General features: G+C 39.9%; 2 protein-coding genes across 2 annotated transcripts; both read right to left on the bottom strand.

The window, feature by feature from the left end:
- Nucleotides 1–1367: 1367 nt before the first annotated feature.
- RAN1 (copper-exporting ATPase / responsive-to-antagonist 1 / copper-transporting ATPase (RAN1)) lies at nt 1368–8885 on the bottom strand. Its single transcript, XM_078572546.1, has 9 exons — nt 8533–8885; nt 6624–7238; nt 6120–6537; nt 5097–5422; nt 4938–4996; nt 4414–4756; nt 3491–3664; nt 3143–3400; nt 1368–2010 (listed from the first exon to the last, which is right to left on the bottom strand). The coding sequence occupies exons 1-9, from the start codon at nt 8842–8844 to the stop codon at nt 1534–1536; spliced, it is 2982 nt and encodes a 993-aa protein (XP_078428672.1). The 5' UTR covers nt 8845–8885; the 3' UTR covers nt 1368–1533.
- An 18690-nt stretch (nt 8886–27575) lies between these two features.
- LOC144700944 (L-Aspartase-like family protein) lies at nt 27576–32592 on the bottom strand. Its single transcript, XM_078572545.1, has 7 exons — nt 32188–32592; nt 31408–31671; nt 30030–30146; nt 29322–29470; nt 28902–29193; nt 28633–28797; nt 27576–27942 (listed from the first exon to the last, which is right to left on the bottom strand). The coding sequence occupies exons 1-7, from the start codon at nt 32545–32547 to the stop codon at nt 27679–27681; spliced, it is 1611 nt and encodes a 536-aa protein (XP_078428671.1). The 5' UTR covers nt 32548–32592; the 3' UTR covers nt 27576–27678.
- Nucleotides 32593–53875: the final 21283 nt, after the last annotated feature.

Raw genomic sequence — 53875 nt, 5'->3', positions numbered from 1 at the left:
AAGCTACAAAAAGATTTTAAATAATATTTCAAGGATCCAAGCAACTTGAGGTTTTGTCCCATGTCACATTTCAAATTCAGCTAAACTTCAATAAATTGGCCCTACTACCATTTTCAAGCAGCGGATCTTTTACTACGACACAGAAAACTCCAAAATAGATATTACTTTTGCTGCCCAAGTCTCTGTCTTAGAGAATGAGACATTATAATGTGACATTTTACAAGGTTCTTGGGTTGGGATGCTAATAATACAATGGAAATGAGATATAATTGCAATTTTCCTTGGAGGTATAATTGAAATGAGTCAAAGCTATAATTGAATTAGTGTATCTGCCTTATTTTTTCACAAGCCATGTAGCCGCTGGACTTTATATGTTGTATGTGACAGTGCATAGATTCGGCAGGCAGTCTAGATAAGATATTAACAGGTAGATACTTTGCCAACCCAACTCAAGACAATGTAGTATAATTGATTTCATACATTTATCTCCATATTCTTACAAGCTACTAATATCTTCTCTACAAAAAAAAAAATCTTTACTACAGTTTTCCTAAGTTGTGACACTTTTTTTTAACAATAAGGAAAACCACACTAAACCGGTGGCCTACCTGCTATCATTAATGGTAAATATTTTTTACAAAAAATAAACAATCAAACTCAAATAGGCTATCCTCTCCCTCCACCCCAGAAAGACATCAGTGCATCCACATCATGAGCGGCATTCTCCACCGAAGCCGCCCTCCCTTTAAACACTACCTCGTTTTGATGCAGACATATCGTCCAGAACACCGCAAGCAAGCGCCCCCATTCTAGTCGGCTTCTGTGTCTTCCATCTAAAACTGAAGCCCAAAAGGCCTCATCCGAGGAGATATCCACCCCCTGTAATTGCTGCGATCCCCGGACGCCCTATGCGAACTCATACGTGAAGAACAGGTGGGAGCAGTTTTCCTCCCCCTGTCGTACATAGGACAGTCAATGGGAGCTAAGTTATGACTCGTATTCTCAATCTTCACAGCATTCTGTTAAATGGGACTCGCCCATTGGCACACAGTTACATGCTCTAGCCGTTATCCTGACCGTTATCTTGATATTGGGCTTTTTGTGTTTCTTTGGCCCAATAACACTTGTATAAAACTTTGAACCCTAAATGGGTGGTGTAAGGTCGTTCTTGAGATATTGAGGGTTCTTTCTTCTTCCCTTAAGTTCCCCACTGCTCTTGTTCATTCTTCCTGGAGAATCCCTGCTCATGACACACTCTTCCCCAGCTTCATCATCTTAATTCCATTGTCTATGTTTTTTCCTCTTCCAGGTAGAGCCTACATAAAATTCTAGGTACACTCGCGATACTGTTTATAAATAATATCATGGAACAATTAAACAACCCATTCTATTCCCCACATTTCATTGCAGAGCAATAAATTTATGTTGTAGCCTGTTGCACAATTATTAAGAGAGGATAGAGAGAGAGAGAGTACTTAAGATGGCTCTTCGGATTCCAAAGCCTGTAATTTATATATACATCTCTATGCAAGATCAATCAACAGTAATTTCTAGCAGAGTAGTCAGCCTTGGTCTTCGGTACCGTCTCAAGAGCAGAGACGAGCAAACAACACTGACAGAGGAAAGTGCCATGCAAGCCCCCGCCAGCCACGGCGGCATCCGGAGGCCGGTGAAAGGGAAGAAGACGCCGGCGGCGACAGGAATGGCGACGACATTGTAGGCGAGGGCAAAGACGTAATTCCACCGGATCCGGGAAAAGGTCTTCCTCGACAGGTCAACGGCCGTGATGACGTCTTCGAGGTTGCTCCTCATCAGCACAAAGTCAGCTGCTTCAATTGCCACGTCGGTTCCTGCTCCGATCGCCATGCCGACGTCGGCGGCCACCAGTGCCGGAGAGTCATTGATGCCGTCACCGACCATCGCCACCACCTGCCCTTCTTCCTGAAGGGCGCGGACGACCTCGGCTTTTCCTGCCGGGTCTACTTCTGCTCTCACATCCTCAATCCCCACCTGCATAAAGCCGACACACCCATCAAACAATAAAATCAGTGCAGTTTAGTCAGCTTAAATGGGTTTAAACCATGAACTGGGCTCCATTTTTCTTATATTTTACTAAATTTAGGATTGAATTAGGGACTGCCCCCTGTTAGGGTTCAAGGGTTGACCTCATCAAGGCGCTTTAAAAGGTAACTGTTTCCAAGGTTTTGATAAATTTAGAGATTGATCTATGAAATGGCTTTGATCCATCGCAAGGTCTCCATCCCTCAATTTCAGCCATAGATGGAAAGGAGGTTAGTTATTCCCCATCCTTGTTCACCTTCACTCATGATCATACGATGACTAAACCATCATCATCATTGTCACTCGTCTTCAGGTATGATGACGATGTTTTCTTGCCGTCAGCCTCTCATCACTCTCTCTCTGTTAACCTCAATCAAATGATTAGACGCAATGATGACACCATCGTCTTTATCATTATTCATTCTGCGGCCAGGATGACGATGACAACGATGAAATCGTCATTGTCACTCAAGCTAATGAAGATGCAGATGATAATGATAATGATGCGTGTTGGATTAATAATGATAGTTTAGTCATAAGGAAAATGGCTTCCAAACTAAAGTTCTGGATCGTCCCGGACGTGGACGCAGACAGGATGGGACGAATTTCGTCTTATCCTACATCCGAATTTTTATCAGGGACGAAGGACAGGACGGTTTTTCATCCACCGACAAAAAAACCATCCCGTCCAGTAATCTCGGGACGACTTTTCGTCCTGACCAGTCCTCCCGGGACGAATTTTCGTCCCGAAATTCGTCCCGGAGGAAAAAAAAATTATATATTTTTAATATATTATAATTGTCCTAGTGAGGCCACGTGGCAACATCTCAACCGTTGGATGTGAATCCGGCGGTTTTCCGTACAGATTCGTCCGTCCATAGTCCAGAGACCTCCGGACGGACAATTTTTTTGTCCCGTGGGACGAAAACCGACCCGTTCGGTGGTCCCTGGGACGAATTTTGTCCCAGAGTTCGTCTTTGCCCCCGGACGGAACGATTTTTTCATCCGGGGACGAAAAAACCGTCCCGTCCGCGTCCCGGATCTATATTCCAAACTTTGTTAAATTAAGCAGTGGAATAACCTCTTTAGCCACAGCCCTTGCAGTCCTCCAGTTGTCCCCAGTCACCATAACAGGGTTGATACCCATTTTCTTTAGGCCTTCAATGACAACAGCCGCTTCCCTCTTCAGAGGATCAGAAATTCCCAACAACCCGACGAGGGCACCATCATATGCCACGAGCACTCCAGTGTTGGAGCACTCTTCCACCTCAATTAATAAGTTTTCCGCCTCTGCCGGTATCGTGATGCGGCTTTCAGTTATAAGCCTTCGATTTCCGACCTGTTGAGACAAAAAAACTTATTACTCTTTTGGGTTCATTATTAAGAAAAAACGTGTTGATATTCTTGTCAGAAGTAAAATATTTTGTACCAGAACAGTCTTTCCGTTTATTGTGCACTTGATGCCTTTGCCAGGGCATGCTGAGAAGTCTTCAACCTGGAGAAGCCATTCACAACATTCATTTTTGGCAGCCTCATCCCCAAAACAATGGAAATGGCGCGTATAGTTGACCACTGCTTTCCCAAGTGGGTGCTCACTGCTTGCCTGATTAGAGAGAGAAATAAATGGAATTAGTTTACTGTTATGGCAGAATTTTGACGCCAGCAATTTGAAAAGAAAAAGAGAAGTACAGGACCATTATGTCATATCAGTAAGCAAGGGTAGGATCATTGTCTTGTAAGAGATCAGTAATTACACAAGAGAAGAGGAAAAATGTAATTCGTATAAAAATTGCATAAAGTAGTAGGATATCCGACATCGACATTTGCATAAATAAATCCGACATATTCATCCTCGTAACCTCTGAATTTTTTCATCGTCATCCATGCTTGATTAGGAAAAAGAAAAATGCCAAACATAAATTCAATAGGTATGACAATGTGAACGACGATAATGGTCATTGGAATCTGAATGGTGATGAAAATGATGACTAAATGACGATATGATTAAATACTCTATCCTAGATCGGGAACGAATGGATGACGATGACAATTAAGTATCTTGGAACCAGCTGAAAATTGATGATTCAACGTCAATGGATGGATGACAACAGCGGCTCCTGGAAAGCAGATGAGAATAATGGATCTTCAAAACCAGATTAGAATTCATCGTCTAAAAATGCCAAACCCAATTTGCAATTGAAAATATCAAAATACTCCCTACTTCTGCTTAATGAACATGAACAAATGCACCATGGTTCTTGCCTTGATTTCTTTTTAAAAAACAGTTATTGTCTGAATCAATACATTTTTAGACAAAAAATTAAAAAATGCATCGATCAGAACAATGGTTACCTCTGCAGAAGCAACCAAAGAAAGAAGGTCTCCCAAAGGCATTCCATTGAAAGCCTTCGCCATGGTTACAGAGGCTTTCCCCTGAGTTAGAGTACCTGTCTTGTCAAAAACAATAGACTGGATCTTCTGAGCTCTTTCCAGGGCATCTCCTCCTTTAATTAGAACACCATGGTTGGCGCCCACGCCAGTGGCCACCATGACTGCAGTCGGTGTAGCCAGCCCAAGAGCACAGGGGCATGCAATCACCACAACAGAGATGGCAAACATGAGAGAGAAAGCAAAACAATTGCTGTTTGTGGAAATCCAACCCAAAGGAAATGCGCCAAATGATCCACAGAGAAACCTGCAAAGAATTATAAACAAATTTGAGATGTAATATTTTTGGAGGACGATAAAGTGACAGAAATATAAGATTAAGGTTAAGATGGAGCAGTGAGACAGGTTCATTTAGAGAAATAGATAGATGATAGATAAAGAAAGTGATACAAAACGAGTAAAACGGGGAGAATAAATAAGAAATTTACCATCCAAGGAAAGTCAAGAGTGACAACATGACTACAGTCGGCACAAAGATGCTAGCTACCTGAAATTTGGAAAATAATAAGTCACAACTTTTATAGAATTAGGCACCATACAAAAACTAGCGATTCTCGTAAAATGGAAAATGCATCATTGAGACTTACAAAATCAGCAAATTGTTGAATAGGAGCTTTGGACATCTGAGCTGTCTCAACAAGCGCAATTATCTGGCTCAGAACAGTGCTGGAACCAACTTTAACAGCTCTCACGTGGATCACACCATGTAAATTTATCGTTCCACCAATCACAGGAGAAGATATTTCCTTCAGAACTGGTGATGACTCTCCAGTCACCATGCTTTCATCAACATAACTCGTCCCCCAAACAACCAATCCATCAACGGGTACTTTAGAGCCAGGAACAACTTTCAACACATCCCCGGGCTGAATCAGCAGAGCGTCTATCTCCCTTTCCTTAACAACCTCCCCCTCTGCTCCAAATACAAAGATAGTACTTTTTAAAACAAAAAAAAACAGATTTTTTTCAAGAATCTATAGACTTTCATCAGAAGATTTCTCCCAGGGAAATGAAATGGCAAAAATTGTATATTGACATGATTTTAGAGATTATAGGTTAATAAAGACGCTCCTTCTGTCCAAAGAAGAAAATATAATACTTCAGCAAAAGGACATAACAGTCATAATTCTGGCATTTGATGCCAGCTTACACCAGATTTTGAGACAGCTCATGTGGGATGCGGTGACCGAACAAGACAAGTCAATCTATTATATCTCTGGCCCAACCAACGCCTCCAGTTACGGGACAAAATAAGGCTCAAACGGTCTCCACTGTTCAATTGAAATCCCCCCCTCATATTGTTCTGTCAGGTCCTCCATGACACGTCCTGGAACACACTGCATCCCAAGCCACATCCGAGGGAGTGGGGCGGGACGGGAGACTAAGTAAGGGTATGTGACAGGACACTCAGTGTTACGTCCCATCCCTGTACTCTAGTTAACACATATCTAACCACCCTATCAGGATAATATATCATCTATGTGATTCGAATTCAAAGGTTTACTCATGAGAGATAGAAACAAAGATACATAATATTAAAGAGGAAAGAGGACTTTAGTTATGTTGTTTAGCTTTATCAGTAAATGAAAAAATCCGGTAACAGTGAGTACCTGCTTTCCCACTAAGAAGAAGGGCAGTGGCTGGAGCAAGTTCTATTAACTTCTTGATAGCATTCGACGTCTTGCCTTTGGCAACAGACTCAAGATACTTACCCATCAGTACAAAGGTGATGAGCATTGCACTTGTCTCAAAGTATGTTGGTAACCAAAACCCAGTAATCGCGACTTCCAGGAGGGCATAAATCGAATAAAAGTATGATGCTGAGGTTCCTAGGGCAATTAAGACATCCATGTTTGTAGAACCATTTCGAAGGGCTCTGTAAGCTGCCTTGTAGAACCTCTTTCCAACAACAAACTGAACAATACTTGAAAAAAACAACTTCAGCAAGTCGGCCAATGGAAAAGGCCCACAATGCATGCTCTTTGCTGAAGTACGAGGACAGAGGATCCTTATGATGAAGATAGGAACCTGAAGAATGGATAAAAATAAAATGTTCAACAACTGACAAAAAAGACAGCATGAATTCATCCTTACGCAATAAAGAGCTCACTTACACTGAGAAAAAGGCTGGAAATGAAAAGTCTGCACATTTTTGAAGCTTCTTGCTCATCATTTGAAGTTTTTTGGAAGAATGGACTTCGGACTTGAGCTTGAAGCCTCCCTCTACTTTCTTTCTCAATGAAGTCCACTATAGATCTCAAATGAAGGACTTGAGTATCAAATATAACCTCTACTTCTCTACTCTTGCCATTAACAGTAAACTGATTAATGCCTTTCAGATGCATAAGGATGCCTTCCAGCAGATGAACATCGAGCTCATTATACAGTCCGTTGACCAAAAAGACAGTTGTATTATGCTCAGAACTCTGAAGAAACTCTGCATCAAAACCAGCATCTTCGATTGCCAGAACGATGTCCTCCTTGGTTATGTGAGAGGGATCGTACTCCACCTCACCCAAGGAAGTAGCAAGAGCAACCACTGCTCGTGTGACACCTGGCAACTTCTTCAATATACCTTCAACAGAACTTACACAGGCAGTGCAGGTCATTCCACTGATTCTGAACTGGCCGGTCAAAGTTTTCTCCAGCTTGATCTGTGATTTTTCCGGTTCCAAGATGACTTCTGCATCAAACCCTGCGTCCTCAATTGCATTCTTTATCTCTTCAACCTGAACAAAATGTAGGTGTTACCTCATAGAGTTTCTTATTTCAATGATTAATCATTTTTGCGCTAATTCCACACAAATAATAAAAGACAACATTTCCAGTATGACTTCTACGTCATGCGTATTCAATCTCTTCAACACAGACAAGATGTCACCGTCGGCTCATGGACTTTCGTATTTCTTACCCCACAAATTATGAAAGAAAATTTTCAGATATGATTTCTCCATCCAGCATCTTCAGCTGCAGTTTTATTTCTTCAACCAAATCAAGAAGTTCTCGTAGGCTCATAGGCTTTCTTACTTCAGCAGTTAATCCATTTTCAGCTAAACTCGCATGAATTGTGAATAATAATGATGCCAAGATGACTTCTACATAAAATCATGCGTCCTCAATTGCATTCTTTATCTTTTCAACCTAACCAAGATATCATCTTTAGTCCATGCACTTTCTTATTTCTCACGGACTTTCTTATTTCTTATCCCACACAAAAAACGAAAAAAAATTTACAAATATGATTTATCCATCCTGCGTCCTCAATTGCAAATTTATTTCTTCAACCTAGTTCACATGTCCTTGTCGCCTCATAAACTTTATTATTTCAGCAGTTAATCCATTTACCGCAAACCCCTCATGAATTACGGAAAAAAATAATGACAAGATAAGTTCTACATAAAATCACGCGTCCTCAATTGCATTCTTTATCTCTTCAACCTAACCAAGTTATCATCTTTAGCCCATGTACTTTATTATTCAGCAGTTAATACATTTTCCACTAATCCCATACGAATTAAGAAAAAGAATAATGTCAAAATGACTTTTACAAAGAATCACGCGTCCTCAATCGCATTCTTTATCTCTTCAACCTAACAAAGATATCATCTTTAGATCAAATATTTTCTTATTTCAGCAGTTAATCCATTCTCAGCTAACCCCACACGAATCAAGAAAAAAATAATAATGCCAAAATGACTTCTACATAAAATCACGCGTCCTGCATTGCATTCTTTATCTCTTCAACCTAACCCAGATGCCGTGGTGGGCTCAAAGACTTTCTTATTTCAGAAGCTAATCCATTTTCAGCTAAGAAAAATAATAATGCCAAAATGAATTCCACATAAAATCACGCGTCCTCAATTGCATTCGTTAACTGTTCCACCAAACCATGATCTCGCCGTCGTCTCAGAGCCTTTCTTATTTCAGCAATTAATCCTTTTACGGTAAATCCAACACAAATTACGGAGAAAAAAATACAAAATTCTCAAACCAAAGCCTAATAATCAAAGGAAAAAAACAAACCGTTACGAGATCAGGATCGAAGACAACGCGCGCGACGTTCTGCAAGAGGGAGACAGCCGCCGAGGACACCCCTGGAACCGCGGCGAGCGCCGCCTCAACGGAATTCGAGCAAGCGGAGCACGTCATCCCCGTCACCTTAACCTGCAGACTCCTCACCTGACCTCGTCCCCGATCCTCCTCCGTCATCCGCCCTGCCTCTTCCCCGTCGTAATCATCGAGAAGCCGCACATCTTCCGCCGCCTCGCCTTCCTCCTCCGCCAATAGCCGCCTGGAAACCGCCACCAGCTCCAAATCCCTCCCCTCCCCCGCCATTGAAGACCTCGAGAAATCCACGAAGCTCGTCAATGGCGGGCTTCTCCCCTTCCTCTATTTATACCCCTCTCTCTCAACTTCTGGAGGAAGAAGACGATGTCAAATACCCGATCCCTCCCTCTCTTTTTGTTTAATTCCATTGCTTACCCTATACTTTGTTTAATTATAATAAAGTGTATTATGATCTGGACCATCCATTCAGCGAAGATTGTCATCCTGGCCGTTCATTGTGGGATTTATTTTAAAGGGCGGGGGGGGGGTCCACCGGTTTATCGGTGCGGATGCGATGGACTGGGGAAGGAGGTCAACGGGGTATCGTACTCCGCGAGTGAGGTTACCGCGGAGATATTGGACTGAGTAAGAGTTGGGGGGCGTTCTCTTATGAGGGAATGTTGGAGAGGAGAGGATTGGATGGCTCAGATTGGATGGGAGCGGGGATTGGACGGCTCAGATTGGATGGGAGTGGGAATTGGACGGCTGGGATGAGATGGAATGGTGACCGGTGTGGCCTGGGAGGGGAGTACAAGAAGTATGTTGTGTAGTACAAAGGGGCATGTCCTAATGGCATTCAATTGTGGAGTCCTCGTCATGATGAACTATCTCTCTCTCTCTCTCTCTCATGATAGCTCTCTCTTTACCCTCCCTTTCATCTCTTTCCCCCTCTCTTTCTCATGGTAACTCTCTCTCATCTCTCTCTCTCCCTTCTCTCTGTCTCATGATAGCTCTCTCATCTCCCTCTCCACTCTCTCATGATAACTCTCTCTACCCTCCCTCTCATCTCTCTCCTCTCTCTCATGATAACTCTCTCTACCCTCCCTCTCATCTCTCTCCTCTCTCTCTTTCTCATGATAAGTCTCTCTCTACCCTCCCTCATGATATCTCTATCTCTACCCCTCCCCTCACTCTCTCTCATGATAACTCTATCTCTACCATCCTCATCGTCTCTCTCTCCTTTTTTCTGTCTCTCTGTGGGTTCGATCTTCCCTCTTTCATCTCTCTCTATCTCTTCCCTTTCTAAGGTTCGCTCTTTTGGACCGGGGACCAGTCAGACAAAGCTCGGACCCTCGGTCTCCCATTTGATGATGGATTGGTAGGTCTGGATCTGGTGAGGGTCAAACCAGACCAGTACAAAATTTTGGTCAAGCCTCCACCTCTTTTTTGTCATTCTCTGATAGGCCCCAAGATCGTGCTCGATCAGGGACGGCGTCGAAGTCCACGTCGTCGCCAGCGACACCCGCCGGCTCGAGCACCGCTAGAACGGCACGCCAAGGCAAAGGCATAAACACGCCCATGCTTGCTTCTTTTCTTTCTTTTTTTCAAAAAAAAAATCTTGGGCGCTGCCGCCGAAGGCTGCTATCGCGTCCCGCGGTCCTGCTAGAGGCCGCCACCACGACCCGCGGCTCCGCCGTAGACCGCCTCCACGTCCCGCAGTTCCACTTGAGGCCGCCGCCACGTCCTGCAGCTCCACCAAAGGCCGCCACAGCCGCATCACACAGTCCCGCCGGTGGCCGTCGCCGCATCCCGGGGTCCCACTGGAGGCCACCGTCATGTCCGCGGCCTGGCCGGAGGCTGCCGCCGCGTTGCGCGGCCTGCCTAGAGACCACTGCCGCGTTCGGCAGCTCTGCCGGAGACTGCCGCCACCGCGTCCTGCGGCCCCGCTGGAGGCCGCTGCCACATGCCCCCGCTCCGCCAGAGGCTGCCGCCACAGTGTTTGCGCCTCCGTCGGAGGCCACAGCCGCAACGTCCACGCCTTCACTGGAGACTGCCGCCTCGACCTGCGCCGCTGCTAGAAGCCGCCACTGCGCCGAGGGCTGCCTCGCCGTCCACGCCGTCGCTGCTCGCGCTGCTGCCGGCCCCACCGTCGTCGTCGCCGTTGTCGCCGCCGCCGCCCGCACTCCGCAACCCTACCCTTCCCACTCCGCTTCTGCATCACCGCTCCTGAGCCGCGCAACGCCGCCAGTCGAGTGATGTCGTGCCACCTCTAGCACAGCTCCACAGACCCCCCCCACGCGGTATCTCTGCATTGACAAATGTGCGACTCCGGGACGACGTTGCCAAGAGGTACCTCGACGTTGCCAAGACGTTGTCGTATACCTGTCGACACCACTCCACCGCGCTCGGGTTAGGGTAGGTGAGAGGTACTCAGACATGAGAGTGTCCAACGAGTGTCTTCCCTAGGTACGGGCCGAGCCCGTCAGTTACGTAAGAGCACCAATGGATTTAATCCGTTCAGTGTCGTAGATTCCTTCGTCACTCCGACGAGAGTCAGGAGGTCACCGTCACTGCCATCGTTCGCCTGCTCCGAGGCACAGAGTCCGGTGAACCCCACGAGTTGTGGCCTGCACGAACCGTTACCTAGGGTTTTCATCGCATCACACAGTCACATCTCTGTAGGTCCACACCAACGGACGACGTCCACATATCTCCCCGGTATTCGAGCATCGCCTCGATACCCCTCGGGGCGACGTCCCCGACGTTGTCCTGCATCATTCTCTCTTTTTCTCATCTTCTTTACTTCATTTCTTCTTTTATTTTTTCCTTCATCTTCTTGTCATTCTTCCTTTCTTCTTCTCCTTTTCTTATCTTCTTCATTTTACTTATCTTCTCTTCTTGGTTTATTCTTCGCTTCTTATTTTATTCTTCTTTTCTTCTCCTCTTTTTCTTTCATTAATCTTTTCATCTTCCTTTCTTATTCTTATCTTTTTATTTTCTTCTTCGCTTCTTCTTCTTTTATTAATTTTTCCATCTTCCTTTCTTATTCTTCTATTTTTCTTCTCTTCTTCTTGTTTCATTAATCTTCTCATCTTGCTTTTCTATTATTCTCTTTTTCTTTTCTTCTTCTCTTATTCTTTTATTAACATTTTTATCTTCCTTTCTTATTCTTTTGTCCTCTCTTCTTATTCTTTTAATCTTGATTTCTTCTTCTTTTGTTCTTCGCTTTTTCTTTTCATATATTCTTATTCTTTTCATCTTGCTTTCTTATTTTCATCTTTTTCTCTTCTTCTTCTCATCTTCCTCTCTTCTTCTTTTCATCTTCCTCTCTTCTTCTCTTCTTATTATTTTCATATTCATTTCTTCTTATTTTCATCTACATTTATTCTTCTCTTCTTCTCGTCTTCTTCTTTTCATCTTCATTTCTTCTTCTTTTGATCTACATTTCTTCTTCTCTTCTTCTTTTCTTCTTCTTCTCTTCTTATTCTCTTCCTCTTATTTTCATCTTCATTTCTTCTTTTTTTACTCTTCTTTTTTTTGTTTTCTTCATATTTTCTTGTTATTCTCTTCTTTTATTTTTGTTTTCTTCTTCCTTTCTTGTTCTTTCCTTCTTGGTCCATGTCTATTTTTCTACTTTTGTGGTTTGACGTTGACATTGAATAGTCAACATAGATGGACTGGGACTGGACTTGAACCAAACTTTAGACAATATTTAGGTCCTTGCTAAAAACTGAGACTTTCAAGACCCTACTCTCTCTCTCTTTTCCTCCCTCCTCTCTCTCCCCTCCTGCTCTCATCTCTCTCCCCTCTCTCTCTGCCGTCTTTCCCTGTCTCTCTTCCATCTGTTCCCCCTTCTTCCCACTCTTTTGCTCCGTCTTTCCCTGTCTCTCTTCCATCTGTCCCCCCCTCTTCCCGCTATTTTGATCCCTCTCTCCCCTCCTCTCTCTATCTCTCTCATTGTCATGTTGGCCTATGATTTAGAATCAAGGTTTTGAATTTTATTTTTTAGTGAAAATGAGGAAATCCAAGAATTCATTCATTGTTGGCTTATTTCCACATAGCCTCTACAATTGAATGTACTTTGATTCCAGATATATTAAAATAATTACGACCCACGATTGGACACCACACTAGAAATATGTGCAAACATGCATTACATGTACATGACCAAAAACATATTAAAAAAAATTAAATTTCTTACTTTTAGTGTGTTTTCTGTTTGATTATTATGTATTTTGTATACATAATAATTTGGATAATACATATGTATCATATTTAGCATGGCCCTACAGAACTCAACTTGAACATAGAAGATCAAGTGATAATACCATCTCATCATTTACAGTCACATTAATCATCACATGAAAAGTTAGACAATGAAACTTTTATCATGAACTTTAAAAAAGGTCATGAATTGAACATTACACTGAGGAAAGATTATGTAAAGCTGAGGTCATTTTTTCCCTAATTCTCTCTCTGGCTCTTTCACATGAACACGCACTCTCTCTATTTCATTCACTAGCTCTGTATCTCTTTTTGTCCCTCTGGATTTTGGACTCCCTCTCATTCTCTAGCTCTCTCTCTCTCTTTCTATCTTGATCGCTCTCATCTATCCTCTTCCCTTCCTCCCTCCTCCCTCTCTCTCTCCCTATTTATCTCTCTCTATCTCCCTCTTGGTCTTATTGTCGAGTCAGCAACTCGGAGAAGTCAGCCACTGCCTGGAACAATGGGATCCAATTGAAAGATTAGTAAGTAAGAAATAAGCATGTACCCTATGCTCGTTAAGAGAGCTAGCAGCCAGGATTCATTCTAAGATTAAATATAGTGTGGATGAAATACAGAGGATGGGGATTCAAACTAGATAGGAAAACATATAGATGTCCAAGATTTAACTTAGATGCAACTGCTATAAGATGTTACAATGGCTGAGTAAAATATATAAACTTTCCTCTGTTTATTTCTCATATGTTAGTATAGGTACGAACATAGATGTAGAGGAATGGTTTTTTATAAACATAATGATCTTCTAATTACATTCATCTCCATTTATGTCTCTCTTTCTCCACTCTCCTCCTCCTCCTCTTCTTCATCTTCTTCTTCCTGAGTTTGGTCTCCTTCCTAAAGATCTCTGTTGCTCTTTCTGTCTCTAGCTCTCTCTCTCTCTCTCTCTCTCTCTCTCTCTCTCTCTATCTCTTTCTCTCTTTCTCTCTCTTTCTCTCTCTATCTCTCAATATCTGTCTCTTCCCCTATCACTCTCTTCCCGTCTCTAATTATTTCTCCTTCCCGCTCACTCTATCCCTCTATCTACCTCTCTCTTTCACACTCCCTCTCTTGATCTCTCTTGCTCTCTCTCACTCTCTTCCCCTCTCTAATTATATATTCTTCCCTCTGACTCACTCTCCTACATCTATCTCTTTCACTCTCCCTCTCTCTATCTCTCTCTCACTCTCTCCCTCTCTTAATCTCTATCTTCCTCTCTCATTCTCTCCCCCTATGCCCTTTTTAACCTTTTCTGCTTACTTCTTAGTCTCTTCCTCTGTCTACTTCTATATCTTTACCTATACCTGTCTCCCTCTCTCAATCATCCTCTTTATCTCTTTCCATCTCAAACTCTCCCTCTCTTATCCATCCTATTTCTCTCATCTCACTCTCTCCCCTCTCTATCTTTATATCTCTCCCTCTTGCTCTCTCATTTCTAACTCTCTCTTTCCATTTCTACTCTCTCCCCCCCCACTAGTTCTTCGTATGTTCATCTCAGTCTATGCCCCTTCTAATTCTATCTTTCTCCATCACTGTCTCTACCTCTCTAACTCTATTACTTTCCCTCTCACTCTCTCCAAATCTCTACCTCTCTCTAGTTCCCATTTACTCTCTCCCTCTCACTCTGTATTTATAACTCATTTATCTTATTTCCTTATAGTCCATTGTAATTTTTTGTTATCCTGGTGGAGAAATGTAATCCACTTAGAATATAGATAAAGTATAGTGAAATCCATTGAGATTTGAATATTATGTTTCTAAGATTCATGAAATACATTTCATAAGACATTAATACTCATAATGGAAATTCATGATAATATTTTTTTGACTTGTTGTTTTGGTTCGATGGAAAAAATATCAGGTTTATCTTTTAATTTTTTAATTTATCCCTTAACATTCTTTTAACATGATGACTTTGACTTTCTAACCTTTCGCTATGACACTTTAACCTGACCATACAAGAGTTGACCTAACCACTCCTTGATGGGAACAACACCAGTCCAAAATTCAGCTAAATACCTAAAAAAAATTAAACCCAAAGAAGAATGGCCCCCCACATGTTTCTAAAGAAAATAAAAGATAATGCCTATTAGTCAAGTTTCAAAAGCACTAAAGATAATTCTAAGTGTGCTCTCTTATAATCTCAATTTTAGGGGTTTTAATTTGTCGTTGGTAATTGAGATTATTCAAAAATATATTTAACCGTACTTAAGAATATTTAGTTAGTGATGAGTACGGATCGTCTCCACAGGGAACGATGATCAGGCAATTAATTTCTCATGATAGTGATGATCAACGTGAAAAGAGATGAAAACGACAGAGTGTATGAGCTAGTGATATTGAGTAAAAGGATGTAAGTTATATGTTAATTTAACTTAGAGAAAAAGAGTAAGTGAATGTAAAGGACACAGAGATGGGTGAGTGTGTGAACGATGGTGGTGGTTGAATGTAGAAGGGTGTGATGGAGTGGATAGAGACGGGGTATGAGGATATAAGGAAGTAAAATGTGAGTGAAAAGATTGTGATAAAATCTAATTACGCTAACTATGATGTGGGGAAAAGAAACAACGTAAGGCAAAGACACTTACCTTAGATCCTTACATTCCGCCAGGATCACGGTGATTTAAAAGTGTCGGTAAGCTCCCCCTCATCTCTAATGCGTCTCCCCACACACACAGGGCACCAGGAACACACTTGATGGATCTCAAAACTCATTATCTTTCAATCAGCCCACACAAGTAAGAAGTAAGTTCAAGATGAATTTCACAGTGATTTATTCGTCTATTTATGGATGGAAAGAGAAGGGGAAGACGAAGCAATGCTGAAAATTTCAGCTCAATTGGAGTAGTAGAACAAAATTTATGGCCATTTGAAGTTGAGCCAATCCAAGCCATTTATTTTCTTCTCTCCATGTCAGCGTCCTCATTTTCTGTTTTTGTTGAACAGTCAAATCGCTTGAGATTTTATGCCTTTTCATATTCCACGCTTGTGCTTTTCGGAGTTGCCACCTGTACCTGAAAAAGGACAAAAAGAAAGATTCTTTGTGAGGCTGATGTGGCAGTGCGTCAACATGCGTCACGCTGCCTTTTTTCCTTTTTTATTCATCAACGGGGGATATGAGCGTGTCACGTGTACGTGTGCAGTCCAAGTGTACACGTGGCACCCTACCGTGCGGCCACGTCACCCATCGTTAGGAGAAAAAGAAAAGGAAAAAAAAACAAAAAGTTGATTTTGTCATTTTCTGCTTCTGCGTACGCGCACATTTATTGCTAAAAATGCCTTCTTTTTTTAGTCGTCCGTGTCATCATGCACAGAAAATAAAAATCCGAAGTGACAATCATAAGTGCAATCATCGCTTCGTGAATCATAAAGCGATGATTGCATGGCTAATGATTGGCTGATACCAATCATCAGCAATCGCTATAATTTGTCGTTTTCAAAAGAATCGAACGGCGACACATGGCGGCGCGAAGTAAAGGGCTAAAAACATATTAAAAATTCATATTAATAATATAAAAGCCCAAAAATACATATAAATATATATTTCAACTTAGAAAAAATCACATATTTCCAAATTTAATGTCTAACAATTCCAGAAAAATCATATTCTATCTAAAAAATTATATTCTTTTATAATCTATTGTCAGAAAATTCTCAAAAAATACTTAAAAAATTTAGAAAATTCATAAAATCATTCTAAAAGTAGATTTAGTCATTCTAAGCTTGATAACATGCAAATATGAGTGATTTAATGCAAATAGACATGTAAATATGATCATATTAAAGTATTAAATATCCATGTTATCACTCTCTCAAAGGAGGGGCATCACATGTAGCCCAAAAGCTCTTTTTTTTCAAGCCCATTAACATGTGATGAGTCCAAGTGGAAAATCATATAGAAGCTAACAAGATAAGTAAAACATTACCTGGAAACCCACAATATACTCTAACAGGTTCTACTTCTACTAAAATATGTATTGTAACTCTGTTAAATGGTTTTTGAGGTGGAGATGTTTTGTTTCTTCTTAGCAGAGAGTTGTTGAGCCTCACAATATCTTCTGAAAAATTATATAGGTCCCAAATATTTAGAATATCTCTGATCTAACCTGTGTAGTTTTTGATATTTTGTTTTGTCTTGTTTGTCTCATTTTCAAAAATTTAAATGTATTTTAAGGGGTACTATTATTATGGACCCTATATCATCTATGTAAGGTCTCATTTTAACCTGGAAGACACAATTTAAAGTATTCCTTTTTTAGAGAGACATGTTCTCCTTTATATCATTATCCTTTTTAGAGAGTGCTCTAGTACTTGTAGACTCAATCACAAACCTGTTTAGAGAGTCAAGTGTTGTAGATGCTATCTCTTTGGATTCAGGACTAAGCTACATCAAGTATTGCAAGGCTTATGGACTAAAACCGTACCACTATAATGTTCCTTAACTAAGGTTGTGTCATATTAATAAATAAATATAAACTATAATAATGTGAAATTAAAATTAGACTTTTGAATCATCATTTAACTCTAAAGTCTAGAACCATGGTATGGGCATTTTAGATTAATAAATGGGGTAAGTTTTGGAATTCTGATGCATTTTAGGATTCATGGGTAGCAGTATCAGCCAGATTGGAGTGTAAGCAGCCTGATACATAAATGGGAAATCCATGAATAACACTAACCCTTCCCCTAGAATACTGGTAGCTTGAGGTGTAAAAGACGTGAGTATATTAGAAACAAGGTCAATGTCATAGTTATAGAAAAACAAATTGAATTGCTATCCACACATTCAAGAAAAATTATAAATTTTAAAAATAAACCATAAAAACATTTCTATAACCAAAAATTCAGTACTAGTTTTTAAATTACATGTTAATAAACCAGAATTTGGGCTAAATAAGTCGATTAAGAATCTGATTTATGCAACATTATTTATACATTTTTGCTTACATAGAATAGGGAAGGTAAAGATCAAATCAATAACGATCACACACTGAGAGAGTAAATTGCATTTCAGATATCTTTTAAAAATAATCATTTTAGGTGATTTATATTTTTGTGGAATAAGATTTAATGTTAAAGAAAACCTTCATCCCCAATTTGTGGGCCCTAGCGCTCCGCTGGGCGGGTAGTATACTGAAAAACCTGTAACTTTTGATATAGGAGGAATGTTTAACATTTGATGCATTGGAAAGTTTGAAGTCTAGGTTATCCAATGGAATATTTATCTAGAAAAAAGTTGAGAAAATTCAAGTTAAACATTCAGGAGATCACACGAACCTTATCACTTCCCCCAAGGGCCAAGTGGTGCTCTTCTCTAGTAATCTTGATCACCCTTGAACTCTCTCCCACACTATTATAGAAAAATAATGAAACAAAGAAATATTGTGTACTAGGCCTCCAACAACAACTTGGTAGCATAAATATAATATGAGATACGAAGAGAGGTGAGAAGAGAATAAACAGTAAGGGTCCTAAGCTTCCCAGCCATTGGGTTCGATTCTAGGAATTTGGAAGGCTCATATTTCTAAATTTCCAGCTTACAGCCATGTTCCACCCTACTCAGGTTTTAAAAAAGGCCTTTCAAATTAAAATTGTGGTTAGTTCCACTATTCTTGCCTTTATTTGACCTGGTCTTTAAGGAGATTTGAATGGGCTTCTTTTCGGCTTCTTGTGTATTGGGCCTCTTCTTATTATCTACTAGATGGCTTAGTTTTCCCATTTCCTTCCATTTGTATCCCAAATCCACCATTATATTTACAAGTCCTTTTTTTTCAAATAAAACTCAAAGAAGATGTTAGAAATCCACTTGGCTCTAACGAGTGAAGTGGGCTTAGTCTAAAAAATCAATAATATGTATAGAAATAAAGCGTAGGAAAATAATCATAAGTTTCTCATTTTATCCGTAAAAGATGAATTTAAAAATATGTGGTAAAAAATATAAAAGCATGATTTAATTGATCAAAATTTTATCACATGTATAAAGCTTATAGCATTAAAATTTTCATTTTATGCTATTATTCTTGCGAATAAGTATATTTCTGTTATTTAGAAGTAATATAGAAAAGATATGATTCAATGAATTTAAATGAGGAAATATGAAATGCCTGACTTAGGTTCTCTAAATGAAGGGTTATGAGGAAGTTAAGGGTCTCTCCTCTTCAAATACTCAATATTACATAATGAAATAGGTGTATGGTATCGCTCGTTCAATAAAATTTGACATATTTCTGAATCAGTATTACAATATCTGGACACTCAACTATTTATCAGAGAGGAATGTGTATAGTAAATAAACACAATCTAACCCAAAATTTATGCGTTCTCTTCATAATGGGGAAAAATGTATCATACTACACTCATGTACACTTAAATTTGTGTGTCACATTCCCATCAATTTTTCATTTTAGAATTTTGATTTGACTAAAATTTTCAAGACTCATTCGATGCCTTAAAAATAAATCACATCATTCTGTAGAAAATAGGGAAATGAATGATACAATATTTTTGGAGATTTTAAATGAAGGAAATTTAAAAAATCTTTCCAATATAAAATACTTGTATACAGGAAAATTTTACAAAAATAAATCATAAAATTATCAACTTATCGTTAAATGATGAATAATGCTAGTGCAAAACTAAAAATATGTCGTAAAAATGAAGTATAAAAGCATAATTTATTGATCTAATTTGATGTTTTCAGAGAGATAGTGTGGCCTTTATGATAGTGTTCACAAAATTGATTCCTATGTATCGTTAGATGATTATATACCACATGTTAACATATTTGATTCAATTGAGATTTGTGTAAGTGATCCTTATACCTAAGATACGAGAGATATCTTTTGGACGCACAATGATATGTTGCTTTCAATATTTCATCCTGATGACAACACTATAAATGCACAAAGATAATTATGCAAAAAGTGCACATGGATAATTATGCAGTCAAGAAGGAACTGTGTGCCTTTGGGATACCAATGAAATTCTGATAACAATGCAGTCAATGATGATACAATGAAATGCTTTAACGAATTATTAGAAATATTAGAAAATGAGTTCTCCTATAATTTCCTACCACATCAAACCTAACTAGGTTGAACTATAAGATTTTGACAGTTGACCATACCCTCAGAGATCATGGGAGTTTTAGACAGATTTAGATGATGTGTGCACAGAAACTGATGACAAAAAGGCTTCATGAAAGAGTTGGAACTCCTTCGTACCTTTTTTTGCATTCGCTTTAGCTTAGCACCTATTTTTAACAACTTGATCTATCATTTGAGTTAATTTGATCCAAGTTTAATATATGTATATAATTTTATTACAAATGATTCATTACTTTAGCTTACAAATAATTATAGAGTTACTACTAAATTGATGCATGGGCCTAGAGGATCCCACACATAAGAAGAATACACTAAAGATATATGGGTATTTCTTTGTAAATTCATCCTGGGTGCCTCCGTTTCTCCTCTCCTTTGGTGGCCCAACCTTGACATGACTAAAACATTGAGGAGATGATCTCAGAAGGATGATAATGATTTTCAAGAAAAAGATAAGAGGATTCAGTGTGCCAAAAGAGGGAGTATCTCTTGAGTCTGGACATTTCTGTGGCTTGCGACGACTTGTTCAAAGAATAAATGATAGCAGATTTGACTCCAGCAAGGTGATTTGATCATCATCTATTATTATTATTTTTAAGGTCCATTTTTCTTTTTTTCATGTAGTAATATGATTGAATTATTGATCATGTAAAAGAACCTTACATGAATTTGCCACTGGGGTTAAGAGTTTGCCCCATTATTATTCCCAATGTCATCGTAGCCCATCCTAGCATAAATCACTGAGCCTCCGATAATGAAAATTGTCTAAAACAATTGGGACTTAGATGTTGGCCACATCATACCCATATTGTCTGCCTTGAGGGATGTGAGACCAGATGTCATACATGATTATATTCCAGAGGCACTTGGGGAACAAAACTGTGTGGTTCCCAAAGAAGGCAATCCCTTAGATGGCATGGCCTAGAAACATCATCTAGGGTTGCATCATCATGCCACTAGACACCATCACCAATGCACCCTAAACCAGGGGTAAAAATCAAATTAGTTTTATGCTATCCTCGATTTCCACTATGTTCTTTTTTCACCGAACACTTTGGTAAATTTTTAGGATTATTTCGAGATCTAGATATTTGGCAAAATTGGATGTGCCAATTTTGATGAAACATAGAGCATCTGGAACCCCTGTCCCTTCTCTCAGAACTCTGAAAATGGCAGGCCTTTTTTGGCTAAATTTTGATGAAAATATCTTTTTCCATTGACTAATTCAACCTAATAATGATTGTTACTCTATATCCTATTTACCCACAGACAAACAAAAGCTTCTTAGGGCTCCACTTCATAGTGATTTTCCTTGAACCTTTGCCACATAAAAACCTGTAACTCTTATTATCTTAATGAGGTCATATTGCCTTAGTCAGCAACAACAAACGCTGATTTTTTTGTGTTCTTGTCGTATGGATATTTGTTTGATATCTTTCACATGTTTGTCTATGTAAATTCATAAAATAAAGTCTACCTTCATTTCTAAAACCATTATTTATTCCTAATATGGCAAGCACATTATCAAACCATTTGCAAGTGTGTTTATGTTTAATATCATTGTTCATTTTTGTGTGTGTTTGTTTGTGTTTGTTTTCATGTTTGCGAGCAAATGAGCACGGACTTCCATTTCCTAACGAGTTGATAGACTTTAATGAAACCGGAGTAAGTGAATTTAGGTGATGTCAATGACATATATAAATATCATTTTAAACTCTGGTAACATGGGTTTTAGATTTTGTATGAGATAATGAGACGAGACATAGCAGAACATTGTAGCACTTTTTACATAATGGTGTATTCTGATTGTTAATACTATCTCTGGACAAGAAATCTGAGAAAAAATTTAAAGCTATTGAGATGTTAAGATGTTATTTGGATTCTTGCATTCTATGATTTTGTAGCAATGATAGAATTTTAACTGCCATCTAATGGGCTTGACATAATCTCAATATAGTTATGAAATCCATGGTGGTACTTAAGACTTATTCTCAAAGATCCATTATTGAGTAGGTAACTATTTGCATAGAATCAAGAATATAATCTAGCTACATTTCATGGAAGGAAATGATACATTCCATGAGGAAAAAAACAAATCATGCATAAAACTAGGCTCTTTTGGCGATCAAATCATAATATGCTGCATGAAAAAATTTTTAAAAAATTGAAGTACTACGTTCTATTGGAAATCAAATCATAATAGACCTTTAGGAAACAAATTAGTGGACATACAGTTCCTGTCACATATTTTTAAAAATCTTTATTATTTCTCCTAGAGTGTTTATGTAAAATCTTAAATATTATTTGTTGATAATGAAGAATACATGACAGCTTTATTTGCAGATGGAGAATTTGATTGATTTTTATAATATAATTGGATTGGAGCATATTTTAAAATTATCACTCCGCATAGAATTGAAGTGCCAATAAATGTAGAGAATGGAAATGTAAAAATATGATGTCAGGAGAAATAAAGTAATCCATAAACTTTGATGATGATGCATGAGGCCATGAGAAACTTACTATTTTCCCTCATCCAAATGGGTATCATTTGGATGAGATAAGTAATGTCAAAACTTCCATCACTTAAATTCATTGAATCGATTCTTTAAACAAAATATTTGCAGGGTACTTAGTGAAATTAATGTCAATTGAATGTCAACAATGAATTTCCTCCTCCAAACATGATTTTCTAATACTAAAGGCTAGCAATATTTTGCAAGCAAGAAAAACTTTGGCCTCCTTTACAGTAGAAGTTATATTCAGCAAGAATATATGCAACTAATATTCAGTATCATAGAAACCTTGGAGGGTGCCTGGGCAGGTCTAACATGCTAAAATTGCAAAAACAAGAAACAAGTTGATAACTGAAAGACTTGATTCAGATTTTGACATGATTCCAGAATACATTGCAGATTTTGATGTCATTTTCAACCCGAAAGAGATGTGTTTGATCATAGTATCGATTCAATCTACATGATTCAACATGAAAACTAGTTGGAAGGCAACCTCAAATATACGTCAGTTACTTTGACAAAAAGAAGATTATTGTCAATCTTCCCAGTCAATGCAGTTTGGAAGATACATAAATGTTTTCAATGAGCTCACTAAGCCTGGAGTGGTCTTGAGCGAAACCACTATGCTATTATCTTCCTATGTTGGTTTCTACTTTTTGTGTCACAATGTATTCGAAGAAAGAGGACCGAAAGCTCTTCCTGGCATCCAAGAAAAAGCTAAAGGTCACCCTTCAGCTTTCTCTTGGATTGACGAGCTTCATGCAGGTTTATGCTCTTAGTACGGCTACACCACGTATGGCATGACATTATGCGGTGCTGACCTCGCCTGGAGAGACCTCGCCTTGTCACCAGCTGCGCGAGGGCAACCACACAGTGGATGCCCTTGCCATCCACGTAGAATGCACACAAACTCTTTCCTCTCTTTTCCTCAGGCAGCTCGTGGATGCGATCGCGTTGAGCGTCTTGGCTTGTCGGCTCTTCGTACGCGTTGCACACTATCAAAGGAGGGCCCGCGAGACTGGCATATTGTATTGAGCGCTGGAGGTGGGAGAGCTCGCCCTCTTGCCTGATAGGCCTACATGCCGTGCACCACAAAGTTGACATTTATGGACGGCAGGAGGGATTGCGTACACTCCATGCATTGCCACAGTGAGGGCTCCAGCACTCTAATAACGAAGAGCAACTTTCTTTTGGCTACTTATGGGTACCACTCATGTATTTTTTTCTTTTCTGCACTAAGGGTGGGGGCGAGTAGGGTCCGTGTGTGATTGGGACATGTACGCTCGATCTACCCCAATAAATGTTGTTGAACACTACATTTAATAAATAAAATCTCCTTGGTTGGCTCCAGGGCATGGCTAGACTGTTCTACGGGCACAACTATAGGGGTTGATTGTACTCGGCACTGTGTTTTTTTGTCAAAAACTAAAGCTTTCTCTTGGAAACTTGAAAGTTAACTACCTAATTATAATCCCTCAACAAAAAGTAGGGGAAGAGCTCCAGTACTTGGAGAAGTGGAAGAAGCTTCAATTGGTTTTAAAACAAGGGATGAGCGGCCTACAAACATAGTTAAGGGTTGATGGTCACAGGGACAAGGATCGTCAAATACTAGAAGAGAATTGATCAGCATGGGGTAGGGATCAGACTGGAGAGGAGCTGGCTGAAGATCTGGTGATGCAATTGAAGGGGTAGGGGATTGATGGACGATCGAGGGACAAGGTAGAGATAGTGAGTGAAGTAACCAATCTTACATTGATTCTTGACTGCTATACTAAAAGGAGGGTGCAAGTATTTATAGAAAAAGACCTGAGATATCAAATGACTAAAATATCGAAGATACTCATGGGGGTACATGATCATATCAGATAACATTTTATTTTTATTTTCAAAAGTATTTGATTTTTTTTAACAATAAAGAAGACCACCCAAAACTGGTGGCCTACCTGCTATCATTAATAGTAAAGATTTTGTGCAAACAATATACAATCAAACTCAAAAAGGCTATCCTCTCCCTCCACCCCAAAAAGACATCAGCGCCTCCACATCATGAGCGACATTTCCACCGAAGCTGCCCTCCCTTTAAACACTGTCTCATTTCGATGCAGCCATATCGTCTAGAGCACCGCGAGTAAGCTCCCCCAATCCAATCGACTTCTATGTCTCCCTTCTAAAACTGAAATCCAAAAGGCCTTGACCGAGGAGATATCCACCCTCGGTAAATGTTGCGATGCCCAGGCGCCCTACGCGAACTAACACGCGAACAGATGGGAGCAATTTTCCTCACCCCTATCACACATAGGACAGTCGATGAGAGTTGTAGGGGCCCATCTCCGCCGATAGACCCTTGTGACCAGCCTTCGTCACCTCAGCAACCAACATAAGAGCCGCACTTTACGGGGGATTTGCACGTCATCAACATGTGGCAGGTCTTACTGGTTGTCTCATTGTCTCAAGTTGTCCCTTGGATTTTCAGATATGAATCTTTCATCAAGAAAGACGGCCCCCACCATATCCAACCATCGTGGGAATCAACTACCGATCTGAATGGTAGGAGTGTCACTTGTAGCCCAACAACTCCTCAAACCGTGGCTCCTATAAAGCTTTTGGTAGCACAAGGACCCAAGCTTCATCCCAACATTCCCAGACCGTGGCTTCGTGATTCTTCGCTAAAACAAATAGCCTTGGGAACCTTAATTCATGGAGCCGTGATTGGATCAGTTGTTAGTCCAAAAATGAAATGTTTCCCCATCTCCTAATTTGAGCTCAAAGAACTTACGAATGCGAGCTATGGCTTAACACGAACCGCCCAAGAAGGGGGACTCTCCTCTGACTCTAGCCCAACATCTCTCCCAATCTATCTCGGAGCTATACCTGTCTCTCAGGACGTTGAAAACCAGCCCTCCGCTAAAGTCGCAATCATTTCCACCCACTTGGTCAAAAGTGTCAAATTCATTGATTCCAAATGAAGAATCCCCTGCCCTCCCTACTTTACTGGTCTGCATAGAATCTCCCATGCTACAAGCGACAACCCCTTTCGTTCTTCTTCTCCATTGCCTCCCCAGAAGAATCGTCTCATTGGCCCCTCCAGTCGATTTACCACTTCCGCTGGTATTTTAAATACAGATAAGTAGAATATCGGGATAGCAGAAAGCACCAAACGTAGAAGCACCAGCCTTCCCCCTTTCTAAAGTACTTTGTTTTGCCATTGCTCCAGCCCTCGTTCTACTTTTTCAACCACCAATTGCCATTCAACAACTAGAATATGCCGCCTTGTCAACAGGAGACCCAAATAACACATTGGGAGCAATCCTCGAGGTGTGCCTAAAGCTCTAGCACATTGTGTCTCTTCCTCTAAGGTACCTCCGAAGCCCACGAAAGCGTACTTACCTCAATTGAGTTGCAGCCTTGAGAAGTCCGCAAATAGATCAAGTAATGTTGATAGAACACGAGCTTTTATTATCGAGACTTCAATGAAAAACGTGGTGTCATCCGCATACTGCAAAGAGGGACGCCCTCAATGTAGCCCACCATCTGAAAGGCCTTGAATAGATCTTGTTTGCAGGCTTTGAGTGTGCTGGTGGCCAGGGTGTCCGTCACCAGTAGAAATAGCAGTGGTGCTAACGGACAGCCTTTATGGACTCCCCTTTAGGGCAGATCCATCCCTCGACTATTGACCAATATCAAGAATGAATGAGACGTGACATATCGTTTCACCCATGTCATCCACTCATCGGGTAACCTGCATTTGCGCATATCAGACCATAAGAATCTCTAGTTGAGGGAGTGATATGCTTTAGCGGAGTCGACTTGCCGAATGAAACCCTTACTCTTGTTCGTCTTCTATGCGGATACGATGTCCCCTGCCACCACTGCATTGTCCACCAACTGCCTACCCAAGATGAAAGCTGATTGAAATGGTCCGATTAGGTCCCTAATTGCCACCCATAGCCGGTTCAACGGCACCATGGCGGTGATAAGATATATGAAATTTGAAGTGCAATGTGACTAAAGTTCCCCATGTTGATGGCACCAGAGCGCTTGGGTAGCAGAAATAAGTATGATCGGTTTAATCTCTCCAAGCCATAGTTACCACGCCGAAACTCTTCAAGTGTACTCATCATCTCTGATCCGACCAAACCTCCCGGAATTCGCTGTAAAAGAATACTAGAAATCCATTGGGGCTCGGTGCACCTTCTTCATTTAAGACTTTGATTTCCTTCCTCACTTCTTCCACGAGGAATGGCTTCTCCAGCTCATCTTGTTGGACTTGCATTAACTTAGATGCACTTCTACCACTCCATCTTCACTGGTTCCGACCCCTTTTTAGTTACTTCTCTGAAATGGTTTTCTAACGCTTCTCTAATCACTTGTGTCCCGATAACTTCTTGCGCCCCCACTTTCAACTGAAGTATTTGATTTGAGCGTTGTCTTCCATTTGCCGTTAAATGAAAAAAATCGAGTATTGGCGTCCCCATCCTTGAGTCATAGATGGCGAGATCGCTATCTCCAATCAAGCTCTAGCTTCTTGTCTTCTTCTTCCACTATCCCTCTGCAGTTTTTTCTCCGTGTGCTCAATATCAGTTAGGCGCCGTATATCTTCTAGGGCATCCGTCTACTGAACTCGTGTCAAGGCCTCATCTCTGCGGCAGTGTCAATCTTTTCAGATCTTTTTCTTGAATTTTATTAGATGCAGGCGCAAGTCTACGAGTTTGGTGGCCAATTGCACCGTGGCTGTGCCCTGGCTGGGTTGAGATGACCACCATGACATCACCTCTTCTCTGAACCCTTTCTCCACAACCACAATCTATCCATCTTGAAGTATATGGGTCTGTTTTGGCCGACATTATTCTGCCATATAACTGGGGTGTGATCCAACGAGGTCTAGGGACTTCGACCATACAAAATCCTAATACAGTAACTCTGAAATTTTCTGGAAAAAATACAATTTATATGCAAGAACACAATCCAAATTTTTTATCAGGATTAAGGGAAAATATAAGAGTGAACATCCTACCCTCTCCATCAATGAATTGAAATGCAAGTTCAAGCATGCATGCCAAACTGCATTCGATCTGAATAAATTATGATAGCATGCTAGTTCAGATGATTTCAACATGATCTAAGAGCTAAGAATGCAAAGTTGAAGGCTAAAAGCATGTTGCCATTGGGTCTTAAACAAGAATAACAATAACACATAGAAGAGTCTGTGCCAAGTGTCCCTACTTGGAGATTCCCAATTGTCCCTACTTGCTGGTTGCTGCATCGATGCCAAGTGTTGAAACCCAGTGATTAAGCTGCTCAGTAACGCAGGAAGAACCTGTTGACCCATACGAGCAAAACTTTGACACAGCATTGTTGACCCCCACAAACTCATACACGTCCTCCTCAAAAATTGGGTCAACAGCCTTGAGCTCATCTAAGTTTAGATCAGAGAGTTGGCAGCCCTTTGTGAGGCAGAAGGCAACTGATCTTCCAACAATGTCATGGGAGGTTCTGAATGGCACACCCTGCAAGAAAATGGACGCCAATGAAAAGTATGAGGGGAAAGATATCTGTATAGACTCTCATGTTTTATTTGTTAGTTTTTCTTTCATTTGGACATTGGAAAATAAATAGAAAGACGATATTTAATATAAAAATTAAGCATCGGAATTTGGAAATTGAGTTTGAATGCTTCCACTGTCAACCCAATGGCTAGGGTTTTTCCAGGAAAAACAAAGTCTTACCATTGGTTTTCGAGTAGTCTGTGTAAATACAGATTACAAAGTCTTGGGCTGGGTCTATAATAAATTGTTGATTCTATTCTTAAAGGGATTTCCTTATGGGTACGTGTACAAATATGAAAATAAAAGTGTTTACAGAAATACTACATCACTCACCAGGGACGATGAATTTTTTTTGTCTAACATGAAGTATAACACAATTTATCGACCACTTCTCAGGTAATAATCAATGGCTGTAGCCAAACAGGGCCACAAAAAATGTATCACTTTATTTGTGATATAAATGTGATATTTGGGAGTACTTTGTCATATCTTCTTTTTTGCAGTGAAGATGAAGGCAGTAGATGATGCTCTATCACTTTATCTAATGGACACTACAAGTTGAATATTTATAAGGTTCTAAATGTAAGCAAAAATAGCAGAAACTAATCAGACTTTTTTCTATAAATAAAAAGAGGACAGCAAGACACTTGCCTTGTTAACAAGATAATCAGCTAAGGTTGTGGCATCCAAATGTCCGGCTGGAAGAGCCCTCTGAATTCTCGCCAGATTAAATTTAATGTTCATGGCAAATTCAGCAGTAACTTCGAGCATCCCCATGATAGTCTTGACACTATCAAAAAGAGGCTCTTTATCTTCCTGATCCAACAAAGAAGAAACATACAAACAAGAAACACCAAAATCATGACCACCTCAGAAATTATTTAAATATTAAAGTTCAGCCAATGTTGAGGGCCATTAACCTGAAGATCACGATTGTAAGCCTGGGGGAGACCCTTGCAGAGGACCAAGAGTGTGACTAGGTCACCAACAACCCTTGCAGATTTACCACGAACGAGTTCCATCGGATCGGGGTTCTTCTTCTGCGGCATAATTGAGCTTCCAGTGGAGACAGAGTCACTTGGTACAAGGAAACCGAATTCTTCTGATGCCCACAGGACCCACTCCTCGCCAAGCCGAGAAAGATGAATGGCGGTGATGGAGTTGGCCGATAGAAACTCCAAAACAAAATCACGGTCTGAAACGGCGTCGATGCTGCAGTATCACAAATATGGACGCAGTCTAATTAGAAAAAGGTCTAATTGTCCAAAACTGAATAAGTTAAAGATTTGCATGCAGGTCGAGATTAATTGCAGTTATGGTAAAATATTAAACAAGCACACCTGTTCCGCATTGGTGCAGTAAATCCAAGGGCTTCTGAAGTCATAAAACGGTCAATAGGAAGACCAGTTCCAGCCAAGGCACAGGCACCCAAAGGGCTGAAATTCAAACGGCTTCTACAATCTTCGAATCGACCTGCATCCCGTTCAAGCTACAGTAACCTTTAAGAATCAGTCGAACATGATAAATTAAACAAGCCAAAGTAAACTAATGAACACTTGACAAACTTTTTTTTTCACGTTGAATATTTGAAGATGTCGCGAAACTGAAAATGTAAATGATAAATTTTTTTTAGCATAGTCGTGTAAAAGATAACTTTAATGTGGTGTCAGAGAGATATCACACAACCGCAAATATTACCTATAACCGAATGAAATACACTATCCCGTTCAATCATTTCAAGCATCCCGTTCAACAGCAAATATCCCGTTCAAGCATAGGGTACCGATAGGAAGAGTTGAAATCAATGACGAGTAATATCCACAAACGAGAAAAAAGGTATGTTAGCATCCGCAACCTCAGTCAGCAGTACTTCCACCATTTTGTCTTTAGGGCAGTTTCCTTTTAAATACACTATCACTCAAATGATAATTGCTTAAGAGTCTTTGATAAACTGGGTTATTTATATAACCCTGTAGATTCAAGAAATTTTATGGCAACTGGAATCGGACCCCTATATATTGAATAATATTCAGAAAAGGAAGCCTTACTTGTTCGACATATGAAAGAAGGAGATGCTGTAGAAGTACTGGCTGCGCCCTTTGAAGATGGGTGTATCCAGGAACTATCACCCCATCGTTCTTCAAAGCTAACAAAACCAGGGCTACCTGAAACCGTACAACATAGAAAAAAGCATATATAAATGTGAATCAGAAGAATATCAGCCCATCGATCCCAAAAAACGAAGCAAACGAAATCACAAAAATGTTTAGACAGTTTTTCTATAATTTCAAGATTGATTTTAAAATGAAAACATTTTTCGTCCGAACTTTTTATCTCCATTTTTTACGATGTTTTCTTACAAACCTAGCAAAAATTGAAGACGGCTCCCACCAACCCACATTCCCACCAAAATGGTTAGCTTTAGAGTGGTTCATTACAGGAGACCAGCCTAAATATTGACACGGTCTTCCATGTAAAGTATGAACAAGATTTGTTCAAATTATGACCCTTAAGTAACAAAGACTTGTCATTTTAGCCCTTAAGAGCATGATGAAAATACGAATGTTTGACTCCAATAAACCTTTCACCATTCCTGAATAGCTCAATCATGTATGAAGAGACCATCAAATATTTGATCGTGCTAAAATGATAGATGTATATGAACGAGATATCAAGCAACAAGAAGAAAGAATGAAGGAAGATGAATAATCGACGGTTTGAATCCATTAAAAATTGAACAAGGAATCATAAATAGTGTCTGACGTGGATTTGTCTCTGAATGAAAAGTCTATGACGCAGATGATGATGATTCATCTCTAAAGTGAATCGTCATCACCATTATATTTTGCCCATGCCCAAATATGGATGATGATAGTGAGATTTGTGGATAAAGATGACAATGACAAAATCATCATCATCCGCCAACCATCTTTCAGCATCATTGACAAAGATAATGTTTCGTCATCATCGTCATCTGGTTTCTAAAGTTCATCATCGTCATCATCCTGATCATCCAAGTGTCCATGAAAAACAAAGATGAAAATGACAAAATTTACGGATGAAGATGACGATGATGAATTCGAATCGTCCTTGTCATTGCCGTCCATTGGTCGATGATGATATTTGGGCAGGAGGATGATGATGAAAAATTCATCATCAACCATCAACCTTAGTTTTGGCATCAGCAGTGAATATATATAGAAGAGACTGATACTTCATCATGCGTTTCCTAGCTCTGTCAAAGTCATCATCCTCATCATCCAACCGTCTAAGACAAATGACCATTACAGTGAAAAATATGTAGATTTTTTTTAATTAAAAAAATCTCCATTATTATGGAGATAATTATCATAAATACCTGGCATTATTATACCAAATAGAAGCACGCATCAAGTAAGAAAAAAATAAATGAATAAAAGTTCGAACCTGGAGCCGTTTAATTTGAACCAGAATTCCATCAATAGCATCTCTAGACCAAAGCCGAAGATCAGTCACAACTTGATCATTCCTGCTTCTGGCCGTATGCAACTTCTTAGCAGGTTCACCAATCATATCTATCAATGCTGCTTCAATGTTCATATGTACATCCTCCCGATCTGTTCTCCAGACGAATTCTCCAGCCTCGATTCTCTTCTCTATCACATCAAGCCCACTTAATATACTGTCCCTGTCAGTGCAACTTATCAATCCCTGCATCACAAAAGCTCAACAGTTCATACTAGAGTAAGTAAAAAACAATGAGCGCACTTTAAAATTTGAAACATTTGCTAACCAATCGTATCCCCTAGTATTAGAAATACTATTACAATCAGAATTCATATTTGTTGTAGACCTATATAGAAATCCAATATTTTTCAACAAAAAACCGACGGAAGGAAGCGTCGAAAGCCCGTAAACTACATTCAAATAAAATATGTCGAAAGACAAGAGAACAAGAACAAAAATTTGATATAATTGATGGGTATTTCAAATCTCAATGGCTTCTTTCAAATCAAATCCCACAGGGATGGAATGTTGTAGACGAAGAAGATAGAAATCTAAGAGTCTTCAGTGGGAACGACACAAGGAGCTAAAGATAAATTTTCGAACGACAACAAGCTCGTAAATCACCACAAAAAAGGGCTATTTTACGACTCAGAAACAGGGAATGCAAGATCACACAACAAGATCATCATACAATCGATGAAAAATGATTCAAAAACTCACCTTTGCTGCAAGCATCGAGGCATGAGCTCGACTGCCACTGATGTCGTGCTTGTAGAGCGCCTTATCGAAGGAGATGGACTCGCTGAACCTCTCAACGGCGTCAGTGACGCTCTCTTCGAACCGTCCGCCCCACAATTTGTCCTCTTTCGAAGAACCCTTCTCTTGAGACACAACCACGGGCGACGCCATCGCTATTCCGTCGCTGTTGCGGTTCACAGCAAACAAGGAACAACGCCGACGGCGATATAGCGGAATTCGCCGGCGAGGATCAAAAACTGAGATTTGGGTCTCGAATTTCGAGGAATTTGGCGTCGGGAAGGAGGAAATAACTGGAATTCCGGGCTTCGAGAGGGTTTTCATCTTCCGGAAGCGCGGATCAAAGAACAGGGAGAAAATCCGAGGTTTTTGAACATCTGGGGTTTTGAGCCTGCATGCTTGCCTTCTTGGACGGATGATGAACCGTCATCCGTTCCGTTCTAATTCGTCATCCCGCGGAGTCTGGGTTTATGGACGGATGACTGAACGAATTGTCTCTCCACATCAGTCATTCATCACACATTATGATCCCCCATCCCGATACCGGTCTCAGATTGCGTTATCGTGATGGATGCTGTACCGGATACTGGGAATCAAATTTCCAACATCCATTTTTTTGATATTCAGATATCGGATGTTGATGTTGCTACAGTACCGATATCTGATGACGATATCGGATGTCGATGTTGCTACAGTACCGATATCTGATGACGATATCGGATGTTGATGTTGCTACAGTACCGATATCTGCAGACGACATCGGATGTTGATGTTGCTACAGTACCGATATCTGATGATGATATCGGATGTCGATGTTGCTACAGTACCGATATCAGATGACGATATCGGATGTCGATGTTGCTACAGTACCGATATCCGATATCATGATCCGTCTCGATGTCGTCATCCACCTCCGTCTCAGGAGAAGGATGACGGTATCGGATATCGATGTTGGATATTGAAGTTGGATATCCAACATCTATAACCTAAGTTTCGATTCAAATTGTTGTTGTTCTTCTTCTATTCTTCTGCTTCGTTTTATTCTTCTTCAGCAGTTCGGCTTCTTCTACTTCTTCTTCTATTCTTCTGCTTCGTTTTCTTCTTCTTCTGCAGTTAGGCTTCTTCTACTTCTTATATTCTTTTGCTTCGTTTTCTTCTTCTTCGGTAGTTCGGCTTCTTCTACTTCTCCTCCTCCTCCTTCCTCTAATTCTCTCTTCTTCTTCTTCTTCTTCTTCTTCTTCTTCTTCTTCTTCTTCTGCTTCTGCTTCTCCCTCTTCTTCCTCCTCTTTATCTTTGCTGTGTTCTTTATGATTTCTTTTTTTGTCTTCTCTTTCTGTTTAGTCGCTTTATCAGTCTTTGTCTCTTAGATTACTCTTCCATTTTTTGAGTTAGGTTTTTTATATACTGTCAATATTGTCTTGTTCTTGTTCTTCTTTCTTTTCTTCTGCTCTTCTACTTCCTTTTCTTTCTCTCTTCTTCTTCCTCTAATTATCTTCTTCTTATCTATTTATCTTCCTCTTCTCCTTCTTCTCTTCTTTTGCTACATCATCTTCTTCTTATATTCTTGTTCTTCTCCCCTCTTCTTATCTTCTTATTCTTTTCCTCTTCTTCTTCTCTTCGTTTTCTCCATCTTTTTATTCTCTTCTTCTTCGTTTGATTTATCTTCTTATTCTCTTCTTCTTCTTCATTTGCTTCATCTCCTTCTTCTCTTCTTCTTCTTCTTCTTCTTCTTCTTCTCTTCTCCTCCTTTTTCTTCTTCGCTTCTCCTCCTTGCTTTTATTCTTCTCTTCTCCTGCTTTTTCTTCTTCATCTTCTCTTCTCCTCATTATTTTTCCTCTTCTCTCCTCCTTCTTTTCCTTCTTCTCCTCTCCTCCTTTTTTTTTCTTCTTCATCTTCTCTTCTCCTTCTTTTCCCTCTTCTCTTCTTCTCCTTTTTCTTCTTCTCTTCTCCTATTTCTTTTTCCTCTTCTCTACTACTCCTTTTCCTCTTCTCTTCTCCTCCTTTTTCCTCTTCTCTTCTTCTCCTTTTTTTCTTCTCTTCTCCTCCTTTTTCCTCTTCTCTCCTCCTCTTCCTTTTTCCTATGCTCCTCTACTCCTTATTCTTCTTCTCTTCTCCTCCTCCTTTTTCCTCTTCTCTCCTCCTCTTCCTTTTTCCTATGCTCCTCTACTCCTTTTTCTTCTTCATGTTCTCCTCTCTTCTGCATCTTCTCTTCTCCTCCTTATCTTTATTCTTCGCTTCTCCTCCTTTTTCTTCTTCATCTTCTCTTCTCCTTCTTCTTTTCCCTCATCTCTTCTCCTCCTTTTTAATCTTTTTTCTTTTATCTTCTCCTCCTTTTTCCTCTTCTCTTCTCTTCTCCTTCTTTTTCCGCTGCTTCTCTACTCCTTCTTTACTATGCATGCTTATTGTGCCGTGAGAAGAACCAGCACAGTAAGAAGAAAGTGATCAAGCGGCAAGCTGACAAGAGCACAAATTTATTTTGAAGGCATTTCAAATCTTGACATCCTGCTCATCATGCGGAGCTAAAGGGCATGGTCGACAAGCAGCTTCCACTTATAACCGGTGCTATGGATGACCAACCACATGGAGGGGCAATCCAATGAGGACGTCTAAAAGGGCATACCCCTAATGAGACGAAAGATGTCATTGTGTGTTTCATATGCTTAACGGATTCCCCATGGAGCATCGTTCAAAATGTCACATTCAAAGAGCTGTGACACTATGCGACACAATTGGACTTGGACTTGGACTCCCCAAGTGCAAAGGTAATAAATCAGTGGACAATCCAAATGCATGGCCACATGAAGGAAGCCTTAAAGAAGATATGGGATAGCGTCGACCGAGTGTCTCTCACTATAGACGCATGGATTGTGAAGAATGGTACCGGTCTTCTAGACATCACCGTTCATTGAGTGGACGAGAAGTGGATGTATCAGGAGCGAGTACTTGCCATCTGAGAGATCCTAGAAAAGCACGACGGGGACACCATGGTGTCCATTGTTCTCCAGGTCCTGGAAGAAATTTGCTTGTGATCAAATGTCATCATTCAGAAACAAACTTCTCTTTTAAGTTAAACATCTGATTTTATACATAACATGCACTTATGCAGGTTTACATTGTGACTACTGATAACACATCCGCTAATAAGAGGATGTTATCATTGATTGCAAAGAAGATAAAGAGTGTTAACCTGATGTTTAACACCAAGCTACACATCCCATGTGCCGCACACATATTTAATTGTCATCCAAGAGACAATAAAAAGTTTTGGCATTCCTTCAGATCAAGAAGTAGAGCCCAACGAAGGCGATGTGGGCAGGACCACTGATCAGTTTGATAGCGATGAGGACAACTTGCATGGAGATATATTCTTTGCGGTTGAAGACAATGATGGAGCACGTCGTATTTTATATTTGGGTGAAGCAGTAACCAAGGTGCGTACACTAGTGCGTGGCGTTTGAAGCTCTACTCAGCAGCGTGAGGAGCACACGAAAGCGTGTGAAGACGACCTTGATGTTGAAGATAATAGCATGGTCATGTTGGATTGTCCACCCGCTGGGACAACACAAATGCTATGTTATATGCTGCTGTGAAGAAACATGATGTTATTGATGAAGTGTTAAAGAATTTTAGCAAAAAAAGGAAGTTGACAAAGATGTCGAAGGATGAGTGGGAGTTGGTGAAAGAATTTTGTCGCATTCTTGGGCGGTTCTCTATATCTACTAATCATGTTTTCCGGATAGAGACACTAGCCATATGTGATTTGTTGTTTATCATCGACAGTCTTCTACGACATATGGAGGAGGTAGTCCAAAAAATTGAGGACGGAACCTTACTCTCTTGTGTACAGCGGTTTCATGAAGGAGATCGCTGCAACATGGTACAAGCATGCAAGGTGATGCAACACAAGTTAACGCAGTATGCAGAACTCTTGTGGACGAATGAAGAAATCACTATAGTGGCATTAATGGAATCATTCCACAAAGGGTCCATGCCCTGCGAGGGTGTCAAAGAGTCAACCATCGCCTATGTACGATCTCTCTTGCCACATGACTTGTAAACACATGCAATGGCTGGTCCCGTTGAAACGGATCACCCAAAGGTAGAGAGTTGGACTCTTGGCTATAGAGCACTACGTGAAAAGTCCAAGGTACACCAGCGTCAGCGAGGTCAGCCTTAGACAAATTCATCCAATATCTGACAGAGGTCGTGCCTGATGAGGGAGTCTTCACACCACTATCTTGGTGGGCCAACATAGGGGCAAAATGCTTCCTTTTACTTGCCTCAACTACAAGAGAATTATTGTTCGTTTGTGCAACAAGCGCTTCTGCTGAATGTATGTTCTCTGCAGTAGACATGGTCGTTCTATTCGCTTTGTGCGAATTTGTGTGATTTGTGCGTTCTGTTTGGATTTCCGAACAGAAAAAAAATGAAAATGAACAGAACTTCGCACAGACCCCTGAGCGGTTTGCATTGTGCGAATTGTGCGATTTTTTTTTGTTTTTTTTAAAAATTTATCTACCTCTTCGGCTCTTCCTCTCCACTGGTCTCCAAAACGTCGCTCTCCCATCCCTTCTCGATTTTTAGGTCTTCTTCTATCTTCAGCTCCCTTCCTCTTTTCGACACTCTCCCAGCCCTCCTTGGCCCCTGCTTGGCTACTCGCCTTCTCCCTCCGTCCATCGTCGCCATCATTCTCCTCGTCTCCCTTCTCGATCTCTCTCTCCTTTCCTCGTCGACCGTCGCTCTCCCAGTCCCCCACCGCGCTTGTTGTTCCGATTGTCGGCTCACCATCTGCGAGGTACGCACTCTCCCATTCTCTCCCTCTCCCTCTTCTTCTCTCTTTCACTGTCTCTTCCTCTCGCTCTCCTTCTCCCTATTCTTCTCCATTTTTCCATCTCTCACATTCCCTCTTCCTCTCGCTCTCGTCCCTCCCCCTCTCCCTAATCTTCTTTCTTCTCATCGACGTCCACTCACTCTCTCCCTCTCCCTATCCCTCTTCCTCTCCAATGCTCTGTCTCCCCCTCTCTCAATCACTCTATCTCTCCCTCTCCCTCTTCCTCTCCAATGCTCTGTCTCCCCCTCTCTCAATCACTCTATCTCTCCCTCTTCCCCTCCCTTTCAATTTCTATGTCTCTCCCTCTCCCTCTTCCTCTTCCTCTCCAATGCTCTTTCTCCCCCTCTCTCATTCACTCTATTTATCCCTCTCCCTCTCCATTGCTATGTCTCTCCATCTCACGGTTCTCTCCTTCTCCAATTCTCTGTCCCCCCCTCTCAATCACTATTCCTCCCACTCTTCCCCCTCCCTTTCAATTTCTATGTCTTTCCCTCTCCCTCTTCCTCTTCCTCTCCAATGCTCTTTCTCCCCCTCTCGCAATGTCTCTTCCTCTCCCTCTCCCTCTCCCTCCCCCTCTTCCTATTCTTCTTTCTTCACACACATCCTCTCCCTCTCCCTCTCCCTCTCCCTCTCCCTTGTTTTCTCCACATTCTCACTCTCGCTGTATGGTTTGCGTTGGCGCCTGACAGACTCACTGTTCTAGCGCGGATTCAGCTGAGGATCTTAGGGAGCATTTCTGAAGTCCTCCATAATTTGGGTTGCTTAGTTCTTGGTAAGTGTTCCTTCTTGAATTTGACTTTGTTTCGTGCTGATTTGCCTATGTTTTTCCAAATAATTTCCTCTGCTCTAATTTTGTGGTTGTATTGATCATCGCTTTATAAGACACGTTAATCTGAAAAGGATAATCTGTCACAAAAGACGCTGAAAGTAAGTTTTTTGTTCTTGATTTTACTTTTGTGTTGTCTTGAAGTCATTCAATACTGATGTCTTTGTCTTACTGCGAAGGAAGGGTTGGTGAACGCTTGACTAAAATTTCAAAACCACTGTATTTATGTTTGACCCACAAAATAATGATCTCTTGGATAAACCAACGTATTTGTCCTGTATTGCATAAAATTGGATCAGATAATGTCTTCCAAAATTTTCTGCTACTTTCTCTCTATCTTTCTCTCCCAATTGATTTATCTACCTTTCTCGTCATTTAGGATGAACTTGTAATTTAAGATGCCTAGAACACATCGATCGCATACCTTTGCTTCATCCAAGAGCTCTGCATCGACAGAGGGGAGTGTTGGCCACGGCCAAAAGAAGAGGAAGAGAAAGAACGAATGCGCTGCACGGATACACTTGACAGAGGTGGCGCCTAAGGTTTTCACATGCAATTTATGTACGACTCATACTTGGGGTCGTGTAGTGATAGTAGAGCAGAACAAGTATAGCTGCAGTACGGTCCTATGGCGACATTTGCTAAATGTGCACCGTAAAGAGTATAACGAATTGAAGGTTCAAGAAGGGAGCTCTTCCAACCAACCGCTAGTGGCAAACATCTTTGACCAACCAAGTACAGAAAAATTGTACTTCACCGGTCGCACATCAGAGACGACAAAAGAGGAGCTCGTACGCTTCATTTGTCAGTCAGCCGCACCATGGAACATTGTATGTAAGAAATACTTCATACAACTATTGCGATACATCGCACAAGAGGAGATTTCGATTCCATCGACAAGGGCTGTGAAGGAAAAAGCTTTCAAGTTTTACACTGAGTTGAAGATTGGTATTCGCGACTGACTGGAGGGTGTCTAAAAAGTGGCCATTACTCTAGATTGTTGGACTTTTGCCAATCGAATCTCATTTATAGGACTCACAGTTCATTGGATTGATACAGAATGGAAAATGTGTGAATGTGTCCTCGCTATACAGTAGTTGGAGGGCTCGTATAGTGGGGAGTGCTTGAGCGAGATTTTGTTGGAGGTTCTCGCCGATTTTAAGTTGAGCGCAAAGGTCTGCGCGGTGGCGAGGGACAATGCGTCGAATAATTCAACAATGATGGTGACATTAGGACGAGAGTTGCGCTCAGTGAACCCCGTTTTACTGCAACAAGACATGTGTTGTGTATTACGCATGTGATCAACTTAGTCATGTAGGCCAGACTGAAGGCGCTCGATGTCGTCGACGATGGGCCCGAGGCAACCTTCATTGATGAAGTAGACCTCACAAACATTGACAACGTCTTCGATGCGGAGGAGTTGGATCCGCCTACAATTTCCTTAGGGGATGTTGTTCGGCGCCTGATAGAGGTGGTTGTCGCTATACAAGGATTGTCGAAAAAAGAGGCAAAATGTTTTTCCTACTACCGACAGTTAAATATGTCAAACACGAGGAGGATCTCGATAGATTGCCCTACAAGGTGGAGCTCAACTTTCAAAATGCTCTGTGGGTGCATTGAGAAGAAATTAGTCATCGATATGATGATGTCAAACGTTCTTCGGAAGCGTTCTTTACTTGACGCAGAATGGGACCTCATTGAAAAATTTGTCGACTTACTCAAACCACTCCAGCACGGTACCTTTGCCGCTATTCGGAGCAAGTCACCGACGTCAAATGAGGGTATAGTCATTATTAAGGGTCGGATGAGGCACCTTGAGCGTATTAGAGTGGAGTTACGAACTCCTCCATGCTTTCTGTTGGACACGCTATGTTCGCTAGGCAAAGGAACGCCTTATCCAATGTATGTTTCGCTATGCGGGCGTAGTTAGAGAAATATGTATCCTTATTGACACGAAATGACGCTTTCACTATTGCCTCTCTACTCAACCCATCCATGAAGCTTCGCTTGATTGATCCACATGCGAAGAATGATGTTCTCTCTATTGTTTGCAATATCATGGAGTCCCATTCAGTATCGAGGAATGTTGGGAGTCGATCAACCGAACGATCTTCTCCATCAACGACGAGTGATTTCATACAAATAGAGCTAGAAGAACTACTAGATCCCTCTGAACTACCACAAAGAGTTGATCCTATTGAGGAGCTTGATGTATATGCAACAACCCCCCCAGCTTTCGGCACAGAGGTGTTGCATTGGTGGAAGACGACAGCTAGCATGAAATTTGCATTTTTCATATTCTTACTCTCTTGCTTTCCTGATTGCATATCTGATTAATTTTACCCCCATAACATGTCAGATTTCTTACCCCACGTTAGCGTTGGTTGCGAAGGAATTCCTAGTTGTGCAAGCGACAAGTGCGACGTGTGAGCGTCTATTCTCAGAAGGTCGCCGTGTAATCAACTACATGCGATCGCGGCTCACAGTAGACAGCATAAAAGTCCTAATAATGTTGAAGTCATGGTACAGCAACGATGACTTGGGAGCAGATGAGGACGAAGACAGTGATGAAGATGATGGGCCATTTGACATTCGTGTCGACGCACCCTAGAACTGCAACGTGAGTGTTTCTAACTCAGGAAATTCCCTCTATCAGAAAGTCTGCCATGAATCTCATCTATGTACGTCAATGAATTGATTATTATTGATGTTCTAGCTGAGAATGTTCCTCGACAGTTATTGCTGTTCCAACTGAGAATGTTCATATATCCTCATTTATTTATCTTTTAAATGCTCCTCGACTGTTATGTTTGTCTGTTAAGGTGTGGTCCGCTCTCTTTTAGTCTCCCCATTGGTTTCAAGCACAATTCTTTCTGAACATTTTTTAGTGACATCTATTGTCATCATTCATCACATACATATTATGACATCTCCCACAAAATGCAGGTACATCCACAGCCACGCAGAGGCAATGGGGGGGCGCAAGAGACAGCAATAAGTGTGCACGCCAGAGGAGTGTGCGACTTCATCAACGACGAGTGCAAAAGCAACCCCAAGACCCGACTGTTATTGTCATCAGCTCGGACTCCGAATCAGACAATGATGACACCATTACATGCACAAACAATACAGATGGAGGCAACACACAGCAATTTTGCCCCCTTTAGGGAATTTTTATTGGGATAAGTACCAAGCGCATCTGTATATTAATTCTTGCTATCCCGTCAAAAGACTTCAGCCCTACGACACATGGAGGAGAAGTCGTAAGTAGTCAATGGGATGACAGCATATTTTGGGAGCATTACAATTTCACTCTAGCAATGATTGATGCCGTCCAAAAAACCGTCAGCCGTATCGCCTCCCAACTCCTTCGATGATTATGAAACTAGTTTGGCAAAACATCTTTTATGTTTCCTAAATGCACTTTCTCTTTTCCGTCTATAAATGTTTGTGGTAAGATTTGCACAACATTGAATTGTTGGGTATCTATGACTGTTTACGTACTAATTGCTCTTTGGAATGGACTCATTATTTTGTCATTTTAACTTCTACTCAGTAATACCAAGTCTAAATGTGAACAACTTTAAGCTCAAAAATTAAAAATTAAAAATGCCAACTTTAATTTTGTCAATTAAACAATTGGTAAATCTGCAGGCACCAGAGTTCTACAGATAGTACTTTTTTTGCACGACCCACTCCCAATTTTTTTTAAAAATTATATTATCTCTTACTTAAAAAGCTGTAATACCTTTAATACTAAAACTTCATTTTTTTCTCAAAATTTTAATAAAAATCTCACTTCGCCCTACTCATCTCCTACAATTTGCCAAAATCCTAGTCCCCTATTTCATCATGATAACAAACACACACCCTAATAAACTATCCTTTTAAATTATTATCCCCCTCTTTTATATATTAGTATAATATAAAATAACTTAGAATATTTTTAATTTTTTATAATTTGCTAAGTACATAGAAATTTTTTCCCAACACTGTGAAATTTAATGCAATTTACGAGCAATATATACAATTTTTCACTTTATGTGCGAATTTTGTTCGGATGTGCGAATTTGTTCGGATTGTGCAAATTTGTTCAATTTGTGCGAATTTTTTTGGTTTGTCCGAATAGTTTGGATTGTGCAAATTTGTGTGAATTTGTGCGAATTTGTGCAAATTGGGAGAATTTGTGCGAATTGTGCGAATTGTTCGAACATCTGTTCTAATTTTTTCACATAAAAAGAACAGCACAACAAACAGAACCCTGTGCGGTTGGTTTGTGCGAATTTTTTGTTCGTTTTGAACGAACAGAACAGAACGACCACGTCTACTCTGCGGGGCACGCCATTGTCACGTACAAGGGAGCACGTTTATCACCAATAAGCATTGAAACACTCATCACTGTGAAGTATTTACTGTGTGCGCACAATAAGCGATGGTACAATGATTCGAGCTGGATTCGGATGGTGAAGATGGCTAAGATGGGGTAATTGCATCATGTCGAGGTACACATCCCTTACATCGCCGCCAGTACAATGCATATTTTACTTAATAATCATGTTTTATTTGTTGTCTTTGACTATGTAGGTGATGACCAAGTAAGTAAAAACCGTTGATGGAGGCATGGAGAAAAGAAATACTACGATGGAGTGCATATCTTGAGGGTGAAAGATTACAGAAGAAGCTTCTTTTGTTGCAAGATTATTTTCTCAACCTTCTTAACATTATATTTTAGTGAATATAAAGTTAAACAGTGAATATTATTATCTTGGATTTTTCCAGCATGAAATTTGGCCTCAGAAGTATAGAAATTTTTCAAAATTTAGAATTATACATAGTGTTCATAATATAATAAAAACTTCACATAGTTTATGAAAATTATGATACAAACACTACATGTTAATAATGAAAGATGGAAATAATAACAGCTAATGAGTAATGTTCCTAAACTTTTTAACATGATGTTCTATGTTTTACCCCCACTATTATTATATATTATTACCAGATTAATTTAACATATGACCTACTCAATCCCTAAATCATTATCTTTTGTTCTACTAATAACCCCACCAAATGAGTAATGCTCCTCAAATGTATAACATAATGTCCCAAGTTTTACAGCCTCTACAATTATATGTTAGTTTCAAATTAAATTGACATATGAGATACTCAATCTCTAAATCATAATATTCATGTTATACTACTAAAAGCAGCTAATGAGTAATGCTTCTAAAATTTGTAACATAATATCCTAAGTTTTACAACCTCTATAATTATATATTAGTTTCAAATTAAATTAACATATGAGATACTCACTCTCTAAATCATAATGTTCATGTTAAACTACTAATAACAGCTAATGAGTAATGCCCCTACAATTTATAAGATAACGTCCTAAGTTTTACAACCTCTGTAATTATATATTAGTTTCAAGTTAAATTGACATATGAGATACTCAATCTCTAAATCATAATATATTTAATTAAACTAATTAGCACTTTTCATCCATTTAAAGATTTTAAAATAAGGCCATCATCATATATGTATACGTTTATCATTATTCTGATTGAATTCTGGTTTAACTAAATTTTTTTTTTTAATTTATGAATTTTATGGAATTCATTGGAGCCTGGAATAACTATATTTTGAAAGAAATTGCAGTTCTCAAAATCAAAATTTAACATTATTCTATAATTTTCTTAAATTTTTAGGGAATTTTTTTGTGTGTAAAAGATGACGTCTAAACTAGAAACAGGATATAATTAAAATGCAAATAGGCTTTTACAATAACTTCTAAAGTCGGAGGGACATTTTTTAACTTTTCCTTAAAAATATGTCCCTAAAAATAACTCTAGGTCACACGTTGCAGGAGTAAAAATCCAGTAAGATTATTTTCAGAGGCCTATCAAATTAATTTGGATTTCCTTATAGTTTTCCCTAGGGAAATTTGGAGGAGAGATAAGCAGAGGAGCATTTCTCCAATTATTTTGCGGGCTGCATTCATTTGGGCGCGCAACTTAAAACAGGGACTTCTGTGCCGAATGACTGGACAAAATATATACTTTTCATAATTTTAGTATTTCTTCCATATGGGATTACAGGAGTCTGGACATAATTTTAGTATCCGATACCCGTCTCGTCCTTAACCATTCGATATCCATATTTGATATCCGTTTTCACCTATCGGACAGATACCGTCTGACATCCAATATCAGACATCGTCCCATTTTTTTCCGGATATCGAATATCGAATGTCCGATACCAGATATCGGACGAACAATCCCTACATCACATATGACAGATGACTGATGAAGAAAATGACGGAACGGTTGACGAGGATGACTGAGGACGTTCAATATGATGGCAAAGTGAACGAGTGCATGATGAAAAAAAGTAAGATATAAATTGCCTTTGTAGGAGGAGAAGATGGGGACAACGATTGTTGATGATGATTGTGGATGACGGGGACAATGACTGTGGATGACAGGGGAGACGAATATTAATGACAGTAACGAGGTTGAGACAATGACAGGAGGATGACTGATGATGTTGGGGACGATTACCATAGAAGTTGGGGAAGATGAACAATAACAATGTGGATGATGACCTAGGAAGACGAAGACAATGATGACAAGGAAATAGACCAACAACAGTGGAAAACGCGGATAATAACATCAACAATGGGGACAACGACCGATGACAACCAGGATGATGACCAACTACAACGTGGATGTTGAGAACAATGAAGGGGATGATGATGGGGCGATGACCGACGACAGCGGGACAACCACTGCCAATGACATGGAGGATGGTTGTCTACAATGTAGGACAACAATTGTAAACAACTAGGATGACAACCATCGAGAACGGGGGTGATTACTGTTGAGGACAGAGATGAAGACCATGGAAGATGACACGGATGAAGACCATCATGAACAGAGCAGAAAGAAGTTGGAGACAATAAGTGCCTCTCTTGAGTACACTCTCTTCATCTCTCTCTCTCTCTATCTCTCTCTCTCTACCTCTCTCTCGCTTGCTCACTCTCTACCTCTCTCTCAATCACTCGCTCTCCCTCCCTCTGACTCGCTCTCTCTCTATATATACCTCTCTCTCTCTTGCTCACTCTTTACCTCCCTCTCAATCACTCGCTCTCCCTCTCTCTGACTCGTGTGTGCTCTTCTCACATACTCTCTTTCTCTTACCACCTCTCTCTCTACCTCTCTCTCATTCTTGCAGGTACTCCCTGCTCTCTCTGTCTTGCAGGCACTCTTTTTGTTCTCTCTCAGAAACATTTTTTTCACTTTCTCTCTCTCATTCTCTATCTCTGTCTCGCAGGCGTTTTTTGTTCTCTCCTACAAACTCTCTTGCTCTCTCTCACTCTTTCTTTATCTCTCTCTGTTTCTCTCTCGCAATCTTTCTTTATCTTTCTCTCTATTGCTATTTCCATTTTCTCTCTCTAGATAACTCAACACTTGCACTTTTTTGTTAAGGAAGGAGTCAGCGAAGCAAACTCGGCGATCGTGAAGGATGAAGCTGGAGGAGTCCGCGAAGCAAACTCGGAGACCGTTAGGACTTAAATAAGATTAGATAGTAAAATGAAATATTATACTCGTTAGAGGATAGCCGTTAGGATTAAATATAAGTTCCAAGATAGATTAGGATTCAAATAGACGGCCAGGATTAAACATAAGATAGTTATAAGGGCTAGGATTAAAACAGAGAGATATCCGTTGTAAGAGAGGACCACGGTAACCGATCGACGGTCACGATCGGTGGACCCTTCGAATTATAACGGACTGGATTGAACCTTGAGGTAGACGTTATAACAAGGAGTACACCGCACCAATCGACGGTCACGATTGGTGCACCCAGCTTGTTATAACGGATCTGATTAAATATACATTTAAACTGATATATCCGTTGTAAACAGTTACAACGGATACATCCTTCAACGGACACTTTCTTTTATCAAACTATCTATACGTACTATAAATACTCAACCAATGTCATCCTTTAATTTTTGAGGGGAATAATCACGATCTTCTACTACTTCTACTTCTCCTTCTTCTCTTCTCTTCTTCTCTTCCATCCTCTATTCTACTCGCCTCAGAGATTCGAGTTCTTAACATTTTTCACTTTCTCTCTTCCACTCTTTCTCTTTTTTATCTTTAGCTCTCCCTCTCTCGCGCGCTCTCTTTCTAAGTCTCTATCGCTTTATGTTTTTGTCTCTCTCTCTCTCTTTCTTTCTTTCTTTCTCCTTTGTCTTTCTAGCTGATGTAAAACAAGGCGAGGGTGTCGTCAAATTGAATTATATCACGGAAATGGACGAACATAATGATGTAAATGATTGACCTGTTGGCAGCGGCACTAGTTCATAGTGTATATATCAAGAGCCCAGTGGGAGTTGCTTCCTCTTGTCTGCTGGGGCTGACCGTGCTCACAGATTCAATCCTGATGGGAAATGCTTCGTCTTGTCGCCGGCGATGAGGTCGTTCGATTAGAGGAGAATCTTCGTGGTCCAAGAACAGACCACAATGAGATCAACAGGGCACGGAAGTAGGGATCCACGACACCGCCAATTGTGTAGATGCAGACGTTGAAGACCCCCCCCCCCAGCCGATTCCAAATAGAGTAGAAATCCCAAGCAAGAGAATCTGGTGGCAGCGGTTCAATAAGTATGAAGCTAATCGCAGAATCTCGGAAAGGTACCAATAACTAAATGGCTGGAGAATGGGTAGATCAGCATCAGAGGAGACCCCAATCTCATGCAAGAGCACTCGGGCCGAGGAGGACCCTGGAGTTGCACTGAAAGAGAGTCCACAGTCAAGTATTTTGATCCAGATTCCCAGATTGATCCTAGGTGTGGCCAACGAAGATCCTAGGCGATGATGAAGAGCAATCGCCGCCCAAAGTTGAAAATTTGCGATCATATAGCAGCACAACACCCACAACAATCTAATCCAAGAGGCGTACGACGTTGATTTTTCAATCGTCTGCGGCGCGGCTGCAAGAGTCAATGGAAAACGAAGGCAATTTCACTACTAGAGAGTAGCCTCAACGGTTTACAACAGTTACCCATCATTGTTGGAGGGGAGATTTTCCAAAAGCGAGTGATACATCGGTCGATGGTGATGAACAAGTCTCCAATACAGGGTGAATGCCGTTCTTAGCGATAGAAAGATGATGGCCGCAAGATCCTCTTCGGAGGACTTGGTTCACAAGACAGGAGTATCAACGATCGCCAAACTCATGAATTCCTTCTTCAACCGGACTTTCTTTCTTCTTCACCAAACGGGCAGATTGGTGAAATTCTGGCGTAGATTCTTCCTCTTCTCCAGCGGCCTTTTGATGGTAGTCGTCTGTCTTCAAACAGATCCGGGTGGGACCCACCACATAAAAGGAAAAAAAGAAAACACAACAAAACAAAGTTTGATTTTTTCAAATGACCATAGGTTTTTACCCGTTAAGGCATACCCCCTTTTATATAGGTGGGTGCCTTAATGTGTCATTAGGGGAAAGGTCCAAGTGAGAGACCTTCCCCTACTGGGCGAATTAAAAAACAATTACATCAAAATAAACAAGGTCTAAACAGGTCGACCCTTTAAAAGTCATTACTCATAAAGAAATGCGTGAAATAAGCTGCGTAATTTACCCGATCAATCGTCAAGCTGTGTACTTGAAGGTGGGGTCCTACATGTCAGCTCGGGCGTCATATTGCGATTGATAGCGGGCTTGAATAGGAGCTTCTCGATGGTCCTCCATCACTAGCACTCTCAATCATTTTATCTCTCTGGCTAAAACGACAATCACACTCTATTTTCACTTTCTCACTCTCTGTGAACTCTCTCTCTATATCTCTCTCTTTCACTGATGCAGCCTTAGTACTGGAACGATGTAGGAACAGGACTTGAATCCACAAGCCTTTGTCTACTTGAAGGAGCCAAGTCCTGAATCCACAAAACTAGCTTCTCCAACCCTTGAGTCCACAAGGGGTTGTGCTTGAATCCACAAACACTAAAGCACTCTCTAGAAAAGAGAACACTCAAAGGGGAGAAACAAGAGTTTCAAAAAGACAATAGACTTCAATAATACATGGGGGCCTTATATAGGCCACAACAAGTGCAAGGTCATCCATAATGACTGTACCCTTGAAAGGACAACTCAAAACATTGAGAAAAACAACTCTAACAAGCTAAAATATAGGATAAGCAGCCTGATAAGCCTGATCAGAGATATCCTACGGATTCTGGGGATAATTGTGTGGCTCAAGAAGATCTTTATGGGACAAAACAGAAGACATGCAGCTCTTACAAGTTATAATAGAGATTCTGGTAGAAGAAGAATCTGTCAGAGGATTCTATCAGATATGAATTTGTCAGAAGATCCTATCAGAGAAAATCTTGTCAGATAATCCTGTCAAAGAATCCTTTCAGAGAAAATCCTATCAAAGAGATTTAAGGGGCTCTAGGTAATTTTCTGCAGATCATGTTAGTTCTAGAAGAATCTCCTTCTTGGGCCACAAGTTGCTGATGGGCTTCATAAAATGGACTTCCGGGCTACATCATTCACTTTAGCTCTCTCTCTCCCTCTCTCCCTCTTCCCTCTCTATGCATATTTAGTATATTCTGTCATACATCTTTCTGCCATCAATTCTGTTTTTCATGATGAACAGATGATAGAATGAGACTGATGATGGAGTGGTGATGATAGAAAAACATGGAAAAATGACAAAACAGACCAAATGAAATGGTGTTGACGGATGAATGTTTCCATCCATAGATAGCTTAAGCTATCTTAGCAACTTCTTTTATCATTTCTGTTATAATGTATTCGGGTGATGTTTTTATCCCTTGATCATTGTGTGGCTGATAGACCCAAAATATGGCATGCAATCATACACATTTTAAAGTCATTTTGGGGTAATTTTTTGTGTATTATCTCAATCGTACACAGATTTTTATTTCATGCGCTAAATAGAGTAAGAGATAAAACAATGCATTCAATGTCATTTTTACATATTTTGAAAGCCCAAGTATTTCTTAGTAAAAATATATTTAAAACATTGTTAATATTAATGAGATTAATGCTCCCTATAGTATGCTAATCTATGATTTTCAAGGAAGAAATCAAAGTTTAAGAAATAAATGAAAGAGACAGTAATTGAAGAAGAAAGAAAGAAAAATAACAAAAAATTAACAATAAAAACTTCTGTTTATTGGGTCAGCTAGTTGCCAAGCCAGGTGTAGCAGCGCCATAGCCGGCCATAGGGGTGGGAATGTAGGGCGCTAAAGCCAGCCCATAGCCAGCAAGGGGCAACACCCAGCACAGACCAGCAACCACCAAAGAGGACCCCCATAAATGCCCAACATAAGGCCCATAGAGACCTAGGCAGAAGTTCAAACATAGAGAGGTAAGTCATTTTAATTAGATATAAAATATATGTCAAAGCTTTTATAGTGTTTCGTGTTTCTTATATTTGCATTGTGCTTGATCGATAGGTAACCAAGCTATCGTGGCCTGTTGGGCCGCAATCTTATCAAATTTTGAAATAAAACCATGACCAGGCTTTGAGCCGAACCGGCCCAAAGTCTGTGTCATTTCAAGCGTATTTTAGATAGGTGAATATGATCTAATATGTCCAATCTTCATAAACATTATCAGACTGTGAGATCTATCCCATCTTATTTAATTTGTTTAAATTCTTATTCAAGCCTTCCTATTGGCTGCCGCGAGTGACGAGGATCACTCGACCCCTTGGCAAACCAATCAGAAGAAAGGGTGGTGATGAAGCAACTGACAGGGCATGCTGAAGGGGATGCTGATGGGGATGCTTATGTGGACAAGGCCAGTGCACCAAATTAATCTGGGTTCACAGCTGTGATTTAATTGCACCCTGTCAGATGGAGATAAAGAGGATCGGACGGCCAAGGGCAGTTCTGTACATTCTTGCCCTTGGCCATCGATGCCGCTGCTGGACGACGGTTTTTGGCCGACGGGGGGGACTGCAGGGCCATCCGACGGCCGGGGAGTTCCCTCCCTGGCTGTTAAAGAGGCCCGAAGACCCCTAATTCGAGCATCCTTTTATTGAGACTCAGGAGGAGCGGAGGACCCATCCAGCGGCGGCGAGAGCAGGAGGGGCGTGACCCCTTCTGACCGTTCTTGGATCTCCGGATGGGCAGAAGAAAGTCTAAAGCACCCTGTATTCACGCCAGGATGGAGGAGACGAGAAAAGGAGACTGCACACTGGAGCTAGGCGGCGGGGATCGGTGGCGCCACTCTTGTTTGTAGAATCAGGGAAATTCACGTTCTTTTATTAGTTTCTTCGGTTGAGATCTATGTTTTCATTTATCCTTGATGGAGCTTTGGTTGAATGCTTGATTTCATTCACACGTAGAGATTGATGGAGCTTCCTCATGTTTTCTTCACTGCTGCTTCTGTGAGGCATTTTAATGAGCACCTTGTACGCATTTGAGGATTTTATCAATTTATATAAGTTCTATTTAATCAAGATTATAAAAATCTAAACATATTTACTTACTCCTATCTCAACCTCCTAGAAGCATTCTATCAAACATTTCTCGGATGTTGATGGAATTACCTCTATTTCTCCTATTTTCACTTTACAAATCATATAAAAAATATAATATATATATATATATATCCTATTTCGATATCCTTTTGGGCATTTTGTCGAACATCTCAAGGGCGTTCGACAGAACTGCCCCATAATCCCCTATTTTCTACTATAAAAAATATATGAAAAAATAACAAGCACATAAAAATATATAAACCTCTCTCTTATCCTGACCCTCTTTTGGGCATTTGGTCAAACACCTCCAAGGTGTTCAACTAAATCACCCCTTTTACATCCAAATTTTTTTATCTAATTTACATAGATATATTAATTCTATAATAAATATTATAACTATATAAGGTACTCTCTAAAACTATAGGAAATTTGAAAAATATATATTTACTCGCTCATTGCCTCTAGTAATCCCTTTTATCCTCTTCTAATCTCTCTATACCTATCTAACCACTTCCTTATTTATATTATAATTAGATAATTACTTATTCTCTCCCTAGCTATCTTAATCTTAAATTCTTAGCATAGATAAGTACTTCTCTAGCTTAGTTATCTACACTTAATTCAATAATCTTTCCCAATCTATATAATTTCTAATTTCATTCTTATTCTTCTTTACTCTTATTAAGTAACTCCTTACTTCTCACATCTTTTTACTTAAGATCCTTATTCTTAACTATCTAATTAAATCTTACAATATATTATTATTACACCTATTTCCTATCTTCTATAAATAATACCTTACTATTATATCTATTTTATATCAGTTTTATAAACTTATTTACTTCCTATATTAATAGCATCCTTCACTTTAATGTCTACTATCGTACTTCTTTAGTATTCCTAGTATCTATAAAATTATAAATAATTAATACTATTCTCCAACTTACTAGTAATTTATCCTCCTCTACATTCATTATCATCCTCAGTATTTTTACTATTTTTCTACCTTAACTACTCAAAAATTAAATACATCTCTAAAAGCCAGTCCCTGTGGAGATGACTGACGGAGGCCAATTGCGTAACTATTTTTAATTGTCGTTGTAATGTTAATTTGCCTACAATCAAATAAATTTGATAAAATATAGAAACTTACTCAAATGTATAGAATGAGTAAGGTTGTTTCCATAGGGACTGGCCTTTATGTATATATTCAATAAATGAGTTGTCAGTTAAGATAGAATAATAATACGAAAGATAGTGAATATACGAAGAATTGAGTAATTAATAATGGGTAAGTATAGGAAATATTAGTTTAATAAGATAGCTAGAGAAAAGAGAATATCAGATATCATATGTATATATTCTTTATAGGTACTCAGAATAATAAAGAATGAAGAGGTTATATATTATATTTAAGGAGGATAAAAAATATAGTTAGTGAAATGATAGATAAGATTTTAATGAGAATAAGTAGTTTAATAAGAGTAAATTAGAAGAAGAAGAAGAAGAAGTTAGATAGAAAAGGAAAGACTTAGTAATTATCTAATTATAATATGATTAATTAGCTAAATAGATACATTAAGAGAGAATGAAAGTGTTAGAGTAGTATTTATATATACTACGAAGATAGGTAAAGTGAGAGTATTAAGTAATTATTTAACTATAATATACTAGGTATAAGTGTAGAGAAATATTAGTGCAAGAAGATGCAGTAAGAGAAATTGGGAAGTATTTATATAACTATAAGATAGATTTTAATTATAGAATACTACTTATATAGCTAAGAGATTTGTTATAGGATTAATATAATTATTTATAAGTTTTATATGATTTTTATATTTTTTATAGTTGATTTAATGAAATAATGGGTCTATTTAGTCGAACACCGAGAGGTGTTCGACCAAATGCCTGATAGGAGGTCGAAAACAAATAGATGTATAGTTCACTTATTTATATTATGATTTTTATAAGTATTTTATATAGATTTTGTAGAGAAAATAAAAAATAAAAGGTATTTTTGTCGAATGCCCGCGAGATGTTCAACAGAATGCCCAACAGAGATCGGGTAAGAGGTAAGTACTTATAATTTTCAAAATTTTATAAGGTTGAGATAATATAACTTAGGTAAATTGACCAAATAGTCATCGAACACATGAGGTGTTCGATGAATGCATTGAACAAATAGTCATTGAAATCGCTGGAATTTCTTTTGGATATATGGATTGAATCACTGTTTAAACTAATAGAAGTAGAATGGACGATAAAATCCTACTGAATTTCAACAAGAGTGACAAAAAAACTCACTTATCTGTCCTGATTTGAAAACGAGAGTGGCGGCGCAGATCGCTGCCGCCTAGCTTCAGTATGCGGTTTCCCTCCGTTCTTCTCCTCCGTCCTGGCACAAATATGAGCTTCTCCAGACCCTCTAGCTAGCCTACCTGAGTCTTCCACAGCCGCCTGCACTGTCACGACACTGCAGTCTGCCTCTGACTCCGAGAGGGATCCCCGCTGCCGGTGAAGGCTTAATGGTTAAAAGATGGTGAATTGGGGGCATTTGGACCCCTTTTAACGGCTTGGGAGGGATCCCTTAGGCCGTCCGATGGAGGGGTTCGGCCCTGGGGATCCTCCAGGGTTGTTGGATCGTCCAATGGTCTCCCGTCGCCGGCCGAAAACGGCCTCCGGCCGTCAGCAACCAAAATGACTTTAAAATATGTATAGTTACATGACATATTTTGGTTCTATCAATGATCTCGCTCTCACTATATGTCCGAGTGAGTTAACATCTTTTATCAATTTTTTTTTATTTTAGGCAAATTAAATTGCAACTACATTAAAAAATTAATGCACAATTTTCCTTCATCATTGACTCGCAAAAAACTTGATCCCAAAGGGATCTAAAGTATTTTTGTCCAGAAAAAATTATCCTTCATCTTGAAAATTCTTCGTCAAAGTGATGTTCCCTTTGATGACAATTGTACACACTTTACAATTTCTTAAACCTTGTTGGAAACCTCAGATTCTGTGATACCAAAGTGTCAGCTTTTTTCATCCTTTTGCACCATCATTACTTCCTTCACTACTAGGTTTTGGCCTTTTTACCCTTTCATTTACGAATCAATAGTAGGTACTAGGATTCATTCGCAAAGGGCTATACCTCTTCCTGCACTTGGTCTTTTGTCCATCAATTTCCATGACACTAGTCATAATGGTTCATGTCCATCCAAAACTCTCCGTCTCCCAATATGACCTCCATTGTGACCTATAGAAAACTGATTATATCATCAAATTTCCTCCTCATATCATGCCCTCTTGACCACCATGGTTACCATTATAAGCCCAAATAGTGTGGACAGGGAAATGAACACTCTAGAGTGGTCACATGCCAGGTTTAGGGAAATCAAAGATATTGAAAATAATTTTAATTGGGACAATTCTTCAGTTTCCCTTGGTCAACATATTGTGGGAGGTA

The sequence above is a fragment of the Wolffia australiana genome, chromosome 3 (genome assembly GCF_029677425.1).
Source record: "Wolffia australiana isolate 7733 chromosome 3, ASM2967742v1".
Lineage (NCBI taxonomy): Eukaryota > Viridiplantae > Streptophyta > Magnoliopsida > Alismatales > Araceae > Wolffia > Wolffia australiana.
Note: the sequence above shows the minus strand (reverse complement) of the source record. Positions and strands in the feature narration are given on the sequence as shown.

What these genes read in the sequence shown, in the direction of transcription:
- RAN1 (XM_078572546.1), bottom strand. Translation starts at nt 8,844, where the DNA reads ATGGCGGGGGAGGGGAGGGATTTGGAGCTGGTGGCGGTTTCCAGGCGG. An exon ending in TCGATCCTGATCTCGTAACG is followed by an intron (nt 7,239 to 8,532) that starts GTTTGTTTTTTT and finishes CATTTTGTTCAG; the next exon opens with GTTGAAGAGATAAAGAATGC. An exon ending in TAAACGGAAAGACTGTTCTG is followed by an intron (nt 3,401 to 3,490) that starts GTACAAAATATT and finishes TTGTCTCAACAG; the next exon opens with GTCGGAAATCGAAGGCTTAT.
- LOC144700944 (XM_078572545.1), bottom strand. Translation starts at nt 32,547, where the DNA reads ATGAAAACCCTCTCGAAGCCCGGAATTCCAGTTATTTCCTCCTTCCCG. An exon ending in TTCTTTCATATGTCGAACAA is followed by an intron (nt 29,471 to 30,029) that starts GTAAGGCTTCCT and finishes AGGTTACTGTAG; the next exon opens with CTTGAACGGGATGCAGGTCG. An exon ending in CTGATTATCTTGTTAACAAG is followed by an intron (nt 27,943 to 28,632) that starts GCAAGTGTCTTG and finishes ATTTTCTTGCAG; the next exon opens with GGTGTGCCATTCAGAACCTC.